The 72,089-nt window shown below is 44.9% G+C and overlaps 2 protein-coding genes across 2 annotated transcripts; both read left to right on the forward strand.

The window, feature by feature from the left end:
- Window positions 1-13,720: 13,720 nt before the first annotated feature.
- Window positions 13,721-16,959, forward strand: LOC123069421 (probable protein ABIL3). The gene is made up of 9 exons (XM_044492274.1): window positions 13,721-14,263; window positions 15,084-15,166; window positions 15,271-15,421; window positions 15,649-15,748; window positions 15,833-15,928; window positions 16,010-16,046; window positions 16,175-16,296; window positions 16,397-16,491; window positions 16,590-16,959. Exons 1-9 carry the CDS (start codon window positions 14,147-14,149, stop codon window positions 16,740-16,742), a joined length of 954 nt encoding a protein of 317 aa, XP_044348209.1. The 5' UTR covers window positions 13,721-14,146; the 3' UTR covers window positions 16,743-16,959.
- Window positions 16,960-38,500: 21,541 nt separating this feature from the next.
- On the forward strand, window positions 38,501-44,910 carry LOC123069422 (protein NLP3). The gene is made up of 5 exons (XM_044492275.1): window positions 38,501-38,946; window positions 40,158-40,717; window positions 40,828-40,875; window positions 40,960-41,902; window positions 43,611-44,910. Exons 1-5 carry the CDS (start codon window positions 38,673-38,675, stop codon window positions 44,585-44,587), a joined length of 2,802 nt encoding a protein of 933 aa, XP_044348210.1. The 5' UTR covers window positions 38,501-38,672; the 3' UTR covers window positions 44,588-44,910.
- Window positions 44,911-72,089: the final 27,179 nt, after the last annotated feature.

Genomic DNA, 72,089 nt, shown 5'->3' on the forward strand with positions numbered 1-72,089 from the left:
ACAACCTTCGGTACATCAAAACTCATAAGATGTTTATCGGTCAAACCGCATAACAACATATGTTGTTCCCTTTGTCATCGGTATGTTACTTGCCCGAGATTCGATCGTCGGTATCCCAATACCTAGTTCAATCTCGTTACCGGCAAGTCTCTTTACTCGTTAGGTAATGCATCATTTCGTAACTAACTCATTAGCTACATTGCTTGCAAGGCTTATAGTGATCTGCATTACCGAGAGGGCCCAGAGATACCTCTCCGACAATCGGAGTGACAAAACCTAATCTCGAAATACGCCAACTCAACATGTACCTTTGGAGACACCTGTAGAGCTCCTTTATAATCACCCAATTACATTGTGATGTTTGGTAGCACACAAAGTGTTCCTCCGGTAAACGGGAGTTGCATAATCTCATAGTTGTAGGAACATGTATAAGTCATGAAGAAAGCAATAGCAACATACTAAACAATCAAGTGCTAAGCTAATGGATCGGTCAAGTCAATCACATCATTCTTCTAATGATGTGATCCCATTAAACAAATGACAACTCATGTCTATTGCTAGGAAACACAACCATCTTTGATCAACAAGCTAGTCAAGTAGAGGCATACTAGTGACACTATGTTTGTCTATGTATTCACACATGTATCATGTTTCCGGTTAATACAATTCTAGCATGAATAATAAACATTTATCATGAAATAAGGAAATAAATAATAACTTTATTATTGCCTCTAGGGCATATTTCCTTCAGTCTCTGACTTGCACTAGAGTCAATAATCTAGTTCACATCGCCATGTGATTTAGCACCAATATTCATATCTGTATATGATTAACACCCATAGTTCACATCGTCATGTGACCAACACCCAAAGGGTTTACTAGAGTCAATAATCTAGTTCACATCGCTATGTGATTAATACCCAAAGAGTACTAAGGTGTGATCATGTTTTGCTCATGAGAGAAGCTTAGTCAATGGGTCTGTCACATTCAGAGCCGTATGTATTTTGCAAATATTCTATGTCTACAATGCTCTACACGGAGCTACTCTAGCTAATTGCTCCCATTTTCAATATGTATCCAGATTGAGACTTAGAGTCATCTGAATCAGTGTAAAAGCTTGCACCGATGTAACTCTTTACGACGGGCTCTTTTATCACCTCCATAATCGAGAAATATTTCCTTAGTCCTCACTAAGGATATTCTTGACCAATGTCCAGTGATCTACTCCTAGATCACTATTGTACTCCCTTGCCAAATTCAGAGCAAGGTATACAATAGGTCTGGTACATAGCATAGCATACTTTATAGAACCTATGACTGAGGCATGGGGAATGACTTTCATTCTCTTTTCTATTTTCTGCCGTGGTCGGGATTTGAGTCTTACTCAATTTTACACCTTTGCAACACAGGCAAGAACTCTTTCTTTGACTGTTCCATTTTGAACTACTTCAAAATCTTGACAAGTTATGTACTTATTGAAAAAATTATCAAGCGTCTAGATCTATCTCAATAGATCTTGATGTTCAATATGTAAGTAGCTTTACTGAGGTCTTTCTTTTAAAGAACTCCTTTCAAATACTCCTTTATGCTTTCCAGAAAAATTCTACATCATTTCTGATCAACAATATGGTACTCACATATATTTATCAGAAAGGCGATAGTGCTCCCACTCACTTTATTGTAAATACAGGCTTCACCGCAAGTCTGTATAAAATTATATGCTTTGGTCAACTTATCAAAGCGTATGTTCCAACTCTGAGATGCTTGCACCAGTCCATAGATGGATCGCTGGATCTTGCACATTTAGCACCTTTAGGATTGACAAAACCTTATGGTTGCATCATATACAACTCTTCTTTAAGAAAACCATTAAGGAATGCAGTTTTGACATCCATTTGCCAGATTTCATAAAATGTGGCAATTGCTAACATGATTCGGACAGACTTAAGCATTGCTACAGTTGAGAAAATCTCATTGTAGTCAACACCTTTGAACTTGTCGAAAACCTTTTTGTGACAAGTCGAGCTTTGTAGATAGTAACACTACTATCAACGTTCGTCTTCCTCTTGAACATCCATTTATTTTTATGGCTTGCCGATCATCGGTCAAGTCCACCAAAGTCCACACTTTGTTCTCATACATGGATCCCATCTCAGATTTCATGGCTTCAAGCCATTTTGCGGAATCTGGGCTCATCATCGCTTCCTCATAGTTCGTAGGTTCGTCATGGTCAAGTAACACGACTTCCAGAATAGGATTACCGTACCACTCTGGTGCGGATCTTACTCTGGTTGACCTACGAGGTTCGGTAGTAACTTGATCTGAAGTTTCATGATCAATATTATTAGCTTCCTCACTGATTGGTGTAGTTGTCACAGGAACCGGTTCTTGTGATGAACTACTTTCCAATAAGGGAGCAGGTACAATTACCTCATCAAGTACTACTTTCCTCCCACTCAGTTCTTTCGAGAGAAACTCCTTCTCTAGAAAGGATCCGAATTTAGCAACAAAAGTTTTGCCCTCAGATCTGTGATAGAAGGTGTACCCAATAGTCTCTTTTGGGTATCCTATGAAGACACATTTCTCCGATTTGGGTTCGAGCTTATCTGGTTGAAACTTTTTTGCATAAGCATCGCAGCCCCAAACTTTAAGAAACGATAACTTCGGTTTCTTGCCAAACCACAGTTCATAAGGCATCGTCTCAACGGATTTTTGATGGTGCCCTGTTTAAAGTGAATGCAACTGTCTCTAATGCATAACCCCACAACGATAGTGGTAAATCGGTAAGATACATCATAGATCGCACCATATCCAATAAAGTGCGGTTACGATGTTCAGACACACCATTATGCTGTGGTGTTCCATGTGGCGTGAGCTGTGAAACTATTACACATTTTGAAAAATGAAGGTCAAACTTGTAACTCAAATATTCTTCTCTACGATCAGATTGTAGAAACTTTATTTTCTTGTTATGATGATTCCCCACTTCACTCTGAAATTCTTTGAACTTTTAAAATGTTTCAGACTTGTGCTTCATTAAGTAGATATACGCATATCTGCTCAAATCATTTGTGAAGGTCAGAAAATAATGAAACCCACCACGAGAATCAACACTCATTGGACCGCATACATCGGTATGTATTATTTCCAACAAGTTAGTAGCTCGTTCCATTGTTCCGGGGAACGGAGTTTTAGTCATCTTGCCCAAAAGGCATGGTTCGCAAGCATCAAATGATTCATAACCAAGTGATTCCGAAGATCCATCTTTATGGAGTTTCTTCATGCGCTTTGCACCGATATGACCCAAAAGGCAGTGCCACAAATAAGTTGCACTATCATTATTAACTTTGCATCTTTTGGCATCAATATTATGAATATGTGTATCACTATGATCGAGATCCAACAAACTATTTTCATTGGGTGTATGACCATTGAAGGTTTTATTCATGTAAACAGAACACCAATTATTCTCTGACTTTAAATGAATAACCGTATTGCAATAAACATGATCAAATCATATTCATGCTCAACACAAACGCCAAATAACATTTATTTAGGTTTAACACTAATCCCGAAAGTATAGGGAGTGTGTGATGATGATCATATCAATCTTGGAACTACTTCCAACACTCATCGTCACTTCCCCTCAACTAATCTATGTTTATTATGCAACTCCTATTTTGAGTTACTAATCTTAGCAACCGAATAAGTATCAAATACTCAGGGGCTACTATAAACACTAGTAAGGCACACATCAACAACTTGTATATCAAATATACCCTTGTTCACTTTGCCATCCTTCTTATCCACCAAATATTCAGGGCATTTCCGTTTCCAATGACCATTTCCTTTGCAGTGTAAGCACTCAGTTTTAGGCTTTGGTCCAGCTCTGGGCTTCTTCACGGGAGTGACAACTTGCTTGTCTTTCTACTTGAAGTTCCCTTTCTTTCCCTTTGCCCTTTTCTCGAAACTAGTGGTCTTGTCAATCATCAACACTTGATGCACTTTCTTGATTTCTACCTTCGTCGATTTCAACATCACGAAGAGCTCGGGAATCGTTTTTGTCATCCCTTGCATAGTTCATCATGAAGTTCTAGCAACTTGGTGATAGTGACTAGAGAACTCTGTCAATCACTATCTTATCTGGAAGATTAACTCCCACTTGATTCAAGCGATTGTAGTACCCAGACAATCTGAGCACATGCTCACTAGTTGAGCGATTCTCCTCCATCTTTTAGCTATAGAACTTGTTGGAGACTTCATATCTCTCAACTCGGGTATTAGCTTGTAATATTAACTTCAACTCCTGGAACATCTCATATGGTCCATGACGTTCAAAACATCTTTGAAGTCCCGATTCTAAGCGGTTAAGCATGGTGCACTAAACTATCAAGTAGTCATCATATTGAGCTAGCCAAACGTTCATAACGTCTGCATCTGCTCCTACAATAGGTCTGTCACCTAGCGGTGCATCAAGGACATAATTCTTCTGTGCAGCAATGAGGATAAACCTCAGATCACGAATCTAAACCGCATCATTGCTACTAATATCTTTCAACATAGTTGTTCTCTAGGAACATATAAAAAGTAAACATAGGGAAGCAACAACGCGAGCTATTGATCTACAACATAATTTGCAAAATACTATCAGGACGAAGTTCATGATAAATTAAAGTTCAATTAATCAAATTACTTAAGAACTCCCACTTAGATAGACATCCCTCTAATCATCTAAGTGATCACGTGATCCAAATCAACTAAACCATTCCGATCATCACGTGAGATGGAGTTGTTTTCAATGGTGAACATCACTATGTTGATCATATCTACTATATGATTCACGCTCGACCTTTCGGTCTCCAGTGTTCCGAGTCCATATCTATATATGCTAGGCTCGTCAAGTTTAACCTGAGTATTCCGCGTGTGCAACTGTTTTGCACCCGTTGTATTTGAACGTAGAGCCTATCACACCTGATCATCACGTGGTGTCTCAGCACGAAGAACTTTCGCAATGGTGCATACTCAGGGACAACACTTCTTGATAATTAGTGAGAGATCATCTTAAAATGCTACCGTCAATCAAAGCAAAAAAAGATGCATAAAGGATAAACATCACATGCAATCAAATATAAGTGATATGATATGGCCATCATCATCTTGTGCTTGTGATCTCCATCTCCGAAGCACCGTCGTGATCACCATCGTCACCGGCGCGACACCTTGATCTCCATCGTAGCATCGTTGTCGTTACGCCATCTATTGCTTCTACGACTATCGCTACCGCTTAGTGATAAAGTAAAGCAATTATAGGGCGCTTGCATTTCATACAATAAAGCGACAACCATATGGCTCCTGCCAGTTGTCGATAACTCGGTGACAAAACATGATCATCTCATACAATAAAATATAGCATCACGTCTTGACCATATCACATCACAACATGCCCTGCAAAAACAAGTTAGACGTCCTCTACTTTGTTGTTGCAAATTTTACGTGGCTGCTACGGGCTGAGCAAGAACCGTTCTTACCTATGCATCAAAACCACAATGATAGTTCGTCAAGTTAGTGATGTTTTAACCTTCGCAAGGACCGGGCGTAGCCACACTCGGTTCAACTAGAGTTGGAGAAACTGACACCCGCCAGCCACCTGTGTGCAAAGCACGTCGGTAGAACCAGTCTCGCGTAAGTGTACGCGTAATGTCGGTCTGGGCCGCTTCATCCAACAATACCACCGAACCAAAGTATGACATGCTGGTAAGCAGTATGACTTGTATCGCCCACAACTCACTTGTGTTCTACTCGTGCATATAACATCTACGCATAAAACCTGGCTCGGATGCCACTGTTGGGGAATGTAGTAATTTCAAAAAAAAATCCTACGCACACGCAAGATCATGGTGATGCATAGCAATGAGAGGGGAGAGTGTTGTCCACGTACCCTCGTAGACCGAAAGCGGAAGCGTTAGCACAACACGGTTGATGTAGTCGTACGTCTTCACGGCCCGACCGATCAAGCACCGAAACTACGGCACCTCCGAGTTCTTGCACATGTTCAGCTCGATGACGGCCCCCGTACTCCGATCCAGCAGAGTGTCGAGGGAGAGTTCCGTCAGCACGACGGCGTGGTGACGATCTTGATGTTTTACCGTCGCAGGGCTTCGCCTAAGCACCGCTACAATATTATCGAGGAGGACTATGGTGGAGGGGGCACCGCACACGGCTAAGAGATCAAGAGATCAATTGTTGTGTCTATGGGGTGCCCCCCTCCCCCGTATATAAAGGAGTGGAGGAGGGGGCCGGCCAAGGTGGGTGGCGCGCCCTAGGGGGGAGTCCAACCCCCACTAGGAGTAGGACTCCCACCTTTCCTATTAGGAGAGGGAGAGGGAAGGAAGAGGAAGGAGGGAGGGAGGAAAGGGGGGCCGGCCCCCTTCCCAATTCAGATTGGGCTTGGGGGGGCGCCCCCTCCTTTTCTCCTTTCCACTAAGGCCCAATAAGGCCCATACACCTCCCGGGGGGTTCCGATAACCTCCCGGAGCTCCGGTATTGTCCCAATCTCACCCGGAACCTTTCCGGTGTCCAAATATAGTCGTCCAATATATCGATCTTTATGTCTCGACCATTTCGAGACTCCTCGTCATGTCCGTGATCACATCCGGGACTCCCAACAACCTTTGGTACATCAGAACTCATAAACTCATAATAAAACTGGCAACGAAACCTTAAGCATGCGGACCCTATGGGCTCGAGAACTATGTAGACATGACCGAGACACTTTACCGGTCAATAACCAATAGCGGAACCTGGATGCTCATATTGGCTCCTACATATTCTACGAAGATCTTTATCGGTCAAACCGCATAACAACATACATTGTTCCCTTTGTCATCGGTATGTTACTTGCCCGAGATTCGATCGTCGGTATCCCAATACCTAGTTCAATATCGTTACCGGCAAGTCTCTTTACTCGTTATGTAATGCATCATTCCGTAACTAACTCATTAGCTACATTGCTTGCAAGGCTTATAGTGATGTGCATTACCGAGAGGGCCCAGAGATACCTCTCTGACAATCGGAGTGACAAAACCTAATCTCGAAATACGCCAACTCAACATGTACCTTTGGAGACACCTGTAGAGCTCCTTTATAATCACCCAGTTACGTTGTGACGTTTGGTAGCACACAAAGTGTTCCTCCGGTAAACGGGAGTTGCATAATCTCATAGTTTTAGGAACATGTATAAGTCATGAAGAAAGCAATAGCAACATACTAAACGATCAAGTGCTAAGCTAATGGAATGGGTCAAGTCAATCACATCATTCTTCTAATGATGTGATCCTGTTAATCAAATGACAACTCATGTCTATGGCTAGGAAACACAACCATCTTTGATCAACAAGCTAGTCAAGTAGAGGCATACTAGTAACACTATGTTTGTCTATGTATTCACACATGTATCATGTTTCCGGTTAATACAATTCTAGCATGAATAATAAACATTTATCATGAAATAAGGAAATAAATAATAGCTTTATTATTGCCTCTAGGGCATATTTCCTTCAAGGGAACCTTGTAGAACTGCGGGAGGACGGCGATGGCAGGCTCATGACTGAGCGCACCTCCGCCCACCCTCTTGGTCACCATTTCCATCAGGGCCTTGCCGATTTCAGATCAATGGTACATGTCGAACGCCTCTGCCATGCCTCCCCTGACCTTGATCCCTGTCGGTCAATAGTAAGCATCAATCAGACAGTCCAATCTAGATGTCGAGATGCCCATAAAAAAGAATACAGATGCAAGACGGCGCGTGACTCTGATCACGTCGGAACACAGCAAACGGAGGGATTCCGTCGATATTCCCAAACCCGCGGCGCAGCAAACGCTACCCCGATCCCGGCCGCTCCGCTCCGCCCGACCAATCACAATCAAACCGATGCACCCGCCACCACTCGTACGCCCGCCGCAATACAAACCCTAGGCGTCCCTCCCGTGGCGGCGCCACCGAATCGACGCGGGCGTTCTTCTACCTGGTCGATCGGCTGAGGGCGGTGCCGATGGGGAAAAGAGCGGCTATGGGTGGGGGAGACGGAAGAGGGCGGCTGTGCGCGGGCGTTCGAGGGGATCGAGGTGCGTACGACGGCGGCGTCTGGGGATTGAGAGGACTTTCCGCGGGTTGGTTTTTTTTGAGGGGGCGTGCATGGGTGGGATAGGGGGACGAAAAATAACCGGTTAAAATAAACCAGCAAAATAAAACGGGTGAAAGTGGTGGGATGAAAATAAACCATGGATACTATTCACCAACTCAGACATTAGGAGTAGAGATCACGTGCTGCACAACCTCATCACCTCTAATTATCACCATGCCATCTAAAATTCTTTTATCAGGTTTGCACCAATAAATTATATGCTCATTGACAGGATATCCCAACCATAGTAGGTGTTCTTCAATGGTTGCATATGAGAATGTGCTAGCATCAGCATAGTCAAGCACCTACACGGAAGGATTAAAGTACTCCGTGTTATTTCTTACTCCACAGAAAATTCCACCATGCTCCAGTTCCAGTGTGAATAAAGGGGTGTCCACACTTTGTCCCATTGCTGAATCACAAACTACAGGCACAAAGTGCAGAATGTAAGCACAAGCATCAACACAACTCAAACAACCTCTCTGTAGGTAACTAAATAGTACAGTAAACTACATCTTAGAATCTGAATTCAATTAATGAATAAATTTAGTTAATAAACTAGGTAATTGCCCGTGCGCTGCCACGGGAATATAGATACATATAGCTCAAACGAATAATCTATTTAGCTCCGAGTTACCGCACATGAAAATGCATGTTATCAATCGTTCTATGCAAATTTTACATTTGGCTCATCATGAAAGAAATACCATCATCAACCCTTCTATGAAATTGTACTCACACAAATATTGTCCCAAATAATATTCTTCTTAAATCATATACATGCCCACATTGACTGTTATTGGCGATGATGCACAAGCATGGCCTCATTGTGTTCAATGATCATGCAAATACATAATACACCGATAGACTAAATAATAACTCTTACGGAGAAAACAATGGAAAGACATTGCATCACAAGTTGAAATTAAGAAACTTGTGAAAACAAATAACCAACTCACATTCATATTGCAGAGAATATGTCCATCGCAATATGTTGCTTGTTTGCGGACATGCTATGTTCAACAACGGCCATTTTTTCTTTATATTTCTATGTTACTATTAGACGCAACTCATACAAATATTCTTCAGGTTACATTGATCAAGGGGCGCTTCATCTTTTCGAACATAACAAATGATGTGTAATGAGAAAGATACCATTCAGTCAATCTTTTGCGGTCCATTGTGAAGTTTGTGAGATTCCTCTTTTGATGGTTGCTCTGTACATCTTCTGTCCCATTTTTCTTAATTTTTATCACATGCAGAATTTCCATCCATGAACGGGAATCAAAATATTCATGAATAACTTGTTCGACCATTTCCTTGCCGGCATCATTGTATAGAATCCGATAAGTAATGTTCCGTGTGAACTCATATGGACAACTGACTATAAGGCCAGCCGCAAATAGAGGAACAATCAAACTTCACAATAAAATTGAGTTTTGTAAAATAGGTAAGTTCACTTGCAGAGGACTAAAAGGAAATTACCAAAATTTATATATGTAACCAAGGACGGTATTATAATCAAACGAAGTCAGAGGATGATATACAATCCATCAAACTTATTTACAATTAGGTTATATTAATGTGGAGTAAAGGTCAAGATCACAAAGTAGAGATGCCATAGGTTATGGTATAAAAAACACGACTAATAACTGAAGTGATTAAAAACATGCCATAGATTGTTCTTATAAACCTAAAAAAACTGAGAAGTATTGTGCATGGAATATTAATAAATAGTGAGAAGGGTGATGTTCTATGGAATATCTGAACGACCCAACTGTAATACTACATGTCTAGATTGTATGTTTGGTTAGAGAGAGTTCAGACAGTATATATATACGGGCAAAATGGGATAAATATATTACATAATGCTAGTCTTCCAAGGATAATGAGTCCCTTCTAGATCGCAAATAATTCACATTTTCTTAAACACGAACAGAATATAGCTAAGATAAATCAGTGTGTATTGAGCTTCTGATTTTCATGAGAAATATGACAAATATATTCATGGGAGCAAGTAAAGTACATAACTGCATCATGCATGTTAGCTTGCCATCAGGGCATTGCCCCTTGAAGATCCCTGTAACTATATCAAGGAAAAAATACATCAGATATGGCAATGAAGCAGACAAGAAATATAACTGAAAATTATAAACATGAAAGCATTTATAAATCACTCGCCACCGCCTCCTTCTAGCAGTTGACGATCGAGTCGTTTGCCTGGAGCGTGTGGTCTGGCCAACCTCCATCCTTGGGAAAAGATGCACGGCCTCCGGCGACATCTTCCCGCTTCCCGTCTCCCGGTGACTCGATGATGAAAAAGGCTTGGTGATGGTTCTACGCTGGAATGGAGAAGGGCAGGAGGCTTGTGGGGAGGCCCGGTTCGGCAGTGATGGTCAAGCGATGACGTCGAGAAAAGGGCTCGGCGGCAGCACTCAACGTAGGTGCGCAAAGGAGACACGGGTCTGGGCCTCGAGTGTGTGGCATAGAGCCGTAGACTTGAGGCGAGTACTTGACAACACAATGATCTTCCCTGGTCATGGTGTTGCGGCCTCTTCTCCTAGAGAGGGTAGAGGTCTCCCGGCGCGGTGCGAGCGGGATCCCAGCGGCGGCGCACGTAGGGTCTTGCGTGTCCTAGCGCGGCAGGCACAAAATCATGGGATGAATGAGAATAAATCTGCAAAGGAAGGGAGACATGTATATAGAGAAAAATGAATAAGCAGAAAAGGAAGAAAATAAACCAATATAAGGAAGAGAAGAATATGTACGTGATTGGCATGAATTGATTGCATTATGCGTTGACAAATAAGAGATTGATTACCATATGAGAATTGATTGTATTACCAAAGATTGATCCTTTACCAAAGATTGATCCTGGTTTGTTCGGCCAGATCAAAACCAATTTAGATAGAAAATCATGAGGGGGAGAAAATCGGTGGAGATCAAGGTGGGGATAGCACACAGAGGGATGGACGTAAGGGTGGGACAACGTAAGATGGGAGAGGAACCTTGCGTTTTTTAAGGTAAATATTAGAGATGGGAGAAAAAAGGAAGATTGATTAAAAAAGAAAGGAGATTGATCACCGTTATTGAGAAGATATTTGTTACCATACATGAATTGATTGCGTTTGTACTTTTTTTCTAGGAAATGATTGTGTCTGTATTAATTGCGTTTGTATTACCGATTAAGAGATTGGTTTCCATACATGATTTCTGTGATTCCAAAGATAGATTGGAAAACCGGTAAATAGGGGAACCAGGAGGGAGAAAACCACTGGAGGGAGGGAGAAAAATCGATGGAGGGGTGGGGAGTCGTAGGAGGAGAGGCATGACGAAAGGTGGGGCGACGTAAGAGGGGAAACGGAACCTTACGGTTCTTTTAGGTAGTAGAGATTCAATTGATGTAGAGTGAATAAATTCAGTTAACTACAACTGAATAAAGTCGGTTAACTGCATGTTGCAAGTTAACTGAAAGTTGGTGATGTAATGCTATTTTGCAGGACATGGTATTCCTGCTTTCCTACAATAAGCACAATCTTCAACACAACTCAAACAACAATTATAAACTACTGATGAACTACACAAACAGAGCTATCTGAAGAAAATAAAATAACCTGCATCTTGCAAATTGAATTCAGTTAACTGAATAAATTTAGTTAACTGCATCTAGCAACTTAAATGAACAAATTCAGTACTACTAATGTACTAGCATTACAAAACGGTTGAGTATTGCAACATAGATGTGAAGCTGTGCCCTACATTGCCTGCTACAACTATAAAGTTCACATTTTTAGAACTAGAAACCTGTGCCCTACTGGTCAATCTGAACAATACAACAAAACCCTAGGCCAAATTACGCACGCATTGCAAAACAATATGCACATACTGCCCAAAACAGTATGGTGTGGCCGAAAGAACACGAAACGAATAACCCTAGCCTCTTTGCCGAAATCCCAAATTTCACAGCCCTAAACCCCAGGCTGAAATCGTGAACCAAATAAGCAGCTTCAGGACGCAGGAACCACTACACTATAGCCACACCCATCCACCGTTCGGACCATCAGCGCTCTCCAAACAGAGTGATCCGCCGATGCTGCGAACGACACCGGAGGAGGAGGAAACCAGAGGAGGAGGAACAAAGCAGACAGGGGATGACACACCATAATCTGGAGGGAAGACGTCGTGCGGGCGAACTTGGTGCGCGGTAGGAGGAGGCTACATATCACCGGTGAACTCTGGTGACGACGCCATGGATGTTGGCGTAAGCCAGCACCCAACACGAGCGGTCGGCGAGATCCGGGCAGAGGACAAGTGGAACGAATGATTGGGGGAGGAAGGGGGACAAAATCAATTCAGGTGATATTTCCTTCGACAGCAACGAGGTGTGCTATGGGTTGAAAACGAGTAAAGGCAGGGGTTAAATGCAAAATGTGCGGCGCTGACCGGCCCAGCCAAGCTGGCTCCACTTGGCGACTGCTAATTGGTCGAGGACCAAAATTGCACCTTCATGACAAGTTCTAGGACCAAATAATCTACCTTTGCAAGTTTTAGGACCAAACCATCACATGGATGACAAGTTGTAGGACATGCGTAGGGCTGGGCATTCGGTTTTTATGGTTAATACGGTTTGGTTTATTCGGTTTTCTTAAATTTCGGTTTTGAAGAAATTGCCATCGAAATAAGTACACAAAATTTAGACACCGAACCATATTAACCGAAATATATCGGTTCGGTTTGTTCGGTTAACCAAAAAACCGAATTACATGCAGCCACCCGTCAAAGTGTCACGACTAATGAGAAGGGGTGGATTTTGTACAAAATGCACAAAACAATTAGTTCCATGAACGCACATACATGCACTTGGTGGAAGGATTCACTAGCTTTTCACTAGCCGTGCATGCAAAAGAATAGTAAAATATTCCAATGGAATAAATTAAGGACTAATCATTAGCATAGTAATACGTATTAGCATGGCCTTACGCACTACTTATATTAGAGATTAGAGTTTTTTGTAGAATGCATCGAGGCACCAGAACTTGAAGAGGCCAGTAGCAAAGTACCTATGAGCAGCCGGCCGGCTAGATGTGGCAGCACCGATACATTACAGAGTAGATTTTTGAGAAAAATAATTGTGTAGCAACCATTGGGTTGGGCCTATCGCAAATTGGCCTGACGGCTGTTGCGCTTGCACTATAGAAACAAACTAACCTTTCCCTAAAAAAGGAACATACTAGCCAGGATACGTACAGATCGGTTTCTTCGGTGAATTCGGTTTGTTAGCGATCAAAACCGAACACGACAGCGAACACCGTACAGTGGTCAGCTTTCACACCGAACCATAAAACCGAACACCGAATAAACCAACAAATCGGTTAAAAAGGTTCGGTTCGGTTTGGTTTTTTGGTTTTCGGTTTCAAAGTGCCCACCCCTAGACATGCGGTGCTATTACCTCAAAAAAAAATCTACAAGATAAATCCATGGCCCACACCGCAGTGACACGGCCAGGATAAAACCATGATCCGTCTGTGTCGCTCAACAACCTCTGCAGTTTGCCCTCATTGCTCCGCTCCCCCACAAAAGTTAGCAGCCAAAGCGCCTCTTTTCCCACTCATCTTCTTCCCCTCGCCCCTATCTATCCCCCCTACCCTGGCCCCTCCCCTCTCATGTCGCTACCAATCACTAGCGTCTCGCGAGCCCACCAGGACCCGACCCAGATCTTGCCGTTGGCAGCTCAACTCCCGTGTAGGTGAGCCGGCTACTCCCCTCCCACCCCCACCACCAGAGAGTACACGGCGCCTCTTCTTCAAAAGCCCTCCCTTTGCTTTTCTCGGCGCTCCCTGGGGGGTTTTGGTCCGCCGAGGAGGGGTTTGGTGCGCCCGGCACCGGAGAATCTTGGCGAGAAGTGCCTAGTTTCCGCTAGGCTGGTTGGTGGGGGGCGGGTGCCTGGTGCCGCGGCTTCAGCCATGGAGGCAGTCGCAATGTCACCGTCCTCCGTCTCGTCCCACAACCTCGACGCCGCCTCCACCAGCGACGACATGCCGTCCTCGCAAGAGGGCCTCCTCTTCTCGGACAGCCTCAAGGTACTACGTTTCTCTGCGCCTCACCCCACACAGGGCTCCGAGGCTCAATCTTATGCCTCCCCTCCCATGGATCTAGGCGATGTTCTTGCGGAAATCAGGCTTCATTTCTCGATTGTGCGGCTGAGTTACCGGAAAATCTGGTGGTGGGTCCATTTTTGGGGCGGCGATTGATTGTGGCCCCCCTATGTCCCTGTCAATCTCAAGATTTTGTTCCCATTTTGGTAGAGATAGAGAAGCGAACAGGGTAGGCGCTGCAGTGACCTTTCCAAACTTAGTGTGCTCATAATTTCTGCTAGTAGTATTATGTTACTATAAGTCCTTCTTTTTCCGTACCATGTAGTTGTATGTCTAATCTTCTATTGCTCACATAATTAGGTGCGCTACTCTGTAATGGCCCAACCTTTCTCTTGCTTTCCCCCAATTGAGCAAAAGCGCTGCCGCATTATGATTTTTAAAATGCACGGTTTGTTGCAGTGGAATGGCCATCGGTACCAAGGCTGTTAGCAAATAAGCAGCACCCAAGGAGGTTGTCATGCATAGTTTGTAGTAGGGCCTCACGTATACGGTGGCCTTTTGCTCATTTGAAGTTTGAACTGTAGCTTAGTTGCATGCCGGCACGCTTATTGGTCTGTTTATGTCAACCGTTAGCGTGCTGTTTTCATCTCTTGTCAAATTTGTCGCTATTCGAGGTAATGAAATTAGGATCCTTGTTAACGATGAAACCCCACATGGCTGCACCTTAGTTAATCATTGATGTTCCTTCCATATGGCATATCTTATAGTATCCTCTATGCTGAGCTTAAATTATGTTTGTTTCCAGGACTTGAGGAATCTGCGGTCGCAGCTATACTCAGCGGCGGAATATTTTGAAGTATTCTACACAAACAACTCGCACAGATCTACGTAAGGTCTTTTATTTTGTTTAATTCTTCGGAGCTTGTTTACTTTGCTGGTTAAACACAAGGCTATCTCATATCTTGCATCTCATTTGCACTTGTCTTCTGTAGGGTGGTAACGAGTTTAAAAGACTACGCAGTTGAGGCACTTGTTAGCACTGTTGACCATCTGGGTTTCGTGTCGTACAAGGTGGATAATCTCGTCAATGAAAAGGCTGACGAGGTTAATGAAACAGAATTTCGAGTATCGTCGGTTGAACAGGTATTGTAATTGAATGCTGAATGAAGGGAAAACTTTTTTTTGTAATTCTGTCTATGTTCTCTAACTTCATATAATTGAACAAATGTAAATGCTGTCATCTATGCCCCCATTTGAGTCTATGGCATTCTGCACGGATAACTTGGTTAATATGTCGCACAAGTCCTAACTGTGGCAACATTATTTCACATGGTTGTAGAGGGTAAAGATTTTTTTTTTGAATGTTGTAGAGGGTAAAGATTTGCCAGCAAGCAATTGACCAGGAGGGAAGATCTCAACAGTCTCTTCTTATCAGGGCGCCGCAGTACCACAGGCGTTACATATTACCAGGTAAATTCACGACCTATTCTGTTTCTAGTGTTTTACATAATAACCTTCTTGTGCTGTATGGATAATTGTTGTTCCATTGTGTAGGCGCAGATATAGTGGAATCCGCTATCCATCCGGTTTCAGAGCCCACACGGTACAGCAGGCAACATACAGGTCGCAAAATGCGCAAGTCTCAGTCTGGTAAGTCCACTACCTTTCTGATTTCTGAGTTTTCGAGTGATTGCTGTGTCATTGATTTTTCTTAATGGTTTCATCTTCCAGCAATGTCCACTCCAGTTAGTAGGCAGACAACGATGAGGTAGGCAGACAACTCTCAGGACCGTGGTTTGCGTGTTATTGTGGATCAAAGTGTTCATAAGAACCCTTGTGACTGTTCTTTGTCAAAATAGACATAATACAGGCTTATTAAAACATGTTCTATTGCAGGAGTGTCCGTTCACAGTCTCCAGCAGTTCGTGAAACACACCATCGATCACGATCCATGTCGCCTTCTCGAAAAGCACGAGCTAAATCACCATCACCCCAAGTCGTGAACTTAAATCCGAAAGGTATAATAGCTTTCTGACCTCACATTTGAACGAGCAAGTGCTGCTTTCTTTGAATGCGCAGCTTCTGCTGAAGAGAACTTAACCGGACATTGCTTCACAGAAACAAGAGCAGGTTCGCCAATACCAACTCCTCCCAATCCCCTCGCGCGATCTGCCACAGTCGCAAGAAGACCACCTCTGGATCCAAAGCATTTTGTATGTTAACCAGAACCCAGCGTATTTCTGTTTAATAGTGTGTTTTCCTGAAGCCAGTTTTTTCCCCCTCTAGTTTCTGATGTGATAATCCCTTGCAGAGACAAACCTCGATGCAGGTGCAGTCTGACTATGAAAACCAGAAAGAGAGGGAGAAAAAATCGAACAAAGGCCGGGGCTTCCTCAAGTCGTTGCTCACAAGACGCCGGTGGAGGAACGACGAGTCGCTGTACAATTACTTGGACGAGTACTGATCGCTGCAATGTGTTGAAAATCAAGCTCCATGTTCACCGAATCTCATTCCTTCATACATGTGATGTTGGAGCTCTCAGCTCAACTGCCTTTTGCTTGCCTGTGTGTGTCATTTCCATGTGTTTATAGATACAACGTAGACAGAAACACCATCAGTTGCGCAAGCACAGGATACATGAGCGACTAAATACAATGCTCAGATGAGCAACTTCAGTACCATGCCATCACACACATCCATTTGCCGTTTCTTTGGCCTAGATCTTGATACCAAATACATGGTGGTCCTTCCAGTGTCATGTTCCTCTGTTTGCACCGTTGGCGATCTTGTCGAGCTGAACCGTTTGGGCTGGTTTTGTGGCCTCTGTCAGTGGTAGCATCAGTGGGCCTGGATGATGACAAACGACGGGGTCCCTAAACTAATAGATCCACTGTAATCTGTTTGTAAAATACTAAGAGAACTGGAGTTGTATCCATACAGTAATCCAACATGGACACTTGCTAGGTCGCTCTGCGGATCCCAGTGACCCAGTGCCCAGCTCCGACAGAGTAGTGAACACTTCTCCGAGCCCACTAGCCCCTTCTTTTTCTTCTTCTTTCCCTTCCGTGCGATCATATCATTAGGTTCCACACGATGCGATGTCTGGTTTTAGGGAACCATGTTGGTTTGCGTGTCAGCCAACTTTCCATTAATCACGTTCAGCCAACCTTTGCTCATTGCCCGTTCTCCTTTCCAGGGCATTTTACACTGTACATTTCACCTTCCATTTTCATCTTGAGTAGGCCCTCTTTGATTTGCAGGATTCTCAAAACATTGGAACAGGAAAAATATAGGATTGGAGTGGCATGCCCACTTGAATTCTATAGGATTTCTCGTAAAAAAAAATCCTATAGGATTTTCAGAGAGTGTTTGATACTACAAGGAAAACAAAGGGATGGTAAAAAAATTGTAGTTGATGCTAGATTTCCTATGAAATGTATGAAAAGAATTCCTATAGGATTCAATCCTATGAGAATCCTATGAAGCAAATGACCAACGTAGATTTTTTTTTCTAACAATTCTAACCCTCCAAAAATCTTATGAAAATTCGTTGAATCAAAACTTGGAGTGCTTAGTAGATATTTAATCCGGATCCATCTAACCGACTGTTGATCATCCTCCTTTCCAAGATGGGGCGAGATTGCTTTGATCATCTTCCATTTCCAGATGCAAGCCTTGTGTTCTGTAAATTGAAGACATTGAGCCATAACTGTGGGCTCCTGTTAGCAAAAAGGTGGTACTCACTTGGGCCATGTGTTCCACAGTGACCACTCTCCCTCGTTTACTACTACAACCGGGTCCACAGGCCTTACTGAGCCCATCACGCATGCTGGTGGGCGGAAATCTGCACCTCTTTATGTTGGGCCTAGCCTATGCAATGCTAGTCTATCACAAAGTTCGCAGTGCTGCAGTTTCTGCACAAAAAAGGAACTCTTGTTAGCATATCCTTTATCTGAAGAAAAAAAACCTTCTATGTGGTGTCATCTTTCTGAACCGCTATAGGGAAAGAACAGTGGGGCAGTATATTAACTTCTTCTTACCATATTCTCAAAAATATAATTTTTTTTTTGTTAACATCCAGACATGTATAGTAGAGTATCAATCTATCACGCACACAGACCATATTACGTAACAAAACGAACTCACACCTCGAGCAGTCACGCAATTTCATCTCCCGCGCCAGCAAAGTAACAGTCTATTTTCATTTGCAGCTTGATTGCAGACAAATAGGCTAGACAAGCACGCTAGATATCTGAATCCAGTCCACTGAAGCGATATTATCATGCACGATCCTGAGTACGGAATAGACCGCATCGATATGAACGCATAAACTACGCTGAAACTTCTGAAGGAGAACTATCGACCTATTAAGACAACCACAGAAAGCAACAGAAATACTTTTCTTTCTTCTATCTAAACAAAAAACCAATGTTTTTTCTTGGCAAAATTAGTGGTTGAGGCCAATCATCAGCTGCCTCCCCCGGTTTCTTTCTTCCTAATATTTGTGGAGCATATGGATTGACCAGTATCTTTTGGATTTATACATATCTTTTGGAATCATCCGGTTATCAATTAAGTAGTGTGACAACAAAAATCTTAAGATAAATATGCATTCTGTCATATTCATCCATTTTTATAATTCATATTTGACTCCCTCAGCAACTGAAAACCAAAAAGATCAGGGGGAGACAACCTGGCCAAAGTACAACTAGTTAAATATAACCAACTAACAAAATCAATGAAATTCACGTCATGTTCATAGGACTATTCAAGGTTATATATTTATGCATTCCTATGTTCCCACACGGCACATCTGCATAGTATAATGGTAGAGAGGTAAAAGAAACCATTGACTTATGTGTTATCAAGTTTAACTCTGGTTGAGAACGATCATTTGTGCTGAAGTAGCCAAAGTATACAAGGGGTGAGCCTGTTTCTTGTTCTTTACTTTATGAAAACATTATTATTATTATTATTATTATTATTATTATTATTATTATTATTATTATTATTATTATTATTATTATTATTATAGTGAAGTTCAATTTTTAGCCCCTAGTTTCAAGTTTGTGACAGCTTATTATTTGAGTGAAGTTCAATTTTTAGCCCCTAGTTTCAAGTTTGTGACAGCTTATTATTTGAGTGAAGTTCAATTTTTAGTTCCTGGTTTCAAGTTTGTGACAGCTTTTATCCAATTTAGCGGAAATTCTCAAATTTTACTCAATTTAGTGAAACTTGTGAGACTGATGGAGATATCTGTACAAAGATGGGTGTGTATATGGTCACGTATTCATAGTATACCGAATTTCAACATCAATTTGAGGCCTTTTCCTCTCCAAACAAATTTGCAAATCATGAAGTAGATCAAAGGTCGAGCAAGTGCTTGCCCCTGCGAATTTCCGAAACTTCATCATGGCGCGACGGACTCCGCTATGGCTTTTGACATTCCTTTTTGGGATAAAAAGGAAATGTATTAGGACTTTGCTCATTTTCAACCATTGGATCAAATACTCACCATCTAGATGAGATGATACATAACACAACGAATATCACTTTGATACAATAACACATGACAATGATTATTGTGACCAAAATTGGAATTGTGACTGGACGGATCTCGTCCTTTTATCCTTGATCCGATGGCCGTGAATGGCTAAGTCGCCCCAGACTTGGCATGGCAAATGAGAATATCTATGTCGATCCGCTGCACCTCTATGTGAAGATGGTATTCCTTCGTGTTGGATCCCTCTTCTATGGACGATCTTCATTTGAGAGCAAAGAACTGGTCATTTTTAATCGCTTTTCCTCATTTGAGGGTCTGTTCGCAAACCTCCGGCTACGATAAATATTTAAACCAATGCTTTGATTTCATGATCCACACTCTATCAAGCCCTTCTCAGTGCTCCACCTTGTATATGTGCTAAGATTGTGAAGTAGGAAAAAAAATCTGATATGACAAGTTAATTAAGAGGAGAGAGAGAGAGAAGTTTGGTGACCCTAGAAAGAAATGATGCTAGGCACATGTACCTAGACAAAAACATAATTATAGTCTACAACTAATTAAATACAAGAAGTTTAGCAACAAGAAACTAAGCACCTATTGTTGGAGAACGTAGTAATTTCAAAAAAATTCCTACGCACAAGCAAGATCATGGTGATGATATACAACGAGAGGGGAGAGTGTTCGTCCACGTACCCTCGTAGACCGTAAGCGGAAGCGTTAGCACAACGCGGTTGATGTAGTTGTACGTCTTCACGATCCGACCGATCCAAGCACCAAACGTACGGAGCCTCCGAGTTCAGCACACGTTCAGCTCGATGACGATCTCCGGCCTCCGATCCAGCAAAGCTCCGGAGATGAGTTCCGTCAGCACGATGGCGTGGTGACGATGATGATGTTCTACCGGCGCGGGCTTCGCCTAAACTCCGCGACGATATGACCGAGGTGGAATATGGTGGAGGGGGACACCGCACACGGCTAAGGAATGATCCGTAGATCAACTTGTGTGTCTATGGGGTGCCCCCCTGCCCCCGTATATAAAGGAGCAAGGGGGGAGGCCGGCCGGCCCCTTGGGCGCTCCAAGGGAGGAGGAATCCTCCTCCTAGTAGGAGTAGGACTCCTCCTTTCCTACTCCTACTAGGAGGGGGAAGGAAGGGGGAGAGGGGGAAGGAAAGGGGGGGCGCCGCCCCCCCTCCTAGTCCAATTCGGACCAGAGGGGGGAGGGGGCGCGCGGCCCATGCTGGCCGCCCCTCTCTCCTTTCCCCTAAGGCCCATAAGGCCCAAACTCTCCCGGGGGGTTCCGGTAACCCCCCCCCCCCGGCACTCCGGTTTTTCTCCGAAATCATCCGGAACATTTCCGGTGTCCGAATATAGTCGTCCAATATATCAATCTTTATGTCTCGACCATTTCGAGACTCCTCGTCATGTCCGTGATCACATCCGGGACGCCAAACAAACTTCGGTACATCAAAACTTATAAACTCATAATAAAACTGTCATCGTAACGTTTAAGCGTGCGGACCCTACGGGTTCGAGAACTATGTAGACATGACCTAGAACCATTCTCGGTCAATAACCAATAGCGGGACCTGGATGCCCATATTGGTTCCTACATATTCTACGAAGATCTTTATCGGTCAAACCGCATAACAACATATGTTGCTCCCTTTGTCATCGGTATGTTACTTGCCCGAGATTCGATCGTCACAGAAGATCTTCATTGGTCCCGATGCACTAGGTATGACACCTAGATCGGAAATGAACTCCTTCATCCAGACTCCTTCATTTGCTGCTTCAGAAGCAGCTATGTACTCCGCTTCACATGTAGATCCCGCTATGATGCTTTGTTTAGAACTGCACCAACTTACAGCTCCACCATTTAATATAAACACGTATCCGGTTTGCGATTTAGAATCGTCCAGAACAGTGTCAAAGCTTGCACCGACGTAACCATTTACGACTAGCTCTTTGTCACCTCCATATACGAGAAACATATCCTTAGTCCTTTTCAGGTATTTCAGGATGTTCTTGACCGCTGTCCAGTGATCCACTCCTGGATTACTTTGGTACCTTCCTGCCAAGCTTATTGCTAAGCATACGTCAGGTCTGGTACACAGCATTGCATACATGATAGAGCCTATGGCTGAAGCATAGGGAACATCTTTCATTTTCTCTCTATCTTCTGCTGTGGTCGGGCATTGAGTTTGACTCAACTTCACACCTTGTAGCACAGGCAAGAATCCTTTCTTTGCCTGATCCATTTTGAACTTTTTCAAAATTTTGTCAAGGTATGTGCTTTGTGAAAGTCCTATTAAGCGTCTTGATCTATCTCTATAGATCTTGATGCCCAATATGTAAGAAGCTTCTCCGAGGTCTTTCATTGAAAAACTTTTATTCAAGTATCCCTTTATGCTATCCAGAAATTCTATATCATTTCCAATTAATAATATGTCATCTACATATAAAATCAGAAATGCTACAGAGCTCCCACTCACTTTCTTGTAAATACAGGCTTCTCCAAAAGTCTGTATAAAACCATATGCTTTGATCACACTATCAAAACGTTTATTCCAACTCCGAGATGCTTGCACCAGTCCATAAATGGATCGCTGGAGTTTGCACACTTTGTTAGCACCTTTTGGATCAACAAAACCTTCTGGCTGCATCATATACAACTCTTCTTCTAGAAATCCATTCAAGAATGCAGTTTTGACATCCATTTGCCAAATTTCATAATCATGAAATGTAGCAATAGCTAACATGATACAGACTTAAGCATCGCTACGGGTGAGAAAGTCTCATCGTAGTCAACCTCTTGAACTTGTCGAAAACCTTTCGCAACAAGTCGAGCTTTATAGACAGTTACATTACCATCAGCGTCAGTCTTCTTCTTAATGATCCATTTATTCTCAATGGCTTGCCGATCATCGGGCAAGTCAACCAAAGTCCATACTTTGTTTTCATACATGGATCCCATCTCAGATTTCATGGCCTCCAGCCATTTTGCGGAATCTGGGCTCATCATCGCTTCCTCATAGTTCGTAGGTTCATCATGGTCAAGTAACATGACTTCCAGAATAGGATTACCGTGCCACTCTGGTGCGGATCTTACTCTGGTAGACCTACGAGGTTCAGTAGAAACTTGATCTGAAGTTTCATGATCAATATCATTAGCTTCCTCACTGATTGGTGTAGTTGTCACAGGAACCGGTTTTTGTGATGAACTACTTTCCAATAAGGGAGCAGGTACCGTTACCTCATCAAGTTCTACTTTCCTCCCACTCACTTCTTTCGAGAGAAACTCCTTCTCTAGAAATGATCCATTCTTAGCAACGAATGTCTTGCCTTCGGATTTGTGATAGAAGGTGTACCCAACAGTCTCTTTTGGGTATCCTATGAAGACACATTTCTTCGATTTGGGTTCGAGCTTATCTGGTTGAAGTTTCTTCACATAAGCATCGCAGCCCCAAACTTTAAGAAACGACAACTTTGGTTTCTTGCCAAACCACAGTTCATAAGGCGTCGTCTCAACGGATTTTGATGGTGCCCTATTTAACGTGAATGCGGCCGTCTCTAAAGCATAACCCCAAAATGATAGCGGTAAATCGGTAAGAGACATCATAGATCGCACCATATCAAGTAAAGTACAATTACGACATTCGAACACACCATTTCGTTGTGGTGTTCCGGGTGGCGTGAGTTGCGAAACTATTCCGCATTGTTCCAAATGTAAACCAAACTCGTAACTCAAATATTCTCCTCCACCATCAGATCGTAGAAACTTTATTTTCTTGTTACGATGATTTTCCACTTCACTTTGAAATTCTTTGAACTTTTCAAATGTTTCAGACTTGTGATTCATTAAGTAGATATACCCATATCTGCTCAAATCATCTGTGAAGGTGAGAAAATAACGATATCCGCCACGAGCCTCAACATTCATCGGACCACATACATCTGTATGTATGATTTCCAACAAATCTATTGCTCTCTCCATAGTACCGGAGAACGGTGTTTTAGTCATCTTGCCCATGAGGCACGGTTCGCAAGTACCAAGTGATTCACAATCAAGTGATTCCAAAAGTCCATCAGTATGGAGTTTCTTCATGTGCTTTACACGGATATGACCTAAACGGCAGTGCCACAAATAAGTTGCACTATCATTATCAACTCTGCATCTTTTGGCTTCAACATTATGAATATGTGTATCACTACTATCGAGATTCAATAAAAATAGACCACTCTTCAAGGGTGCATGACCATAAAAGATATTACTCATATAAATAGAACAACCATTATTCTCTGATTTAAATGAATAACCGTATCGCATAAAACAAGATCCAGATATAATGTTCATGCTTAACGCTGGCACCAAATAACAATTATTCAGGTCTAAAACTAATCCCGAAGGTAGATGTAGAGGTAGCGTGCCGACCGCGATCACATCGACTTTGGAACCGTTTCCCACGCGCATCGTCACCTCGTCCTTGGCCAGTGCTCGCTTATTCCGTAGTCCCTGTTTCGAGTTGCAAATATTAGCAACAGAACCAATATCAAATACCCAGGTGCTACTACGAGCTCTAGTTAGGTACACATCAATAACATGTATATCACATATACCTTTGTTCACTTTGCCATCCTTCTTATCCGCCAAATACTTGGGGCAGTTCCGCTTCCAGTGACCAGTCTGCTTGCAGTAGAAGCACTCAGTTTCAGGCTTAGGTCCAGACTTGGGTTTCTTCTCTTGAGCAGCAACTTGCTTGCTGTTCTTCTTGAAGTTCCCCTTCTTCTTTCCTTTGCCCTTTTTCTTGAAACTAGTGGTCTTGTTGACCATCAACACTTGATGCTCCTTTTTGATTTCTACCTCCGCAGCTTTTAGCATTGCGAAGAGCTCGGGAATAGTCTTGTTCATCCCTTGCATATTATAGTTCATCACAAAGCTCTTGTAGCTTGGTGGCAGTGATTGGAGAATTCTGTCAATGACGCTATCATCCGGAAGATTAACTCCCAGTTGAATCAAGTGATTATTATACCCAGACATTTTGAGTATATGCTCACTAACAGAACTATTCTCCTCCATCTTGCAGCTGTAGAACTTATTGGAGACTTCATATCTCTCAATCCGGGCATTTGCTTGAAATATTAACTTCAACTCCTGGAGCATCTCATATGCTCCATGATGTTCAAAACGTCGTTGAAGACATGGTTCTAAGCCGTAAAGCATGGCACACTGAACTATAGAGTAGTCATCAGCTTTGCTCTGCCAGACGTTCTTAACGTCGTCAGTTGCATCAGCAGCAGGCCTGGCACCCAGCAGTGCTTCCAGGATGTAACTTTTCTATGCAGCAATGAGGATAATCCTCAGGTTATGGACCCAGTCCATGTAATTGCTACCATCATCTTTCAACTTTGCTTTCTCAAGGAACGCATTAAAATTCAACGGAACAACAGCACGAGCCATCTATCTACAAACAAACATAGACAAGCAAAATACTATCAGGTACTAAGTTCATGATAAATTTAAGTTCAATTAATCATATTACTTAAGAACTCCCACTTAGACAGACATCTCTCTAGTCATCTAAGTGATCACGTGATCCAAATCAACTAAACCATAACCGATCATCACGTGAGATGGAGTAGTTTTCAATGGTGAACATCTTATGTTGATCATATCTACTATATGATTCACGCTCGACCTTACGGTCTCCGTGTTCCGAGGCCATATCTGTATATGCTAGGCTCGTCAAGTTTAACCTGAGTATTCTGCGTGTGCAAAACTGGCTTGCACCCGTTGTAGATGGACGTAGAGCTTATCACACCCGATCATCACGTGGTGTCTGGGCACGACGAACTTTGGCAATGGTGCATACTCAGGGAGAACACTTCTTGATAATTTTTAGTGAGAGATCATCTTAAAATGCTACCGTCAATCAAAGCAAGAAAAGATGCATAAAGGATAAACATCACATGCAATCAATATAAGTGATATGATATGGCCATCATCATCTTGTGCTTGTGATCTCCATCTCCGAAGCACCGTCGTGATCACCATCGTCACCGGTGCGACACCTTGATCTCCATCGTAGCATCGTTGTCGTTTACGTCATCTATTGCTTCTACGACTATCGCTACCGCTTAGTGATAAAGTAAAGCAATTACAGGCGTTTGCACTTCATACAATAAAGCGACAACCATATGGCTCCTGCCAGTTGCCGATAACTTCGGTTACAAAACATGATCATCTCATACAATAAAATATAGCATCACGTCTTGGCCATATCACATCACAACATGCCCTGCAAAAACAAGTTAGACGTCCTCTACTTTGTTGTTGCAAGTTTTACGTGGCTGCTACGGGCTTAAGCAAGAACCAATCTCACCTACGCATCAAAACCACAACGATAGTTTGTCAAGTTGATGATGTTTTAACCTTCGCAAGGATCGGGCGTAGCCACACTCGGTTCAACTAAAGTTTGAGAAACTGACACCCGCTAGTCACCTGTGTGCAAAGCACGGCGGTAAAACCAATCTCGCGTAAGCGTACGCGTAATGTCGGTCCGGGCCGCTTCATCCAACAATACCGCCGAACCAAAGTATGACATGCTGGTAAGCAGTATGACTTATATCGCCCACAACTCACTTGTGTTCTACTCGTGCGAATAACATCAAACCATAAAACCTAGGCTCTGATACCACTGTTGGAGAACGTAGTAATTTCAAAAAAATTCCTACGCACACGCAAGATCATGGTGATGATATAGCAACGAGAGGGAAGAGTGTTCGTCCACGTACCCTCGTAGACCGTAAGCGGAAGCGTTAGCACAACGCGGTTGATGTAGTCGTACGTCTTCACGATCCGACCGATCCAAGCACCGAACGTACGGAGCCTCCGAGTTCAGCACACGTTCAGCTCGATGACGATCTCCGGCCTCCGATCCAGCAAAGCTCCGGAGATGAGTTCCGTCAGCACGACGGCGTGGTGACGATGATGATGTTCTACCAGCGCAGGGCTTCGCCTAAACTCCGCGACGATATGACCGAGGTGGAATATGGTGGAGGGGGGCACCGCACACGGCTAAGGAACGATCCGTAGATCAACTTGTGTGTCTATGGGGTGCCCCCTGCCCCCGTATATAAAGGAGCAAGGGGGGAGGCCGGCCGCCCCCTTGGGTGCGCCAAGGGAGGAGGAATCCTCCTCCTAGTAGGAGTAGGACTCCTCCTTTCCTACTCCTACTAGGAGGGGGGAGGAAGGGGGAGAGGGGGAAGGAAAGGGGGGGCGCCGCCCCCCCTCCTAGTCCAATTCGGACCAGAGGGGGGAGGGGGCGCGCGGCCCATGCTGGTCGCCCCTCTCTCCTTTCCCCTAAGGCCCATAAGGCCCAAACTCTCCCGGGGGGTTCCGGTAACCCCCCCCCCTTGGCACTCCGGTTTTTCTCCGAAATCATCCGGAACATTTCCGGTGTCCAAATATAGTCGTCCAATATATCAATCTTTATGTCTAGACCATTTTGAGACTCCTCGTCATGTCCGTGATCACATCCGGGACTCCGAACAAACTTCGGTACATCAAAACTTATAAACTCATAATAAAACTGTCATCGTAACGTTTAAGCGTGCGGACCCTATGGGTTCGAGAACTATGTAGACATGACCTAGAACCATTCTCGGTCCATAACCAATAGCGGGACCTGGATGCCCATATTGGTTCCTACATATTCTATGAAGATCTTTATCGGTCAAACCGCATAACAACATATGTTGCTCCCTTTGTCATCGGTATGTTACTTGCCCGAGATTCGATCGTCGGTATCCAATACCTAGTTCAATCTCGTTACGGGCAAGTCTCTTTACTCGTTACGTAATGCATCATTCCGTAACTAACTCATTAGCTACATTGCTTGCAAGGCTTATAGTGATGTGCATTACCGAGAGGGCCCAGAGATACCTCTCCGACAATTGGAGTGACAAAACCTAATCTCGAAATACGCCAACTCAACATGTACCTTTGGAGACACCTGTAGTACTCCTTTATAATCACCAAGTTACGTTGTGACGTTTGGTAGCACCCAAAGTGTTCCTCCGGTAAACGGGAGTTGCATAATCTCATAGTTACATGAACATGTATAAGTCATGAAGAAAGCAATAGCAGTATACTAAACGATCAAGTGCTAGGCTAACGGAATGGGTCATGTCAATCATATCGTTCTTCTAATGATGTGATCCCATTAATCAAATGACAACACATGTCTATGGTTAGGAAACATAACCATCTTTGATTAATGAGCTAGTCAAGTAGAGGCATACTAGTGACTATAGTTTTGTCTATGTATTCACGCATGTATCATGTTTCCGGTTAATACAATTCTAGCATGAATAATAAACATTTATCATGATATGAGGAAATAAAGAATAACTTTATTATTGCCTCTAGGGCATATTTCCTTCACCTATGCATTGGGGAGTTTAGTTGCTAAGCCCCTTTGATCCACTTAGCACCTCATCTAAGCACCTATACATTGGAACATGCCTTAGAGTTCAACCAAGCGTTCGGCGACCAATTCCACTCCCCCGAGGCCTCAGACATCGGGTGCTTGACGGATGATGAAGGGGAAAAACAAGCACGTGGACGCCCATAATGGATAAGAACGACGCGGGAACGTGGAATCGAGGGCAAGGTCCAACACGGGGAGCTAGGTAGGGGCGGATTGCACACCGAGGGTGAAGATGAGGTAGGAGCAAGCGATAGGTGATAAGAACATCGAGGCAAGCAACAACAGTGGTCTGCGGTGTTAGGGTTAGGGCTCCATGGCGGCAATTGTCTTCGAGAAGAGAACTTAAGGGAAAGAGGGGAACATGAGTTACGCGAGACACTTAAGGTTTTGCTATAATATGACAAAAGCATGAGCTAATTTTTTTCCCGACTTATCGATGGCATGGCTACTAGATTTCATCAACCGGTAGAATTGGTGAAGATCGAATTTGAGGAATCGTCGCTACTAAAATCTGCACTAAGCCTCACCTGGATTTGTCAGAGTTATACATGTCACCACTGCTCTGGGCCATCCTTCCGGAAACTCGCTGAATCACTATCGTCCTATAGTTGTGATTTGCACCATAAAAATTGATCATTATTTTTATTTAATAACAAGGGATGGTTTTTGCTAGTTTGCTCGAAAAAACAGATCTTTACATGAATTACAAATTATGATGGTTTCTCCTCGATCGAAGATGATGGTCCAACATGTTAGGAAAACCAAATGATGCCCCGCACGTTGTTGCGTGAAATAATTTAAATGAAATTTGAGTGTATGGAACATGAATATTAGAAATATTATAATAACAAAATAACATAATGAAATTTGCGTGGAATATTCATTAAATATAAATATTATAATAAAATTCTTTTTTGGACAAATAACAAAATTCTTATGCATGTTTACATGTTCAAGTGGGCTTTTATGCATTTTGAGTTATGCCTATTTCCATGCATGTTACATGTTGAGATGGCAATGCTGGCATGTTAAAAGAAATGAGCTATATTAGTAGAAGATTGTGAGCCGATTACTGTAGAAAAACTCCACAGAGAGTTGTCTTGTCGGCCTTCAAATTTGTAACCAACCAGGATCCAGCCGCAATTTGGCGTCCGGAGCCAATGGACGAGCTTCACAAACACAAGCACGACTCGTGTTGTATATACTGACCTTGCCGTCCCTCTCGCCGGAAGCGAACAAACATGGAGTGCTTGACTTGACGGCACATCGGCTATACCTATACTCTACTCGACGGCGCTCGCTGGTGGCCAAGAGGCCGACGATTATAAGAGACCTCAATGATTATCCCGCCCGCAGTAACGTAAGTGGCGATTGGCGCGGGGTAGCCGTCGACGTCCGTGCGTGTCCCCGGTGCTCCGGTCTCGTCTGCGGGATGCGATTCTGTGTCCACCATGTGTGTTTGCTTGCCCCTGCATCCGCCGTGGCAGAGACGAGAGAGAGAGAAAGAGGGAGTTTTGCTGCGGCGTTCCCAGCGGGCAAGTTGGCGTCGGTCGGTCCTGCGCTGAGAGCGACCGAAGATGCCCGCGGATCCGCCCAGAAAAGGGAGCAAATCTGTATCGGACGCAAACAAGATCGCTCGGCACTGTGAAATCCGCCGGGGGCATTGCCAATCCCCCGTCGTTTTCCAGGGATCCACGCGACCACACGCGGTCGGCAGCACGCAGCAGCTAGGGCGCTAGGCTAGCTATAGCCCCCACAGGTCGATGGACACGGGCCTGCACAGGCATTTGACTGCAGTCTTCAGCGCGAAAAACAGACGAACATGGCTGGAAAAAAGAAAAGAAAGAGAAGATAAATGAGGACAGAAGAACTGTTGGCGCACAGCACAGCTCCCCGTCATGTGCCTGTCACAGAGATTTTATTTTATATTTTATCAACAAGAGAAAGAAGGGAATATCCACCTATCGGGTAAGCACAAATCATGCAGATTCGGGAAGGTGTGCACCGAAACGGAGGGCTCCTTCTGGCCACACCGATTAACGTCTGATTGGCCGGAAAAGTTCTGGAAAGGGAATGAATTGTCAAGGACAAGTCTCACACGGTACGGGCACGGCACGCACGCGCGCGTACGACAAAATCCCACACTGTTCGGCTCGCCACGTGGCAGCGCCGCACGAGCATCGCATATGTGCATGCATCCTACGGCTGCTCGCAAGAGCCGTCCCCGACGTTCCGTACACCCCGTTGAGACACTTTGACGATTCACTTTTCTGAAGTAGTACGAGTGCATACAAAATATCAGAGACCTACGATTGTCTAGGCATTTGACATTCGTACTACTATCTCTTTTTTTTAATGGGATTAAGTAAGTTAAACTGTTTTCCTAATCTACCATGACCATCGGATCCTCCTGTTTTTTAACTCCGTGAGGAAAAATCGTGACGCTGGATCCAATGCCGTGGCGTGGAACTGGCAAGATCCCTCTCTCTTACTAGACTCTACCATCGTACATCGACTGATCGGCTGAATGGTTGATAAATACTCCGTCTGTATTATTAAAAGAAAAATACTCCTTCTGTCAACTGTTTTCTTGGAAAGTACGCCTAGATGTAATATAGCTTTATACATGCGCAAAAAAAAGTACTAATTTTATAAAAGCAGAATTTGAATTGCAGGAATGCTACCATTCGCTGCAAACAACGAGCATCACACCACACCCGGGCAAGTCCACCGACAGCCATCTACGACCAAATAAAACTACAAGCAAAGAGTCTGGCCTAACTAAGAACAACACCGCATCACGACCAATATCGAGCATCTCCGAAGACCACCAACTTCATCTGGACTTCGCTCGTTAATGCACCATACACCCTTGTATGCCTAGAGGAGGTGGCAAGTGGATGGCGGGACTTGCTCAGAGTCGAGGAAGACACCATCTTCGATGCACGTACCAAGCGCCGTCGGAGATCAATATAGGACCACGGCGAACACTGGAGGAGAGTAACGAGGTACCAAGCCGTATCTCCAACCACGATGCTCTCAACAGATGAGCGCTATCAAGGAAGCCGCCACCGTGCCGATCCAACACTGAATCGAGGCTTTCGCCCGGAGACAACACCAACTCCAAACGAACGAGGGACAATGTGAGTGCATCTCGATGACGCCTCCAAGGAGGGGGAACGATACCCACCGGTGCCATCGTCGTCGGCCAGACAAAAGCCATGGATATTTTCATCCGATCATCGCACCTCACCACACCTTGAGGGAACTGGTCAGCACCGTCCAAGTAGCCTCGCACCGCCGCCACCACAACACCTTGCCGCCAAGCCGAAGACCGCCTAAAGGTCACACGGCAGAGAGGAACGCAGCCCAACCAACACCTCCGACCTGGCCGAAGAACAGCAACCACCCCACACATCCGACAAGGGCCAGGAACGTTCGCGACGAGCGTCACCCACTCCAAGGGACGACCTTGCGATGGCCCTAGCACCTAGTCCCCAGATCGGACCCGATTACGCCCAGATATAAACCAGCCCCATCGCGGACGACATCATGCCGACAGCACTAGGAGAGCTCCATCGGCCACCACACGGCCCGCAGGTGGCTTCTCGCCAGGAGCCCACCTAGCTGAGCCATCGAAGCGCCGCCACCAACGTGGCATGTAGCTCGCGCCAACGCCTCTAGCATGCTACCAAGCCCATTCGCCACCACCACACCACCGAGCCCGTACGCCACCAGCACACCACTGCCCGTCTCCGCAGGTCTGCCCTAGAAAGAGGGCGGAGGAGGAGTATATATAGTCTAGGGGGGGCGAAGGGATACATGGGCTCGGCCCTTTACACTGTGCGCAGACAGGGGTGGCCGGACGTCCGGGCGCCGGGCCAGATGTTCGGACGCTCGCGAGGCGCCGGATGTCCGGGCTGGCAGGGTCCAGCTTCTGTGATGGGGCGCCGGATTTCCGGGGGTCGAGCCGGATGTCCGGCTACTCGCCAAGCGCCGGATGTCCGGGGCCTGTAGCTTCGGCTGGGCTACGGCTGTGGTAGATGTTCCAGGGGCCGGATGTCCGGGGCTTGGGGCCGGATGTTCGGGTCTTGGGGACTTCTCCGGTTCCTTTCGTCGTTCCTATTCGTCCATGAACTTGGGGGCTTGACCATCTTCATGTGCATCCTCGGGAGGGTTCTCTTGGTACCTAATCATGCACAACATTCCGGACTCAGGTAGTAGCCATGTCTCGAGAGGATCGAATGAGATATCACTAAGGAAAGAAGTCACCTCGGTCTCGAGAGCTCTAGCTCGTGCTCGTGTCATAGGTCCTCTTGGCACTTGGTGAGACGATGGTAGGTCCATGGGGATGACCGTAGGATGCTCCACATCAAATCAACTAGGCCCCAGATCGGACTCAATTACGCCCAGATCTAAACCAGCCCCATCGCGGACGGCATCACGCCGACACCACCAGGAGAGCTCCATCGCTCATCACACGGCCCGCAGGTGGCTGCTCGCCAGGAGCCTGCCTAGCCTAGCCATCGAAGCGCCGCCACCAACGTGGCATGTAGCTCGCGCCAAACACCTCTAGCATGCTACCAAGCCCATCGGCCACCACCACACCATCGAGCCCATACGCCACCAGCACACCACTGCCCGTCTCCGCCAGGCCTGCCCCTCCTCCGCGCCTCCCGCCGTACACCGGCGACGCTGCGCCGTTGCCCGCACCGCCCATGGGACAACCCACCTCCGCGCGAAGGGGAGTCGTCGAGGTGCGCCGCCCTCGCCCGCCGCCTTTTGCAGCCGGGCGTGGCCGCCACCACCTGCGCCGCCCTAGAGAGAGAGGAGATCGGCCGCTCGCTCAATCTAGGGTTGGGCATCCGGAGTCGCTCACGCGAGCGACCCAAGAGGTGGAGGGTAAAACTCATTTTCTTTCCTCTGTAAACTAAAAGCATCTTTAGCCATGTACCTCTAATTCAACCCCTTAAACGTCCGCGGACGCGCCTGGTCAATGATCGGGCGTGTCCATTTTGAGCCCATATTTGTTCATCTGCGCAACCACAATCTCGTTTTCGTCATCATATGTCCGGTCACTTGCACGTGATTGGTGGAGATGAAGAGAGAGAAAAAAATAAAGAAAGAAAGAGAAAAGATAGTGCGCGACGGGGTCGTGTCCTACGTGACGAATTGACCAGGCGCGCCGGGGCATGTCCGCGAGCCCTCATATCCTCGCCATATTTAAGATGGATATGTGGGTTCGCGAACAATCCGAACATATAGGGAAGATATAAAAGGTTCGGTTGGGTCATTTTTTTTCTTTCTCTCTCTTATCCGTCACTGACCGGTATGAGAGATGGTTTGAGGCGTCCGTGTGTAGGTGCTATAATATAAGATTGTTCAGATCAGTCCACGGGCTGATTAAAATGATGATCAAATGGTGGTAGCACATCGATCCTGGCATGGCATGCATCCTGCCGACCACCACCTCGGATCCTCCCACATATGGATGCAATATGCAAGCCAGCGTGGCATGAACCAAGAACAGTTACCCCGTGTGGTCCCGTCGAGCCTGGTGCACTGTCCACATGTGCACCGCCAGTGCGCCATTGGCTCCATCGATCAAATTTAATCCCCAACCCATCTCGATTCGCAAGTGGCAACGCATAAAATACTGCTCCGATTGCAAGCCTGGTGCACTGCTACTTTCTACGTAAGTTTTAACTTGGCTTGTCGCGATCAGGTACGGCAATAGAATAACCACGGCGATCAATCGATGGACCGATCGGTCGAGCTCGCTGGTCAAGCGGCGCCGGGGGGCGGGGGCCATGCCACGCCGGGCGGGCTGAGCTGCGACGCGGCCGCCCGCGCGGCGTGCGCGTCGCCGGAGGGCGGGGGCAGACCAGGATCACGATCACGATCCCGATCCACAGGACGCGGTGGCCGGGAGCGAGATGCGCGCGCGCCCGAGCAGCGGCGAGCAGCGCGGGCCGACGTGCCGCACGTGCCGATCGAGGGGGGGGCACGTTGGCGACCTCGGGGCCCGGCGATTATTGGCACGGGCCACGGCGGAGTGCACCCACGCAACACAACACAATGGGCGCCATATAATTTTCTTACAGATTAGACAGTGGGCGCCGTATTTTATTTTGCTTCCACCTCGACCCGGCGAGCTCTGCATTTCGCTCTCTTTCTCTTTCTGGTTTCGCGAAGGCGGGGGCGGTCGCATCCGGCGTAGGTGAGATGCATGCGAGATGCACTGCTGCTCAACTGAGGTCTGCTATTATCTGGGTGCTCCCGGTGACGTCGTCCTCTAGCGAGCGAGTGCCTGCGGTTTTCTCATGTGCGCTTGCGGTGGTTTGGACTTTAGAGCATTCCGCAGCATGTGTGGTAGCTAGTATAGTACGTATCACGTCATCGGTTTTGCATAAATAGTCTTCGTGAAAAGCACAGGCACCGTACCTCCAAATGCATTTTGTATCGCGGCTCCTTTTTTTTTTTTAATCTTCAGAGGGAATGGACACCGTGAACTACTTGTTTATCTCGTACGCAAACCACCCGTAGAGGTAGACTGGTCTAATGAGTATGACCCTCGTAGATGTGGCGGTTACAGTACCTACATAATACTGGCTCTTTGATTACCTGAGAATGCTACTTTCACAATGTCAAAGCCCTTACAAGAACAATATATATGTTCCCTTATTTTACCGAGCATTGTGTACTTGTGCAACCGAATGGATTCGTTATACTTTTTTCACTTGGAAAGATATTGCACAGATACACTCCACTCATATGCAACTAGGTCAATGGTTTTAGTTTCATCACAATGGCACTGGTTTAAAGAAATATCGGCAGACCAACTAGTTGGATGCGTCAACTTATATGATAATAAGGAACCCACTGCTTTCCCATTGAAAGAATCACAAGAGTTGTTTAGTAACTATGCCCACCATACATATAGCACACGTATTGCACATTATTTTCTTTAGTTGTCTCCCATAAAAATGGAGCTTTGACAGCATCAAAGCTTGCAAGATTCAACCTGTACAACGGGAAATAATAAACATCATTTATACTCGACACGGCGTATGCCACCCATACATAAGTTTGTCCACGCATACAGAATGCTCAACTACGGTCCTAGTATAGCAACTAATCACCTCAGCTAACAACCTGCATAATTACAAACAAACAAAAATGCAATGGTAAAACACCATGTACAATTTCTAAAAAACACACCATATACGCGTATATGCTTTTTTTAGACAAACATATATACATCTCATACAAACCATACACTATGGGCGTGTTTGATTGCCGCATCGAGCCCAACCAGGCCCGCGCGGGAAGGAAAAGGCCTGTTTGGTTGTCTAGTTTCACAGTTGGACCTGCATCGCATGCTTCTCAAAGCAGCCCACAGCCTGGCTCGCTAGAAATTCTCGGATCGGCAATTTCTCGTGAGTCAGGCTGAGTGCGGCGCGAGGTCGCACGGGCGGGTTCGACGCGAGGGCGAGGGGGATGGCGGGAGATAGAAAATCTAGCGCGCTGTCCCGGCGCCAAATCTAGCCTCACCCCCCTTTCTACTCGCTCACCCATATCCACTTTATTCCCTACCCCTTTCTCCCCTACTGCCTCGCCATCGATGGCGGCTGCGATTTCAGATCTACGCTAGAGGCGGCGACGGTAGAAGAGGCGGCGGCTTTGCAGCGAATCTGGTGCTCCCCTTGCTGTTGGTCACCGTCTGGTCGACCTTGTCTGTGCCATGGCTCCCCCTACGCCGTCCTCGTCTCCGATGCCGGTAAGCAGCCCCCCTCTTCCCTTTGTTAGGTCTGTGGTTAGGCCGTTTGGCAAGGTGTAGGATCGATTTCCCACTAAACGAACCGTCGATGTCGACTAGGTTATGGACGCACGGATGAGGCTGATAATTTAGGCATCAACACTGATAAGTGTGATTCAGGCATGTGTCATGTTCATGCACCAGAGAGTTGTTCGTCGTGCTGGGAGACCTTTGATCCGCTATGGTCCAATGTTTATCCGGAAACAGGAGAGGATCCAAAATTTGAACTACATCTACAACTGCAATGACGTTGAGGCTCTGTGGATGCTTCAAATGAAAAGAGCACCATTTGCCAGGCTTGTCGAGACCTTCAGGAGCAGGGGGTGCTACAAGATAACATCAACACCAGTGTGGAAGAGCAAGCGACCATGTTCCTCCATGTCGTTGGTCATAACCAGAGGTCCAGGGTCATTCACAATATGTTCAGAGATCAATGGAGACCATCTCTAGATACTTCAAGCAGGTGCTTTTTGCTGTTAGAGAGCTTAGAGAAGAGATGATCAGGAGATCATCTGGCTGGACTCCACCCAAGATCCGCGGAAGCCCAAGATGGTATCCATACTTCAAGGTGAGCATTGACAATATACACTTTTCATGGCTTGATATGCTTGTATTGTTCAAGTTGGGCACTAACACATGCTTGTGATATCATTTTTAGGATTGCATTGGGGCAATAGATGGTACTCATGTCACTGCCAAAGTTCCTAGGTCACAGTCTGCAGCATACAGGGGGAGGAAGCACTACACAAGCCAGAATGTGCTTGCTGCTGTTGACTTTGATCTGAAGTTGACATATGTGTTGATTGGTTGGGAGGGGTCAGCGCATGATGCTAACATTCTCAGTGACAACATGAGTCGACCTGATGGGATCAACATCCCCGACGGAAAGTTCTACCTTGGAGGTGCTGGCAATGCATGTCGGTCGGGTGTTGTTCCACCGTTCAGGAAAACCAGGTACCATCTCAACGAGTTCTTTGGTAGGAACTATCCTAGGACAGCACAGGAGCTGTTTAATCTCAGACACTCCAGCCTTAAAGTAACTGTTGAGAGGGCATTTGAAGCTCTGAAGAATAGGTTTAAGATCCTGGATCAGAAGTCATTCCACCCATACTCCACTCGGGTTAAGCTTGTTCTTACTTGCTGCATTCTGCATAACTGGATTCTTCAGTGGGGCTTTGATGAACACGTGCTTGAGGAGAAAGAGGTCGGGCCTTACGATGTTGTTAGAACCGGCCATGGTGTGGAGGCAGTTGACAATGACGCTTGAACGGACAAAAGGTTGGAGTGGGCAGAGGCAATGTGGCTTAACAGAGGTCAGTGCAGGATTTGAAGAAGAGGGAGAAGAAGAAGCAGAAGAAGAGGAAGATGAAGAGGAAGATCTGGTAGCAGCAACACCGATGAACTATCAACTATTTAGCCAACGGTTCTTATTAATTTGTTCTGTCATTTGATAGTAGTTAGGATGAACTATCATTTGTTTAACTAGCTGGCACTACATTTTTAGATCTTGTGTAGTAAGTTCATCACTAGTCAGAACTGGTGACAACACCTTATGCAGGTTGCAACCAAACCATGTCATATGTGCGCCTAATGCAAGGCGGGCAGCCAAACGCCGGGTCAAAAGTGATTGTCACATACAACTAAGGTTCATGCAGGTAACCAAACTAGATGCATCTGGGATCTTTTTGCATGCATCCCTCAAACCGGCTCACTAGAGTCAGACTCGTCGGACCAGGCTCGATTGACAATGTAACCAAACACGCTCTATATTGTCCCAACTTAGGGCTGGGACAGACAGCATGCGGGTGTGAGAGTAGATCCACTGCCCTCCAAATCTAGAGAAACAGTTGGGGGTAGTGGTAGACGTCAATGGTCACAATTGGTAGAGTGCCTCGTACCGTGAGTGGCGGGAAGATGAATAGATGGACGTGGTTGAAAGGCGATGCGGGCGGTGCCAATGAGTCTAGGATGGTTCACGCTATGGCGAGTACCGATAACTTAGTCGCTAACATCACTTGTACAAGTACAACCGTCGGACCTGACGGCGGGAGAGTTCCTCCATGGTCGACCCTCGACCGCCAACTAGCTACCCCCTATACATTGTTGAAAAAAATACTTTCTCTAACTAAAACACGGTATGGTCGATAGTTTTATTCAGTGAACATCATCAATCAGCTCCAAATCATAGACAAAAACACATCGCCCACTTGTGCTGGGTAGATTCCGGGAGCCCCCTAGCAAATATAGAAGGAATAGCATCGCCACCTCCGGACATGCGTGTGCGATTCCACCCAGTAGCAAGCGAGCGGGGGGCGGGGCCCGCCGGCAGCGGGACGCCGCAGCAGATCCCCGTCCCACTTGTCCGCCCCCATTATCTTAATATTATTCTGGTCCACTACCCGCCACATCTCCCACCAGCCACATTTGATCCCCCCCTCCCCCACATATGGCACCCCAGCTCCCGCTGCCTCCCCTACTCCTCTCTCCGTCTCGTCGCCGCCTCCTCACCCGCCGCCGACGCCGACGCACCGCGCCAGCAGCCTGACGCGAGTTCCGGTGTGGTGACGCCAAGCGCCGTGCAGCATGGACATCGACCCTTCCTCGGTCTCCCACGCCGACGGCGGGGGCGACCTGTGGCCGTTCGACTCGCTCACCACGTCCCTCTTCTTCTCCTCCGTCTCCTCCTCCCCGCCGCTCCACCCGCTGCCCGTCGCTTCCTCCTCGTGGCTCACGCCGCCGTCTCCGCTCTGGCTCTTCGAGGACCGCCAGATGATGCCGATCGAGGTGGGCCCTGCGCCCGCCGCGGCGCCGGACAATACTGCCGCCGTCGCAGAGGAGGCCCAGCGAGCACGCTCCGGTAAGCCTTATCGTACTTCACTTGGAACCAATCCTTGCTTCGTTTACTGCTCCCTGGATCGCACGGGATGTTTACATCGTGATTTTGTTCCTATCTCTGCTTTGGCCTGTCGATGGAATCTTTCCGCTCCAAAGCTGGAACAGAGGGGCAGCTGGAATCTTGCTGTTATTCTAGTCGTTAGCACGCTAGCCTTATCTTCTCTGTACGATCCGCGAAGTTTCCCAGCTTTGTGTTTGACTTTTTTGGGGGGCTCCTTTTGGCACGTTTCTCGGTTGCATATGATTCGGCTCATAAATCTCTCGAAGAAATAGAATATTTCTACTACGAGTACTTGCTAATCCAACAAGACGGATAAAATGTTGTACTAGTAAAGCTTCATTGGCTTTGTTGCAGTGATAGGCTTGCCGTGTTTAATTAGTGCGGACAAGCCTGGCTTTCCGTCTGAGTCTGACTACGTGGGGGTAATGCGTGCGTGCTTTCTTTTGCAAATGATTGGAAAATATTGGTTGGTAGCTTATTGGATTCCACTAGGAGATGGCGGTACCCGCCAATTACTGTATTACTATATATATGCATACAGAAAGGGTGTCATTTTTATGTTAAAAAAGAAGAAGAAAGGGTGTCATTTTCTTGTGCTATTGTTGCCTGAGTCATTTACTTTACCCAGTGCTGTATACTGCCTTTTGCTATTGGTGGTGGTATGATGCCTCTAAAGTGATCTCGGGTATTTAGTACTAGATATACATTAGTGGTGGGGTATGACGCCACTGATAGACATACTAGATTGTATTCAAAGTTGAAGCTGTTGGATAAGGCCTTACTTTGTCTCATTACATTATTAGTAGTATTTACAAGGGAGACAATGATATGTACTTTGCCGTGCTAAATAAACTAGGACTTCTCCATTTCGTTGGTTGGTGTTTCAAGAAATGCCCTTGGATTGATGATAGAATGTGTGGTATTGTTGATTTGTTTCACTTTACTGTAAGCATCGATGCATTGCAGTTAACAAACTATACGGCTCTCAGAAACATATTTCCGTTTGTGAAATAGGTATCGCTTGTCACATATTTACATGAGCGCAATGTTTAGACTGAATGGATGATTCATAGAAAATTGTATTGCTAATTTAAGTAGTATTGGCATTCCTTTCTTATTTATGTTCCTAGCCGCATTTCCCTTACAATACTGCATTCTATTCTGCTAACTAGGGAATTCGGACACGCCAATTAAGAAGACCGAACGTCTCAACAACAAATGGCAATTTAACCTAGCTCTGCATGACGATAGCACGAACAGCTCATGCTTGTTCAAGGAGAAGCTGACTCATGCTCTCAGGTACTTCAAGGAGTCAACAGATCAACACCTGTTGGTCCAGGTTTGGGCGCCGGTTAAGAGTGGCGATCGCTATGTGCTTACTACATCAGGACAACCCTTTGTACTTGACCACCAGAGCATTGGGCTGCTTCAGTACAGGGCTGTATCCATGATGTACATGTTCTCAGTAGATGGAGATAATGCTGGGGAGCTTGGGTTACCTGGACGTGTCTACAAGCAAAAAGTGCCTGAGTGGACACCAAATGTGCAGTATTATAGCAGCACTGAGTACCCACGGCTTAACCATGCCATCAGTTACAATGTTCATGGTACCGTTGCCTTGCCTGTTTTTGATCCCTCTGTTCAATCATGTATTGCTGTCGTCGAACTTATAATGACATCGAAGAAGATAAACTATGCCGATGAGGTTGATAAAGTCTGCAAAGCTCTTGAGGTTTGTGTTTTCTTTTGATTGTGTTTCTTTTATGTCACATGAGCTTTCAGGGGACATTGCTGGACATCATATATTTATATTCTTAGTAATATTATTTGTGCTATATGCAGGCAGTAAATCTTAAAAGCACTGAGATATTGGAGCATCCAAATGTCCAGGTTAGCATCCAATCAACAAGAACAATTAATTTTGCTGTTTTTACTATGCGGGGTGATTTATGTGTTTCTGTATTGTGTACTCAGATTTGCAATGAAGGCCGTCAATCTGCCCTGGTGGAGATACTGGAGATCCTGACAGTTGTATGTGAAGAGCACAAGCTTCCATTAGCACAAACATGGGTTCCTTGCAAATATCGAAGTGTGTTGGCGCATGGTGGTGGTGTTAAGAAAAGTTGCTTGAGCTTTGATGGAAGTTGCATGGGGGAAGTCTGCATGTCAACCAGTGATGTGGCATTTCATGTGATTGATGCTCATATGTGGGGATTCCGAGATGCCTGTGTAGAACACCATCTACAGAAGGGACAGGGAGTTTCTGGCAAGGCGTTTATCTATCACAGACCTTGCTTTTCAAAAGATATCAGTCAGTTTTGTAAGCTGGAGTACCCCCTTGTGCACTATGCTCGTATGTTTGGATTGGCTGGCTGCTTTGCTATATGTTTACAAAGTCCTTATACTGGTGATGATTATTATATGCTAGAGTTTTTCCTGCCACCCAGTTGTAAAGAGGAAGATGATCAAAATGCCTTGTTGGAGTCTATATTAGGTCTGATCAATCAGTGTCTCCGTAATCTGAAGGTAGCTGGTAATGGAGAATCCAACAAAGCTTCTCTTCAACTTAGTAATGTCATAATGATTGAAAGTGAAGATTTCAAGACAAATGTGCATTTTGAGAACTCTGAAGGTTTTCGTGAATCGCCCGAAGGTGAAACACATGGAGGAGCCCACGAGTTCGATAAAGCGAATAGTAAAGTATCAGAGGGACATTTGTTGGCTGATGATAACTCTCATAACAATGGCGTATCTGTCTCCAGGCCAAATGGTAGCGCGGCTTCTGATTCTTCATTGCTTCACAAAAATGGCAAACCCCCTGAAAGGAGACGGGGGAAAGCTGAAAAAACAATCAGCTTAGAAGTTCTTCAGCAATATTTTTCTGGAAGTCTGAAAAATGCAGCAAAAAGCCTTGGTGGTACGGTTCTAATATTTAGCTTTTTAAGTAAACAAATCCTTGGCTTTTCGAGTCTTAACTCTTTCTGATTGCTAAGATGGCCCCACTTACCTTGGGTTCAATTTGACAATCTAGTCCTCTTGAATATGGATATCAGATGAATTATCCAATTGGTAATCTAGTTTATGTTTGTTTCTTGTAGGGCTTAAATGGCAACAAAATGTTGCAGCATGCAGTGAGCTTATATGTTGCATCCATTTTTTCTTTTATTGTTCTATTATTCAGAAAATATCATCCCAGTGTAGTTGGCATTTGGGGTTTTAGTTCCATTTTTCTTGTTGTCATGACACCATAGATGTGACACTTGTTCCTGTTGAAGTCATGACACCATAGATGTGACACCTGTTCCTGTTGAATTCTAAAATTGCAGAACGTAGACTCAGTGGAAGGGTTTTGGGTTTTGGAATTGATTAGAAGACAGAGACCCTCCAGTTTAGCATTTAGATATGGTAGGGTGCAAAAAATGTTTTTGGCAACAAATAGGTTTTTCATGTGAAGCATAGCATGTCATATTGTCATTCTTTTTAGAGGCTGATGCTTTTTGTAGCTAACTGATACTCATATCACTTTGTGTCGACTAGCAGAACTTGGGAAGGGAAGGATGATGAACTGTTGATTGTTTTTTGAGATTGAAACTAGATCTATGTTTCTTTCTTCAGTTTAGGTGAACTTGAACCATGTACATTATGTTGTTCAGGGTGCATTCATTCACATACATATTGAGTAGGCATCAATCGATGCATTGTCTTATTCACAGTCTAGTAGATTTTGTAGGCAAGCTCACACTAGTAAATGTGTACTATGGATTTGTATGGGTGGGTAGCTATACAATATACACAGTGCACCAATGGTATTTACGGAAAGCCCTGAAGTTCGCCAGTAAGTCAATTTAGTTAAGATTGAGGATGTTTTGTTTGACATGATTAAAACAAAGGCACAGACTATAGATAATAATAATAAATCTGACACCAGACATAGAACATCACAAGAACTGTCATCCTAGTGATATGTCAATCTTTTGTTTAAGTGGAAACAAAAAGGAATTTATCTTTCTTATATGTTGTGTAGCAAGGCACACAACGGGCTAAACACCCCCGGGAGGATGTCCAGGTGGAGTCAGCTTGGTTAGGGAAGAGATTAGAACTTAGATGACAAGAGATGACTCCGGGGAAGGAATAGATTTATTTCTCATTTCTTATCCTCTAATAATCGAGTACTACACCTTTAATAACTGGCAACTAGGGAAACAAACCTAAAGATCACTGATTATTATGGTGATAGATAACATGAGCTTATCTCCTTTGTGCCGCCGACCAGCCGTAGGACAATGGCCCACCTCCTATTGTTAGCCATGAAAATATGTATAGAAGCAACCTAGCAAAATGAATCTTGTTAATATGCCCACCTTCACCAGATATCACCAGCGGTCTAATTTGCTTGTCGTAACCTTCTGAAGGAAACTAAGTCTGGGCTTGTGCATGAATCATGAATGTGTATTTTGTAAGCTGGCTTCCTTTATTTAAAAATCCTTTTTCCTTTGACCCGTTTGCTTCTTCTGAATCTAAAAGATAGTAGATGCATTGAACGTTTAATCCTGCAATGGTAATAACATTGTCGGGGTTCGACTGTTGGATATTGGCATTAGCTAATTATATTTTCGGTTTGACAGTGTGCCCCACAACCATGAAGCGCATCTGCAGGCAACATGGGATTTCTCGTTGGCCATCCCGAAAAATTAACAAGGTCAACCGGTCTCTCTCGAAGTTAAAGCAAGTAATTGAGTCTGTTCAAGGCTCAGACGCGGCATTTAACCTGACATCTATCACAGGCCCTCTCCCTACTATTCCTGTTGGCCCTTCATCAGATTCTTTCAATAAAGAGAAAGCAAGTGAAAGTAAAGCAGAACATTCAAATCGTGCTGTTGATGGTGACAGAGATTCATCTTTACAGAAGTCACAGGAAACTGGTAGCCACTTTGGTGCACTCATGTCCCAGCAAGGATTTGCAGACACTGGGAACAATGTTCAACTTGAAGCAGACAAAGCTTCTCTCTCGAGAAGCTCATCGGGAGAAGGCAGCATAAATTCACGTACTTCGGAGGGCTCATGTCAGGGAAGTCCCGCAAACCAGACGTTTGTTTGCCAGCCTATTGCTTCAATGTTCTTGGAACCACAAGAACCACAACTGAATCCGGAAGGGTTCACAAAAGAACCTTTCCAAGAACCAGAGCTACCACTTTCCAGGATGCTCATAGAGGATTCTGGTAGTTCCAAGGATTTGAAGAATCTCTTTGGTTCAGCAATTGGCCAACCAATGTTAGCCCCTCCCAGCAATTTTGGGCCAATGCGAAATTCGGGGACTGTGACGATAAAGGCGAGCTTTAAGGAAGACATTGTAAGGTTCCGTTTCCCGTGTTCTAGCAGCGTTATGGCTTTGAAAGATGAGGTTGCCAAAAGGCTGAGGATGGATGCTGGCATGTTTGATATCAAGTACCTTGACGATGATCACGAGTGGGTGAAGTTGGCGTGCAATGCGGACTTGGAAGAATGCATAGAAATCTCCCGGCATTCTGGTACCCATGTCATCAGGCTGTTGGTTAGCGACGTTGCGGCCCACATTGGTAGTTCTTGTGGAAGCTCCGGTTGACACCCAGATCAACGTTTTTAACTTTTTTTTTCCTTTTTCAATGGGTATGTACAAGTTGTTCCAGGAGGTCAGTTTTTACTTGTTGTTAAGCTAGTTGTGTTGCTAGATAGCATTAGCAGCTTTACTGTGTTCGACTGAAGCACCAATTTTTTTCTTGTACGAATATGTGTAACGCTGCAAGATGCGCGTGTTGTCGATGATGTACATATTTAGCACGTGGTGCTGGAAGTCCTGGGGGTACAGTAAAAAACCGAAGTTGTTGTAATATGGCACTTTTGTTTTCCAGAAATTGAACAGTTTTGGAAGTTCGTTCTTTCTATTCACTTTCAGTTCCTCTTGGGTTTGAGCTTTCTGAGGCTTGCTTGGTTCATTGTCCCCTGTTGTGGAAAAGATAAATTCCGGAGGAAAATAGGTGTAATTTTCATCGTATTTTCAGCGACATAAACCTGAGCTATTTGCTGCTCTGATAGAATTATTGGTGCCCAAAATCCAGCTGCTAACAGAGACTTCTTGTCCACCCAGCATTTCAGGAGCTGTTGTTTGTATTGCATCACTCATTTTGCAGAACAAACAAGAGAAATTTCCAGCCGGAGTATTTATTTCCTTTAATGCCACAAGTGTGCACCACTAGGAAAAACCTTATACACAGAATCTTAGCATTAGCGTTGGATAAAATGAAGCGCTACTGCTACTTAGTAGTAGGGCGTGGCAGTAAAAGGCGCTACTGCTATCCTGTTAGCAGTAGCGTGTTTTTAAAAAACGCGTTGCTACTAAGTTTGAACTGGGTGCACATGGCTAGCTCCACTTAGCAGCAGTGCGTATCCTTATCCAGCGCTACTGCTATGCTCCGTAGTAGTAGCGCTTTTCTTCAACCCGTGCTGCCACTAACCCTACCTTATCGTCCCCGCGCGACCGACCCTCTCACTCTTCCTCTCACTCACTCTTCCCCGCACCCCTCGTCGTCCGCCGCCATCCCCGTTCCCCGACCACCGTCGTCGCCCGCCGCCGCGGACGCTCCACCGAGGTAGTCCCTCCATCCTCCTCCGGCCGTCCCTCCTCCCTCCTCCTCCGGCCGCCCCCTCCTCCCTCCTCCTTCGGCCGCCCCCTCCTCCCTCCTCCTCAGGCCGCCCCCTCCTCCCTCCTTCGGTCCCACCGCCCTCCTCCCCCTCCTCGCTCCTCCCTCCTCCCTCCATCTCTCCTAAACCCTAAACTCTTTTTTACTGTTCTTGTATAATGTAATTTGTTTTACTGTTTTTTAGTAAGTGTTTAATAGAATTAGTAAGAAAATTAATTGAACTAGTTGAACTAGTTTATTTTTAGTAAGAACTAGTTTATTTTTATTTATAGTAAGTGTTTAGTTGAACTAGTTTATTTTTAGTAAGAAAAATTAGGTATATGAGATTTGATGATCTAATTAAAATTTTACTATAGAACTAGTTTATTTTTAGTAAGAAAATTAATAGAACTAGTTTATTTTTAGGTGTACTTAATAGAATTCTAGGTTGATTCGTTTTGAAGTGGACATGTCATACTTTGAACATGTCACATTTGTTTTTTTAGTTAAAGCAATTATTCCCGCATCGACGTCGACGATGCCTATCCCGCATCCTCTCCGTTGACTCGGCGGAGGAGGCCTGCTTGATCAGAGGGGCCATGTCTGGGTCTTGGCTCTGCCGGTCTGGTACTGGGAGGTGCTACCTTCCGGGGGGCGCAGCTTGGTGAGGAGCCAGCCCGTCGTTGACCCGAACCTTCTTTGGTGGCGGTCGCGTGGGCGAGTGACGGTGCGGAGGCTTGAGGACCCCGCGGAGGTGGTACGTCACCGTGTCAGCGAGGAGGACGAGCACATCCGTCGCTACATGGTTGCGTTGGAGGGCAGGTTCGACAATACCTGGCAGGTTCTTCAGCGATCTCACTGGAGCTATGATCCTGTGATGGTTCCTTCTCTTTGGGTGTCCACCACCCGCGCCGATACCCGTTGTTCGCTAGGGTTTTAGCTATATTAGTGATGTTATATCTATGATACTATTAAAGATGTATTAGTGCTAATATTCGATGATGTACGGATGAAAGAGATTATTTAGTTTTGCTTATTGAATGCATGCTAATTTGAATACTAATTTATTTTATGATTTAGTTTTGCTTATTGAATGCTCAAATTGGAGAGTACTATGCAAGGCGTATGCATTTGATTAGTTAATAGCTTATAGGGTTTTTGTTTTTACAGAAATCAAGGAGCCCCTCCATCACCCCGCCATCGTCCCCGTCATCGACCCCCTCCGACCTCGAGGTGAGACCAGCCAAATCTCCATGTCAATATGAGTCCTATAAGATATTTTGAAATGTTTTTGTTCATATTTTCAACCATTGAAATGCAATGACCATCAAGTTTGAATGCTCATATGATGTAGATATAAACATGTATATCTTGTGTTGCTAAAATATGATATGTGCTTGCCCAAGTGGCCGGCCATGTTTGCAGGTAACACCTCCGAGTGGCCTATATTTTGCCGGAGTGTTGATTAATTTCCGTTTCGGCAAATTTCAGGCGCTCGATATGTCCTTTTTTTAGCAAAGGTCATGCCAGATTTTTTGGTGAATTTTGGCATGACTTGTGCTAGAATATGTAGGAAATATCGAGTGGCATGGATTTTCTAGAAAGATAATTAAATGATATTTTGGGTTGACTTTAAGTCTATCGAGGGTCCATACATGAGAGAAGAAGAATCCCAACTGTTGTCATGGGGGTCGTTTTTCCTTCTTCTCCTTGTGCTAGACCTTTGCTATGCAGTAGGGGAAGGAGGAATAACGACCATCACCGACGGTCAAAAAATCAGGGAGTGTGTCCACCACCATATATGAGAGAGGACAAAAAATCCCGACTGTTGTTGTGGGGGTTGCTTCTCCTTCGTTCCCGTGTGCTAGACATTTTGGTGTAATGCACTTGGGAACGAAAGGAGGAGCGACCATCACCAACGGTCGAATGTATACACCATGTGAGCTGAGAGTTTTCAAGAAAAGACTCGACAGACTGATAGTCAACTCGTGATGAATAATAATGATCTAATTTAGTTTTTGTAGTACATATATTTGATTGTACAAGTTTAATCTTCGAATTATGAACATAGGAAATATCGTCGATGTCATCGTCGGACGACGAAAGTCTGCCGGCGGAGTGCGACTGGTGCGACGACGACCGGGGTCTGTGCGACAGGCCTCACCTGGTAGAAGGTCGGCATTTCAGCATTAAGCTCTAGGATACCTTCGATGTTGAAACGGTACGCAACGACGAGAAGTATTTTTTTTCTTAATTAAGCACGACTTCTGCTTCTTCAACCTGTAAATTTTATCTTCTACAATTCAACTAGCTTATCCCATGCCATGCAAGACGCTATGTCTTGTAGAGGATGGATTTTGAAGATCATGAAAGTATGGAAACAAAGATAATTCACCTAAGGACTCATCATGGTATGGATTTTGATGTAAATCTATACAATTCTGAGAGCGTAGCCCATTTTGGTTGCCCGAATTGGGAAGCACTTTGCAAGACGTATGCTTTTCATGAGGGTATGCTTGTGACCATGAATCTTGGTGATCCTAACATCGCCGAAGACAATATGGACATTTGGGTCCTTGTTGATACGCTTCCAATTCTACCGCTATGTGAGTTTCTCAAACATAGGTATTAAGTAATTTATATTATTTAGTTCAAAATAGTTTACAGCTTATTTCCATTGATAGCTTATTTTCATTCTTCAAAGAATGTGCGGAAGATGGTAGACATAACCTACTACACTGATGGCTCAAAATTAACTTATCAGGAGAAAAATCATCTGATCTCATTTACTAATGATTTTGAGAATTACAATATCTATTATCAAACTCCTCCACATTATGGTCAATACGTGCCACTAGTGCACGTGTTGAACTACGGTAACATCCATGGAGATGTCATGGTAAGATTTTTTATTATTACGACGTCTGTGCATCTTTTGCATAAATTCTTCTAAAACTCAACTATATTACTAACTATGAAGTTATTACTATGTTTTTCAACAGAAATCTCGAAGGATTGTGTGCCTCATATGATGTTTCCGAAAGGTCTCCTTGATGTTATGAACTTACGACCAGGTCATCCTACGCATCACTGTTGTTCATACCGAATTTCTAAAACCAATGAAGACATGACAATCAAAGAATGGAAAAAATGTATGGTCAATCGTAGGGAGATACTTGGAAGCAACATTGTGCGAAGCGCAAGAATTGGAGACAGGATAATCTCCATTCTCCATAATGGAGAGTCAGGGCCTATCTTGTTTTATGCTATTTTACCTAAGAGGAGTAGGTCCTAGGTATAGTGTGTTATTATGTGCTACAATGTGTTAGAGTTAATGATGATGATGAGGAGTTGTGATTATGACTAGTGACCAACTTGCTATATTATGTCTCATTGATGAAAATGATGCTCATGAGGAGGTGTTATATGACAATGATATATTATGATGATAAGTTGTTAATGATATGACAACGATGATGATGATTTATATCATTGGGTGAAAGAACCGCGAATTAGTTTCAAGTGGATGGATCATTCCACTTGAAACTAGTCCACGGTTCTTTCATCCAGTGATGTAATAACTCATTATGATGTAAAACAATCTCTAAATTGCTACTGTATGAAAACTTGTATAATGGTGTATGAATACGACATAAAATGAAAAAGAAAAAGAATACACAATAATAGTAGTAGCGCGATGATACGTCTCCAACGTATCTATAATTTTTGATTGCTCCATGCTACTTTATCTACTGTTTTGGGCAATATTGGGCTCTATTATCGACTTTTATATTATTTTTGGGACTAACCTATTAACCGGAGGCCCAGCCCAGATTTGCTGTTTTATGCCTATTTCAGTGTTTCGAGGAAAAGGAATATCAGACGGAGTCAAAACGGAACGAAATCAACTTGAGAAGTTATTTTTGGAAGGAAACCTACCGGATGGGCTTGGAGTGCACGTCAGGGAAGAAGGGAGGTGCCCACGAGGGTGGGGGGCGTGCCCACCCCCTGCCTCGTGCCCCCCCTTCGGTCCACCGACGTACCCCCTGCACCCATATATACCTACGTATCATAAAACTTCCAGAACAGAAGATAGATCGGGAGTTCCGCCGCTGCAAGCCTCTGTAGCCACCAAAAACCAATCGGGACCCTGTTCCGACGCCCTGCCGAAGGGGGATCCCATCACCGGTGGCCATCTTCATCATCCCGGTGCTCTCCATGACGAGGAGGGAGTAGTTCACCCTCGGGGCTCAGGGAATGTACCAGTAGCTATGTGTTTGATCTCTCTCTCTCTCTCTCTCTCTCGTGTTCTCTCTCGTGTTCCCTCTATGGCACGATCTTGATGTATCCCGAGCTTTGCTATTGTAGTTGGATCTTATGATGTTTCTCCCCCTCTACTCTCTTGTGATGAATTGAGTTTCCCCTTTGAAGTTATCTTATCGGATTGAGTCTTTTATGAGAACACTTGATGTATGTCTTGCCATGATTATCTGTGGTGACAATGGGATATCATGTGCCACTTGATGTATGTTTTGGTGACCAACTTGCGGGTTCTGCCCATGAACCTATGCATAGGGGTTGGCACACGTTCTTGACTCTCCAGTAGAAACTTTGGGGCACTCTTTGAAGTACTTTTATGTTGGTTGGATGAATCTAAGATTGTGTGATGCATATCGTATAATCATGCCCGCGAATACTTGAGGTGACAATGGAGTATCTAGGTGACATTAGGGTTTTGGTTGATTTGTATCTTAAGGTGTTATTCTAGTACGAACTCTTTTATAGATCAATCCGAAAGAATAAATTTGAGGTGGTTTCGTACCCTACCATAATCTCTACGTTTGTTCTCCGCTATTAGCGGCTTCGGAGTGACTCTTTGTTGCATGTTGAGGGCTTGTTATATGATCTATCTATGTTATTATTGTTGAGAGAACTTGCACTAGTGAAAGTATGAACCCTAGACCTTGTTTCCTATCATTGCAATACCGTTTACGCTCATTTTTACCACTTGTTACCTTGCTGTTTTTATATTTTCAGTTTACAAAAACCTATATCTACTATCTATTTTGCACTTGTATCACCATCTCTTCGCCGAACTAGTGCACCTATACAATTTACCATTGTATTGGGTTGTTGGGGACACAAGAGACTTTTTGTTATTTGGTTGCAGGGTTGTTTGAGAGAGACCATCTTCATCCTACGCCTCCCACGGATTGATAAACCTGAGGTCATCCACTTGAGGGAAATTTGCTACTGTCCTACAAACCTGTGCATTTGCAGGCCCAACAACGTCTACAAGAAGAAGGTTGTGTAGTAGACATCAAGCTCTTTTCTGGCGCTGTTGCCGGGGAGGCTAGGTAAAGGGCACTCACTCACACCCCGTCAACTAAGCTCTTTTCTGGCGCCATTGCCGGGGAGGTGAGTGCTTGAAGGTATATCTTTAGATCTTGCAATCGAATCTTTTTTGTTTCTTGTTTTATCACTAGTTTAGTTTATAAAATAAAACTGCAAAAAAATGGAGTTAAGTTTGTCTCATACGCTTCGTCTTTTTAATATCTTTCGTGAAAATGATGGGAAGGAAAATTGTGCTCAAGTACTAGAAGAAGAATTACATAGAATGCTTGGCACAAAATATGTGAATGATGAGCATGATTGCAATGTTGTTAGTATGAATTCCTTGAATATCCATGATGCTAATGATATGCAAAGCCACAAGCTTGGGGAAGCTATGTTTGATGAAGATGATATTTTTTGTCCCCCAAGCTTTGATGAGCAAATTTACTATGATGAAAGCATGCCTCCTATCTATGATGATTATTGTGATGACACGTATGCTTTAAAGAATAATTATAACCATGAAACTTGTCATCTTGATCCTAATTTTAAATCATATGATAGTTATTTTGTTGAGTTTGCTCCCACTACTATTCATGAGAAGAATTTTGCTTATGAGGAAAGTAGTAAATTTTCTATGCTTGTAGATCATGAAAAGAATGCTTTAGGTGCTGGTTATATTGTTGAATTCATTCATGATGCTACTGAAAATTATTATGAGGGAGGAACATATGCTTGTAGGAATTGCAATAATGTCAAGTTTCCTCTCTATGTGCTTAAAGTCTTGAAGTTATGCTTGTTTTACCTTCCTATGCTAGTTGATTATTGTTCCCATAAGTTGTTTTCTCAAAAAATCCCTATGCATAGGAAGTGGGTTAGACTTAAATGTGCTAGTCATATGCTTCATGATGCTCCCATTATGTTTCAATTCTTATCTTTTATGTGAGCATCATTGTCATCATCATGCCTAGCTAGAAAGGCATTAAAGAAAAGCTCTTATTGGGAGACAACCCAATATTTATCCTTATTGTTTTTGTGTGTTCACATGATTATGCTACTGTAGTAATCATGTTTTATAGCTTTTGTTTCAATAAAGTGCCAAGTAAGACCTTTAGGATGGCTTACGGTGATAGTTGTGTTGATCCTGCTGAAAATCAGAAACTTTTGCACCTAGTAAATTAGTTTTGTTAATTCACAGAAATGTGCTTCTGATCTGATTCTTTTTGCTATGGATTGGTACACGAATTTCTTAGGACTTCCTAATTTGGTAGGAGTTTTGGAGTTTCAGAAGTATAGTTTGATACAGATTATTACAGACTGTTCTGTTTTTGACAGATTCTGTTTTCTATGTGTTGTTTGCTTATTTTGATGAATCTATGAGTAGTATCGGAGGGTATGAACCATAGATAAGTTGGAGTACAGTAGATATTAGACCAATATGAATTTAAAATGAGTTAATTACAGTACCAATGTGGTGGTTTTGTTTTCTTTCACTAACGGAGCTTATAAGATTTCCTGTTGAGTTTTGTGTTGTGAAGTTTTCAAGTTTTGGGTAAAGATTCGATGGACTATGGAATAAGGAGTGGCAAGAGCCTAAGCTTGGGGATTCCCAAGGCACCCCACAGTAATATTCAAGGGCAACCAAGAGCCTAAGCTTGGGGATGCCCCGGAAGGCATCCCCTCTTTCGTCTTCATTCATCGGTAACTTTACTTGGAGCTATATTTTTATTCACCACATGATATGTGTTTTGCTTGGAGAGTCATTTTATCTTGTTAGTATTTGCTTTATGTTATTTATATTAATGTTTTGCATCTTTAACTTCTAGATTTTTGCAATAAGTATATGAGTTCTTTATGACTAATGTTGAGTCCATGGATTATACGCACTTTTTCCCATCCTTCCACCATTTCTAGCCTCTCTAATACCGCGCACTTTTCGCCGGTATCATACACCCACCATATATCTTCCTCAAAACAGCCACCATACCTTCCTATCATGGCATTTCCATAGCCATTCCGAGATATATTGCCATGCAACTTTCCACCGTTCCGTTTATTATGACACACTCCATCATTGTCATATTGCTAGCATGATCATGTAGTTGACATCGTATTTGTGGCAAAGCCACCGTTCATAATTCTTTCATACATGTCACTCATGAGTCATTGCACATCCCGGTACACCACCAGAGGCATACTTTGTTCTAAGTATCGAGTTGTAATTGTTGAGTTGTAAGAAAAATAAAAGTGTGATGATCATCATTATTAGAGCATTGTCCCAAGTGAGGAAAGGATGATGGAGACTATGATTCCCCCATAAGTCGGGATGAGACTCCGGACGAAAAAAAAGAGGCCATAAAAAAGAATAGAAAAGGCCCAAATAAAAAAAAGATGAGAGAAAAAGAGAGAAGGGACAATGTTACTATCCTTTTACCACACTTGTGCTTCAAAGTAGCACCAAGATCTTCATGATAGAGAGTCTCTCATTTTGTCACTTTCATATACTAGTGGGAATTTTTCATTATAGAACTTGGCTTGTATATTCCAATGATGGGCTTCCTCAAAATGCCCTAGGTCTTCGTGAGCAAGCGAGTTGGATGGACACCCACTTAGTTTCTTTTGTTGAGCTTTCATATACTTATAGCTCTAGTGCATCTGTTGCATGGCAATCCCTACTCACTCACATTGATATCTATTGATGGGCATCTCCATAGCCCGTTGATACGCCTAGTTGATGTGAGACTATCTTCTCCTTTTGTCTTCTCCACAACCACCATTCTATTCCACCTATAGTGCTATATCCATGGCTCACACTCATGTATTGCGTGAAGATTGAAAAAGTTTTGAAAATGTTAAAGTATGAAACAATTGCTTGGCTTGTCATCGGGGTTGTGCATGATTTAAATATTTTGTGTGGCGAAGATGGAGCATAGCCAGACTATATGATTTTGTAGGGTTAACTTTCTTTGGCCATGCTATTTTGAGAAGACATGATTGCTTTGATTAGTATGCTTGAAGTATTATTATTTTTTATGTCAATATGAACTTTTGTCTTGAATCTTTCGGATCTGAATATTCATATCACAAGTAAGAAGAGTTACATTGAAATTATGCCAACTAGCATTCCACATCAAAATTATCTTTTTTTATCATTTACCTACTCGAGGACGAGCAGGAATTAAGCTTGGGGATGCATGATACGTCTCCAACGTATCTATAATTTTTGATTGCTCCATGCTACTTTATCTACTGTTTTGGGCAATATTGGGCTCTATTATCGACTTTTATATTATTTTTGGGACTAACCTATTAACCGGAGGCCCAACCCAGATTTGCTATTTTATACCTATTTCAGTGTTTCGAGGAAAAGGAATATCAGACGGAGTCAAAACGGAACGAAATCAACTAGAGAAGTTATTTTTGGAAGGAAACCTACCGGATGGGCTTGGAGTGCACGTCAGGGAAGAAGGGAGGTGCCCACGAGGGTAGGGGGCGCGCCCACCCCCCTGGGGCGCGCCCCCTGCCTCGTGCCCCCCCTTCGGTCCACCGACGTACCCCCTGCACCCATATATACCTACGTATCATTAAACTTCCAGAACAGAAGATATATCGGGAGTTCCGCTGCCGCAAGCCTCTGTAGCCACCAAAAACCAATCGGGACCCTGTTTCGGTGCCCTGCCGGAGGGGGATCCCATCACCGGTGGCCATCTTCATCATCCCGGCACTCTCCATGACGAGGAGGGAGTAGTTCACCCTCGGGGCTGAGGGTATGTACCAGTTGCTGTGTGTTTGATCTCTCTCTCTCGTGTTCTCTCTCGTGTTCCCTCTATGGCACAATCTTGATGTATCCAGAGCTTTGCTATTGTAGTTGGATCTTATGATGTTTCTCCCCCTCTACTCTCTTGTGATGAATTGAGTTTCCCCTTTGCAGTTATCTTATCGGATTGAGTCTTTTATGAGAACACTTGATGTATGTCTTGCCGTGATTATCTGTGGTGACAATGGGATATCATGTGCCACTTGATGTATGTTTTGGTGACCAACTTGCGGGTTCCGCCCATGAACCTATGCATAGGGGTTGGCACACGTTCTTGACTCTCCGGTAGAAACTTTGGGGCACTCTTTGAAGTACTTTTATGTTGGTTGGATGAATCTGAGATTGTGTGATGCATATCGTATAATCATGCCCACGGATACTTGAGGTGACAATGGAGTATCTAGGTGACATTAGGGTTTTGGTTGATTTGTATCTTAAGGTGTTATTCTAGTACGAACTCTTTTATAGATCGATCCGAAAGAATAACTTTGAGGTGGTTTCGTACCCTACCATAATCTCTATGTTTGTTCTCCGCTATTAGCGGCTTTGGAGTGACTCTTTGTTGCATGTTGAGGGCTTGTTATATGATCTATCTATGTTATTATTGTTGACAGAACTCGCACTAGTGAAAGTATGAACCCCAGGCCTTGTTTCCTATCATTGCAATACCGTTTACGCTCACTTTTACCACTTGTTACCTTGCTGTTTTTATATTTTCAGTTTACAAAAACCTATATCTACTATCTATTTTGCACTTGTATCACCATCTCTTCGCCGAACTAGTGCACCTATACAATTTACCATTGTATTGGGTTGTTGGGGACACAAGAGACTTTTTGTTATTTGGTTGCAGGGTTGTTTGAGAGAGACCATCTTCATCTCACGCCTCCCACGGATTGATAAACCTTAGGTCATCCACTTGAGGGAAATTTGCTACTGTCCTACAAACCTGTGCACTTGCAGGCCCAACAACATCTACAAGAAGAAGGTTGTGTAGTAGACATCACGCGGGCGCAGAGGCGCGCTGCTAGTACGTACCAATAGCGAGTTATGAAAAAAGCGCTACTACTAAGTATGTATAGCAGTAGCGTGTGTAGACCAACGCTACTGCTAACCATTACCTGTAGCGCCTTATCAGTAGCATGGCACCCCGCGCTACTTCTAGGCCAAAAACCTGCGCTACTGCTAGGCTTTTCCCTAGTATTGGCGAGTTTTGCATGATTAGGACCTACAATACATATTTAGGGGAAAGGATGGCGACTGGTCTACTTAGGAGAGAGATCCATGGTCTTTTTGACGAGTCATATAGGGGTGTGTTTGGTTGCTGGCTGTGAATTTGCCTTGTTGCTCACTTGGGCCTGATTGAGAAAAAACAGGGAAAAAACCAACATATGCACATCGTTTGGTTGCCCGCGTCAAGGTTGCCTGCATTAGGGGATCAATTTTGGCATATGGTGTTTGGTGTCCTGCATTGGCGCGCAAATGCAAATACACGATGTTTGGTTGCACACAGGCAGCGAGGTGTGGTAACCTTGTACCCTACATGGTGAGCTTGCCTGCTACATCTTACACATGATCACACCAACAAAACAACACTGCAATCACAACGAACCGGATGATGATCCCTGGTTGAGCACGGTCTTGGAGTAAGCATCCTCTGCCACCTGCCTACTCTTAAACCCTCTGTGGCAGTTGTTCTCGTAATGTGACACTTGTTCATTGCATGCTTCCAATGAACAGTAAAGCCCCGGAACCCTCCCTCGAAAGACTACATACCACTTGTCCTAGCATTGCAGAAGAGCAACAATTCAAGCAGCAAGCAATGGAGCACACTAGACATGAAACATAACAAAGCATGCATGATCATACGACATAGCAGATTCATCCTACCACTACTATGGTGTCATCCTACCACCACATCCAAAAGAAGGTGTAATCCTACCACTGCAAGATCGTCATCAGCGTGAGGGGGGGGGGGTAGTATATACCACCTCACCAAAATATACAGACCATCGATAGTTCTCAAGCCCTAGCTACACAAAATATACGTCGTCGCCATCGCCATCACCATCGAGGATCATGCATGCAGTCACCACCACTAGAGACAAGACAAGTAGTAGTGCTTGCCCAGCCAGCTACTAATAACCCACAAGTATAGGGGATCGAATAGTTTTTGAGGGTAGAGTATTCAACCCAAATTTATAGATTCGCCACAAGGGGATCCAAAGAATATTTGTGTGTATTAGCAGGTGAGTTGTCAATTCAACCACACCTGGAGATTAATTATCTGTAGCAAAGTGATTGGTAGAAAATTAGTATGATAGTTTTGATAATAGTAGCAGCAACAGTAGTAATGATTGAGGGAGTCCTGGATTGGGGGGTATCCGGACAGCCGGACTGTATACTTTGTCCGGACTGTTGGAGCATGAAGATACAAGACTCAAGACTCCGTCCTGTGTCCGGATGGGACTCTCCTTTGCGTGGAAGACAAGCTTGGTGATCCGGATATTATATTTCCTTCTTTGTAACCGACTCCATGTAAACCCTAGCCCTCTCCGGTGTCTATATAAACCGGAGAGTTTGGTCCTTAGAGGGACGATCACAATCATAATCATCATAGGCTAGCTTCTAGGGTTTAGCCTCTATGATCTCGTGGTAGATCAACTCTTGTACTACTCATATCATCAATATCAATCAAGAAGGAAGTAGGGTTTTACCTCCATCGAGAGGGCCCGAACCTGGGTAAACATTGTGTCCCTTACCTCCTGTTACCATTAGCCTAAGACGCACAGATCGGGATCCCCTACCTGAGATCCACCGGTTTTGACACCGACATTGGTGCTTTCATTGAGAGTTCCTCTGTGACGTCGCTGCAAGTCTTGATGGCTCCTTCAATCGTCAACAACACGGTCCAGAGTGAGACTTTTCTCCACGGACAAATCTTCGTGTTTGGCGGCTTCGCACTGCGGGCCAATTTGCTTGGCCAACTGGAGCAGATTGACAGCTACGCCCCTGGCCACCAGGTCAGGTTCGGAAACCTGAACTACACGGCTGATATCCGCGGAGACTTGATCTTCAACGGATTCGGGCCTCTGCCAGGAGCGCCGGACAGTCACGATGAGCACGACTTAGACCTGCTGTCGGACAATGCTCGGGATGTCACCCCTGCGGTAGCCCCGGACCTAAATCCGGAGCAGACCGCGTTGCCTAAGGATGGGTGGATGGACCCCGCCCCACAGGCCGCACACTCATCAGTGATAGAGCCGAACACGGGCCTCGCCCCCAAAGAAGCCTGTGACACCGGACCCCCGGACTTGTATCCGGCTGTAGGTTCCAGTCCGCGCGCTCCTGAGCCCGTCGAACCCGGTTGGGCTCCTGTAATGGAGTTCACCGCAGCGGATATCTTCCAGCACTCGCCCTTTGGCGATGTGATGAACTCGTTAAAGTCTCTCTCTTTGTCAGGAGACTCTTGGCCGAACTATGTTCGGCTCGAGTGGGAAGCGGGCGACGAAGGAATTCGTTGCCCACCCACCACCCACTTCATTGCCACGGTCGATGACTTAACCGATGTGCTTGACTTCGACTCTGAAGACATCAATGGTATGGACGACGATACAGGAGAAGAACATGAACCACCGCTCATGGGGCGGTGGACAGCCACCTCCTCATATGATATATATATGGTGGACACTCCGAAAGAAACCAATGGCGATGAGGCAACGGAGGATAACCCCTTAGGGAAGAAAGCAAAGCATGGGCGTCGTCGGCGCCGCTCCAAGCCCCGCCACAGCAATACTGGCACAGGAGACAAAAACAATTCGGATGGTGCCAAAGATGAATACAACCCTAATCAGCCTGCCTTCAAGCAGGCCAGACTGGCCACGGTGGGATACTTGGAGAGGAACAACTATATGCCCTCCTCCGAAGACGAGGTAAGCCTCGGCGATGCCGAATTCGGCGTGCCTGAAGATCCCGTGGAACAAGTCCGCTTCAAGCGACGGCTCATGGCCACTGCGAGGAGCCTGCAAAGGAAGCAACAGCAGCTCAAAGCTGACCAAGATTTTCTCGTGGACAGATGGACCAAGGTCCTGGCCACAGAAGAATACAGACTCGACCGCCCCAACAAAGGGCACACATGGCATAATTTGCTACCTCAACCTAAGAAGGAGAACCCAAGGCACATACCCCTACGTCAACATACCACCACGGTCCAAGACAATATGAAGGATACACGAGGAGGCATCCTCAAGCCTCGGCGCAATCATCATAAACGTCAAGTTAGGGAAGTTGGTGCCGAATTCAGCGGTCCCCAGTCCGGTCAGCGGATAAAGAACAGCTCAGGCCCATCCGGCCTAGGCAGCATACTCGATCAACCATGTGAAATTCATGGTACCCCCAGAAGGGCGGCCATGCATACCAATAGAGAATACATGATCTTCCAAACAAAACGACCGATCTTGCGCCGGAAACAATAAAGGGAGGTCTCGAACAACAAAGGACAAATCAAACACAGTGAGGAAGATCCCCTCACAGTGCAAAAATACGGCCGATTGTCTCTAATCACATCGACCGTCCGGACAACACCAGCCATAGCAATTTTATTGCACTCACTACCTACCCAGTAGCTTGGGGGCTCCATTTTACACGAGCCCCCACAGGCACAAAACTATCAATAAAATCTCCTCAAAGATGCAAGGTGCAAAGGCAAAGTTTTAACTGACCCACTATACTAATGGTTGTCTTCGGATCACCAAACAAATACCACACCAAAGAATAAAGTCTTCGGCATTATCCCCTTATATAGTAATTACCATATACTACCGGGATAAACCACATTGGCTAGATTCAACGAGGTAGAACATCAGGCCAGCCCCGCGTGGCATAGTCACAGTTATGGGCAAGGTCGAACCCCACCGTTAGAGTGGAAATTATACCGCCGCTGGAATAGCGAGTCGTGCCTATTTATCAAATTTTGATTTGACAGCCAAACACCCGGACACCAATCGAGGAATCCGAACTACATTATGGCATGGTTCAGCCAGGCTCCGCTCAGGCACCCGCGGTTCAACCACAACGGTATATGCAGCTGCCTTTAAAGCATTTGTCTTTACAGACTAACTTTGGTGCAGAACAAGACTAGCGACGCGGAATCAGCTCGAACGCATAAGGCAGGCAGTCCGGATACACCTCAGATCCACACACAGCCTCCTCCAGTCCGGCCATGACAGGTTCCGCCCAAAATACTCCTCTTCATAAGCATAAACCGCACTCGTATGCATAGGCATGTCATTTTAATACAAAGCGTAGACTTAAATAACACTTACCGGCCGTCGTTTTTCATTGACGCCTCTTTTTCAAAAATGGCACCCACGCCTTGTGTTATGCCCGATTATGCCAGGGGCTTCATAGTACGACAATAAAGTCCGACCACCTTTTCGGTCGCTCGGCACCCTGAACTTATAGCACTATATGCATCAACTCCGAATCATGTCTTGGGTCATTAGTTGGGTTTGCCGGGCTCCCATGTTTTGGTACCTTACGTTCTGCTCCATCGGTTAAGGTAGCGATGGGAGAACTACTGCGATTGTGTCTCGGTTCTTCCGGACGAGCGCCTCAGTAGAGAAAGCCGAAAACTGACTGTCATGATACAGCGAGAGATGGTCAGCTGTTTGAGAGGTTGTAAAATCTTTAAAGATTTATTCCGCATAATGCCATTATAAATGCAAAGTGTGATGGATCGGTCTTCTGATCAGGCACCGATAGAGCCCCTAGTCCGGCCTTCCGAACACTAGGGGCTGCGCCCACCATACTCGAATTCCTATGGCTAAGTGAGAGTGATAAAGCCCTATAGTCTGATTGCCTGGTTCGTGGTGAGGAACACCTCCTTCTAAGGACCCAACAATGGGATAAAGAGTGTTCAGGTATGTCCCGAACACCCCAGTACTTTTTACGTGGGGGCAAAAGCCGACGACTGGCCAACTCTCAGGATTCACATACACTAAACAGCCGCACAGGAAGAACAAACATTCAAACAAAACAGGCAATAAATAATAAAAGTGCCATTATCCCATGTTACAAAGAATGGCACGACTGCCTTCAGGGAAATATAACGTCTTTGGTACACTTATCCGCCACAAGGCGGGCTCCCTCTAGTACACCTTCGTAGTACAACTCGGGCTTGCGATGCTCCTTACCCTCTGGCGGCCCCTCAGTCATCAGCTTCTCAGCATCAAGCTTCCCCCAATGCACCTTCGCACGGGCAAACGCCATGCGCACACCCTCTATACATACCGATCGCTTAATGACATCAAGCCGAGGGCAGGCGCCAACAATCCGCTTCACGAGTCCGAAGTAACTGCTTGGAATTGGCTCTGCGGGCCACAGCCAGACAACCAAGTCCTTCATGGCTAGTTCGGCCGCATGGTGCAGTTCGACCAGCTGCTTCAGCTGATCGATAAAGGGCACCGGATAATTCGGCGCCAAATACTGCGACCAGAAATCTCTCTCCGCAGACTTCTTCTCCTCGGTCCGGTAGAATTGGACGGCATCTGATATGCTGCGAGGAAAATCCGCAAACCCCCCCGGAAAAACAAGAATTCAGCTTATCGCTTAGAGTTCCTCCCATTATCATGTAAAAATGGCCATGATTACAAAAGGCCTTACCAGCCGCAACCTTCCGGGCCTCCTGAATGTCCCTCAAAGCACCTCGGGCTTCTTCCCGAGCATCCTCCGCGGCTTGGAGAGCTTGGGCGAGTTCGGATTCTTTCCCTACTAGACTCTGCTCCAAGCCCTCGCTTTTCTTCACGGCCTCCAGGAGCTCTCGCTCAGCTTCAATGACCCTGGCCTCATGCTTCTCATGAAGATCCTGTTCGGCGGCGGCCTTATTATTGGCTTCGGCCACAGCCTTCTTCAGTGCCTCAATTTCGGCACTCGCCCCTAGAGCATACAATGCAAATATCTTAATTAGGCACAACTTCTAATTTGTGCTCTACTTAGCACAGGGTTCCAGCATACCTTGCTTGTCCTCCAACTGCTTCTTCACGTGGCCAAGTTCCCCTTTGGCCCGTTCCAGATGGTGCTTTAGTTCGGACACCTCCGCACTATGAGTGGCTGACGTTCCGGTAGATGCCTGTTTTCAAACAAAGGGATACACGTCATTAGCTAAGTCTCCTGCAAAAACGGAAATTTTTGATCCCTTGTTCAGCTCTCTTTTGCCGGACAGTGTATCAGGGGCTGCTACTCATATTATGACAATTCCTCAAAGGTTTCTTAGAAAACATACCTCAAAGCCCTTTATAAGACTAAGGCAGGATTCGTTCAGTCCGCTCTCAGCGGACTGAATCTTTTCAATCACCGCACCCATGAGGGCACGATGTTCATCGATGATAGACGCGCTTCTTAGCACCGTCGATAGGCCGCCCGGTAGCCCTGCTTGGGCACAGGCCGCTGGCGGAACAGGCAAGCCCCCCAAAGGCGGCTGCTTACCCGGTCCCAGAGCTTCAAAGGACTCCAGGACTGTGTCCGGCTGGGGTCCGGATTGAAGATCACCCCCGCCATCAACACACACAGGAGTAGGTGCTCCCGTGTGTCCGGCCCGAGGGATATGCCCCCCCGGTCCAGGTCCCGCTGAGACGACACCTCGGTGTCGCGCCTAGGCTTTGGGGAAGGGGCCTCTGGAGGTGTCTCGCTCGCCAGGGCATCTGAACTCAGCGAATCCTCCGATGAGGATCGTTCGGCGTGGGACCTCGCCGGGCTGTACGAAATATGGCGACAGTTAAAACTACTATACCCGAACAACCCCAGACGCATATGCGTGTTCGGATTTCGTATGCTTACGACTTTTCCAGGGGCTGGACCCTGGGATCCCACTCCGGGCTGCTATCAGCAGCCGTGGTGGAGGCCTCCGGGACGGAACCTTTCCCCCTCTTTGGTGATTCGGCCTCCAGGGATGAGGAAGCCGTCCTTTTCTTCCCACCCCTGCGGGAGGCTCGTCTTCCTCCGCCTCCTCCTCTTCGTCTTCGGAAGAAGGATGGTCGCTGGAGTCTTCGGATTTTGCGTCCGAAGCATCGCGGCGACGGAGGCCACTCCGGGTCTTCTTGACCTTCTTGGAGGCCTCTTTCTTTGGCGCCTCGTAAGGCGCTGGGACCGGCATCTTCGTCAGAAGAGGTCCGGCCGGTTCCTCCGGCAGAGGGGCAAGACAATGTATCCGCTCCACCATTTTTATCCATCCCTGGGGTTATGGTAAAGCATGATAAAAGTGTCTCCCTCAGGACATGCCAACTGAAGCATGGATGGACAAGAGCATAGCAGTAACTTACCGAACTTGCAGAATGGGACAATTGATACCCACGGTCCTCGGTGGAGTCCGGCCATGATTTGCCGGACTTAAAGAGCACCTTCCAGATATCCTTGTGGGAGGAACCATAGAGCTCTCGAAGGGTCTGGTGCTTGGTTGGGTCGTATTCCCACAAATTGCAGGCTCGACGCTGGCAAGGGAGAACCATGCGAGCTAACATCACCTGGACTACGTCGACGAGTTTGACATCCTTGTCGGCCACACTCTGGACGCGCGTATGGAGCAGTGATAGCTTATCGGACGAGGACCAGTTCAGGCCCTTCTCAGGCCAGGACGTGAGCCGCAGTGGGGCTCCGGATCTGAATTTAGGAGCCGCAGCCCACTTTTTGCCGCACGGTTCGGTGATATAGAACCACTGCTGCTGCCACTCCTTGACGGAGTCATTGAAGGCGTCCGTCGGCCATATAACCTTGGGCATCTTGCTCACCTTGGCGCCGCCACACTCGGCGTGCTCGCCACTCACCACCTTGGGCTTCACATTGAAAATCTTCAGCCATAGGCCGAAGTGAGGCGAGATTCGGAGAAAAGCCTCACACACGACGATGAACATCGAGATGTTGAGGAAAGAATTGGGAGACAGATCATGAAAGTCAATCCCTTAATAATACATAATACTGCGAACGAATGGGTGGAGGGGAAACCCGAGCCTGCGGACAAAATGAGGAAGAAACACGACCCTCTCATGGGACTCCGGAGTAGGGACGATCTGTCCCGTCGGCGGAAGACGGTGGCCGATCTTCTTGGCTAGGTACCTGGCCTCTCGGAGCCTCTTGATATCCTTCTCCTGGACAGTAGAGGCCATCCATTTGCCTCCTGCTCCGGATCTGGACATCTTCGGAGAACCTCTCTTCGGTGGAGAAAAGGAGTGCTTGGGCGCTAGGGCTCGAGCAGAGGGGAATGGACTAGCAAGGGGAAAAGGCGTGGGTAGAGAAGGAGATATCTTATCTCTTTATGGGGGCGGTAAAGCTTTTGCGCCTCCCCACTTGCCTAGTGGAACCCTCTCGTTCTCCACTCGCCGTAATTAGCGGCGCGTTTGGGTTACCCGTACCCGTATTGATGAGAATCCCGCAATAAGGGGACACGATCTCTGCTTCGGCAAGACATGCAGAGGAAACCGCCTCGCGATATGTGCTGAGGCTGGTTGTGGGAAAACGGTTCGAATAATGACTCGACCATAGTATCATGTCGCTTTGTCTAAAGTTGTTAGCAGGTTATATTCTGTTAAATATCATCCTCTCTACAGTGGTATGTGAAGATCATCTTGCAGATCCGGACACAGTCTAAGTGTTCGATAAATACTTTGGAGTATTCGGAAATGGAACCCACCTTGCAATGCCGAAGATAAAAATGCGTGCCAGACTCATTGTCATTGAAGCCTGGTTCAGGGGCTACTGAGGGAGTCCTGGATTAGGGGGTATCCGGACAGCCGGACTATATACTTTGTCCGGACTGTTGGAGCGTGAAGATACAAGACTGAAGACTCCGTCCCGTGTCCGGATGGGACTCTCCTTTGCGTGGAAGAAAATCTTGGCGATCCGGATATTATATTTCCTTCTTTGTAACCGACTCCATGTAAACCCTAGCCCTCTCCAGTGTCTATATAAACCGGAGAGTTTGGTCCTTAGAGGGACGATCACAATCATAATCATCATAGGCTAGCTTCTAGGGTTTAGCCTCTACGATCTCGTGGTAGATCAACTCTTGTACTACTCATATCATCAATATCAATCAAGCAGGAAGTAGGGTTTTACCTCCATCGAGAGGGCCCGAACCTGGGTAAACATTGTGTCCCTTACCTCCTGTTACCATTAGCCTAAGACGCACAGATCGGGACCCCCTACCCGAGATCCGCCGGTTTTGACACCGACAACGGTAGCAATGATAGCAGTGATTTTGTAGCAAGTGCAACAGTAACGATAGCAGTAGTAACTTAGCAAGATCAATATAAGAGAAATTCGTAGGCATTGGGTCGGTGATTTTTTGGATGATATTCATCATGTGACAGTTATAACCTAGGGCGATACGACACTAGCTCTAGTTCATAAAAATAATGTAGGCATGTATTCCGTAAATAGTCATACGTGCTTATAGAAAGAACTTGCATGACATCTTTTGTCCTACCCTCCCGTGGTAGCGGGGTCCTATTGGAAACTAAGGGATATTAAGTCCTCCTTTTAATAGAGAACCGGAACAAAGCATTAACACACGGTGAATACATGAAGTCCTGAAACTACAGTCATCATCGGGAGTGGTCCCGACTATTGTCACTCCGGGGTTGCCATATCATAACACATAGTAGGTGACTATAACTTGCAAGATCAGATCTAGAACATAGATATAATGGTGATAACATAAACGGTTCAGATCTGAAATCATGGCATCCGGGCCCAAAGTGACAAGCATTAAGCATGTCAAAGTCATAGCAACATCAATCTCAGAACATAGTGGATACTAGGGATCAAGCCCTAACAAAACTAACTAGATTACATGATGAATCTCATCCAACTCCTCACCGACCAGTGAGCCTACGAAGGAATTACTCACTCCTGGTGGGGAGCATCATGGAATTGGCGACGGAGAAGGGTTGGTGATGACGAAGATCAAAGATCCCCCTCTCCGGAGCCCCAAACGGACTCCAGATCTGGCCTCTCGATGAAGAACAGGAGACGGCGGTGGCTCCGTCTCGTGGAATGCGATAATTCTTTCTCCCTGAATTTTTCTGAAAAAATAGGATTTTATAGCATCGGTTTCAGGGTCTGCGGGGCCACCAGGTGGGGACAACCCATCTGGGCGCGTTTGGAGGGGGGCGCCCTGGTGGGTTGTGCCCACCCAGGTGCCCCCCTCCGGTGATTCTTGGCTCCAGAATTTCTCTTTATTGATATAAAAAATCCTCGCAAAGTTTCATTCCAATCCAAGAACTTTTATTTCTACACAAAAAACAACACCATGGTAGTTCTGCTGAAAACAGCGTCAGTCCGGGTTAGTTTCATTCAAATCATGCAAATTATAGTCCAAAACAAGAGGAAAAGCGTTAAGAAAAGTAGATACAACGGAGACGTATCAACTCCCCCAAGCTTAAACCTTTGCTTGTCCTCAACCAATTCAGTTGATAAACTGAAAGTGAAAAAGAAAATCTTTACGAACTCTTTTGCTCTTGTTTGCATAAATAAGCTTAAACAACACCCATGTTTTCAGCCAAGATTATAACTAACCATGTCGACAATAACTCTTTAAAATTACATTAACTCATATTAATGACATAATCAACTAGCGAGCAATAATAAGATATCTCAAACAACAACACGTTGTCAAAACAGCCATGATATGATATGACAATAGTGGTATCTCGCTAGCCCTTTCTGAGACCACAAAATATAAATGCAGAGCACCTCCAAATTTCAAGAAGCGACTAAACATTGTAACTCATGGTAGAAAATATCTAGTCATGATGCACCCAACATTAGCTACACACAATGCATAAGCATGACATCAGTGCTCTCAGGTTCTGGCGTTTATTTTAGAAGGTGATGACACAACATACACTACAAAAAGTTACACTTCCGTGATGATACATGTTTGTCACAGTAGATCACCTTTTCTGTCATGTATGTACATCCATGTCGATTTTATGACAAAATCAAGATAATCATACCTGTGCTGTCGTAGAAGTGTTCCATGACAATACCAAAATTATCATCACGGAAGTGTTCACTTCCATGATAATAAATGACGCGTCATGGAAGTGCTTTCGTCAAGGGTAACCGACACGTGGCATCCACCGTAACGGGTCGTGTTAAGCTACCAGGTCCAGTTTTGGATCCAATAACCCGTTAATAGCCCGAATCAATGGGGATTTTCCACGTGTAAAATTCTCATTGGCCGAAGGAAACACGTGTCAGCTCGTCATTGGGTTAGATAGGCGCCGATGATATGTCGACACGTGCGACTGGCCACCATTGGCCCATTTAGCTTACAAAGACCGGCCTGTTTGACTTGGTCAAAACTTAGCGGGCCGGCCCATGAAAAGCCTGTTAACGGTCTGCTCACAAATAGCCCATTTTACGTCCCAGTAACTCACGACCCGTTAGGGCCTTCCCGAAATCGGCCCAACAACATCATGTGGGCCGTCGAATATAACACCAGCCCGTTTCACTTTCGGCCCATGTATGGCCCACGACGTCTTTCAGCCCATATGAGGCCTTTCGTATCTTTAGGCCCTTTAGTGGCCCACGGTGACTCTAGCCCATAACGAACAGTAAATTTCTTTTTACCCATTAACGACCCATGATTCACATGGGCTGTTTCCAGCTCGTGTTAGCTTTCGGCCTACTGACGGCCCATACGTCCTTGGGCTCCTTTCCGGCCCTCGATTACTTCCGGCCCATTACTGGTCTGTTCCCCTAATGGGCCAAATTCCTCCCATGGCTAGAATCGGCCCGTTTGTGGCCTATTAATCCATTGCGCTGTTTCCAGCCCGTCCTATATTTTGGCCCATTAATGACCTGTTATGCCTGTGACAGAATTAATCCTTTGCTATCTTCCAACCTGTTAACGACCTGTTACCGTGCTGGCCCGATACCAATTACACCCGTTTACGGCCCATGTGGACCCATTTATCCGATGGCCGAGGCCCACTGATTCTACGGCCCGTTGGAGGCCCATTTATCCGACGGCCCGTAGGAGGCCCATGGATCCTATGGCCTGTAGCAGGGTCAAGGTTACCACGGTCCGTATATGGCCCATGGTTGTTACGGCCACTAGCAAACCAGGGAAAAAGAAGACTAGGAGATAAATAAGCCCAAAACTAACGCTAGGCTATTAAGGCGATTGCACAGATTACATCCACTGGGCATCAAAGTTCGCCACCAGTGCAAATATAGGGAACACCCTACACTATACAAAAATGGCTTGCTGTTTTCTTCAGCCGATGGCTGCACGTTAAGAACAAATTTTGTATCGCAACAAAACAAATTACAACCATAAAAAAAAGGAAGGGTAGCATAAAAGTTAACAATCTAGCAGATAAATGCACCACTAGAACTTCAGAAGCTCAGTTCATTTGACCTGACTGTTACGTTTTCATGTTGTATTGTCCGATGGAGCACCATAACCTTCGCCTTCATTTCTCCTAGGCTCCTGAACAACATAGCAAATGTCTGATAGTCTGGTTTCAAAACCATGCATATCTTGACGACATCAAACAATGGCTGTCCTTGTTACATAAAGGGTCTCTGTTAGGGAATGGACTTGTGTCTGGAGTGCAGATATAACATTGTTTGAGCTTGCATATCTTGATCATGTGGCAGTTTGGACGAGATTGCCTTAACAACCAACCCGATATTACACATGAACGTGCTTTTGGCACTGTTAGTGGACATGTACTGACCCACTGCAGCAAGAGGTGACATTGCGGTTATAGTTGCCTCGTCACCTTCATAAGGTGGCGGTTCCCCCACCTTTTCCATAGCTTGCTGAAAAGTTGAGTTTTTTACATTAGTAGTACCAGAACAGAAGATATTAAGGAGGTAGCAAAACCAAACAAAATAGCTTTGGTCTATATACAGAACTTATTCTGGTGAACCCGTGTAAAATATTAGTTGTATTTTGCTGCAAAGTACATAATAAAACTAGGTTCCAAACATATGACCATGTTCCATGGCTAATGTATTGTCTATTTCTTCACATTGTATTGATAGGTAAGGATGAAGAGACAAAGTTTATAATACGGTAAGCATACTATGACATCATTCATATCACAAAACAACTGAGAACAGACAAACAAGCAATTGTAACATTGTGTGGGCAAGTCCAGCACGGAACTAAATTATAGATCAAGATCAAAGGAACATCACTCCTCTCTTTTAAACCTTGTAAGGTGCAATGGTATGCTAAGAAAATTGTGTATAAAATTGAAAAGAGTAATAAACATTGGCTGCAAACCATGCAGTTCAATGCATGAGTCAGAGTAAGTACTAGTTAAAAGGCATGAGGATTAAGGACTTACAACAGCGGCTTTGACTGGTGTAGTCATGCCCTTCATCTTGCTGGTGTGGCAGTCCTTGAAGATTTCCACATCATTTGGTTTAGGTACTTTTTGGTCCTTGCGGGCTTTCCTCTGCATTTGGAACAAGTCAATATATATCTGATAATATGGCACAGCGAAAAGAGTGAAACAACAGCTAATTACAAGAGCCTCACAGTGTGCAATATAGCTACGAAATCCTGTTGTCTATTGGAATTTCACTTTCGTACGGTTGACCTTGTTCTTTGAACAGTTCACCTACAAGAAAATAGATTTGTGAGGCACATTCGTAAATAGGAGTTCAACATGTGGTCTGATCACATACATATAACATACCTGATACTTTGGATCAGACCAGTGTTTAACGAGGCCTGTCCAGTCTTCATCCGATATATTTTCCACTAGAGATGTTTGGGCAAGTTCGCTGGTAGCCTGGCCTTCAAAGTAAGTTTGCCTCAAGTTATACAGATACTATCGCAAAGCAGAGATGAAAACATGGGTGCAAGCTTGTCTGGTTGCATCATCTTGGCTATCCAACTTGAACCTCATCTGTTGAAAATTATGGGAGTCTCATTATCAGCAACCTAGAAAGTATGGTACAGAGCAAGATGATATTACTAGTTTCCATACATAACCATACTTACAGATAAATGGCCGAGGAAGGTGTTGAACTGGGTTTCGTATTTGTCATTTCTGTACTGAATCCATGTTGGGAGGATACATGCATGACACCTAACGGCAACCGCTGCCTTTGATACTAACTTGGCTAACTCTGTAGGATCACGTGGCCTTTTTAAACCTGCCTTAAAACAGATCTCCATTCTTCCTCCTCTAGATTTAGCTAACCTATCGAGAATTATCCCTAATGTTTGTTTCCTCTTGTGACTAGGTGCTAGTCCAACAACGAACATAGGAAGTGTTAGTGTACATCAAACTGTGAGACTACATATAAAGAAGCATGCAACTGTAACTTGACTCCAGCAACTACCTTCTTGATGTTGAAGCTCACAAGGTTCATCTGATCTTGCCAACTCATCTTGTGTCAAGAGTGCTTCAGAAGTAGTGTCAAGTGGCAAGGGAGCTTGGGAACGTGCTGCTAGCTGAGTTGACGAACGAGTAACTCGTGCAACTGGTGGTACTGTGGAAGGTGTTGCAACAACTAGGGATGTCTCTGCTTGTTCGGTGGCAGCTATTGGTTTCTGTTTGGCTTGTTTTGCATCTCGTGTAGCACGAGATACCCCGTTTGTACAATTTTTCGCTGGACTTTGACCTTCTATTGCACCATCAGTACTAGCAGAATCCGCAGGATTCTTCCGCTTCCCTTTCCGTGTGTTCCTTCCTCTTTCTATGTGCCATGTTAAGTCAAGCCAACAAGAAAAAGGAATGCCAAATTTAGTTCTTTAAAACAAATTGATGCGTGATACAAATGAACTGAACTTTGATGTTAGACAACCACATGATAGGAGGATGTAATATGTACAAAAAATAGGAAGGCATGAGATAATCAGAACTATGATGCGTAAACTAAGAAGAAGGCATTTCACTAAATTAGAAGCAATGCAATGGAAGGTAGACACCATATGAAAGATGCTACAAATATCGCTCTGCCAAGCTAACAGTGTCTCGTCATAACTGGCTTTAAAAAAATGTGAAGCAGTACAAGAAATAAATCACACGCAAGATGCAAACAACATCACACTACCAAGTTAAAGGTCTCTCGTCATTAGTGCCATTGCATATTCACAACTTATGATATGTAAACTAAGAAAAAGGCATTTCAACAAATTAGAAGCAATGAAAGCTAGACACCATATGAAAGATGCAACGAATATCACTCTACCAAGTTAAAACTGTCTCGTCATAAGTGCCATTTCAACAAATTAGAAGTAGTACAAGCTAGAAAAGAATGTGAGATGTAAGGCAAACACATGATACCAGGATGGAATATGTACGAAAAACAGGACAACATGCCATATTCACAACTGTTTGTGTAAACTAAGCAGAAGCCATTTCAACAAATAAGAAGCAATGCAAGCTAGACACCGTATGCAACATGCAAGACAATATCAGACTGCCAAGCTAGAGAAAGCACCTGGGATGCCGGTTTCGCCGGAAGACCGCCATCAATCCCTGCCTAATCTTTTTCCTTCCTATTTATTAATTGTATTGCCTTGTCAAGTCAAACCCACAAGAAAAATGGATAAAAAATCGCTTTTCAGAACTCATTGATGCAGGATGCTGACGAGCACTACTCTAATGTAAGGCGACCGCATGATAGTACGATTGAATGTGTAAGAAAAAAGGACAACATTGCATAGTCACAACTATAATGTGTAAACTAAGAAGAAGGCATTTCAACAAATTAGAAGCAATGAAAGCTAGACACCATATGAAAGATGCAACAAATATCACTCTACCAAGTTAAAACTGTCTCGTCATAAGTGCCATTTCAACAAAGTAGTACAAGCTAGAAAAGAATGTGAGATGTAACCTATATCACACTCCCAAGTCAAACGTGTCTTATGATAAGTGATTGTTGCAGGTTACACAACAATAGTACTTTGATGTAAGAACATGGTGTGATAGACAGATATTGTATGTTCTAGAAACAGGAACATGTGTCTTATTCAGAAGTATAATGTGTAAAGTAAGCAGATGGAATTCAACAAAATTAGAAGCAATACAAGCTAGACATCATACATAACATGCAACCACATATAACAGTGCCAAGTTAGAGGGAGCACCTGTGGTGGTGCACTAGGGGACTGATACGTCTCCGTCGTATCTACTTTTCCAAACACTTTTGCCCTTGTTTTGGACTCTAACTTGCATGATTTGAATGGAACTAACCCGGACTGACGCTGTTTTCAGCAGAACTGCCATGGTGTTATTTTTGTGCAGAAATAAAAGTTCTCGGAA

This window comes from Triticum aestivum, chromosome 3B (assembly GCF_018294505.1).
Source record: "Triticum aestivum cultivar Chinese Spring chromosome 3B, IWGSC CS RefSeq v2.1, whole genome shotgun sequence".
NCBI classification, from domain to species: Eukaryota; Viridiplantae; Streptophyta; class Magnoliopsida; order Poales; family Poaceae; genus Triticum; species Triticum aestivum.

What these genes read in the sequence shown, in the direction of transcription:
- LOC123069422 (XM_044492275.1), top strand. Translation starts at nt 38,673, where the DNA reads ATGGACATCGACCCTTCCTCGGTCTCCCACGCCGACGGCGGGGGCGAC. An exon ending in AAGTCTGCAAAGCTCTTGAG is followed by an intron (nt 40,718 to 40,827) that starts GTTTGTGTTTTC and finishes TGCTATATGCAG; the next exon opens with GCAGTAAATCTTAAAAGCAC. An exon ending in TGCAGCAAAAAGCCTTGGTG is followed by an intron (nt 41,903 to 43,610) that starts GTACGGTTCTAA and finishes TCGGTTTGACAG; the next exon opens with TGTGCCCCACAACCATGAAG.
- LOC123069421 (XM_044492274.1), top strand. Translation starts at nt 14,147, where the DNA reads ATGGAGGCAGTCGCAATGTCACCGTCCTCCGTCTCGTCCCACAACCTC. An exon ending in AACAACTCGCACAGATCTAC is followed by an intron (nt 15,167 to 15,270) that starts GTAAGGTCTTTT and finishes TGTCTTCTGTAG; the next exon opens with GGTGGTAACGAGTTTAAAAG. An exon ending in CTCTGGATCCAAAGCATTTT is followed by an intron (nt 16,492 to 16,589) that starts GTATGTTAACCA and finishes AATCCCTTGCAG; the next exon opens with AGACAAACCTCGATGCAGGT.